Source organism: Rhineura floridana, chromosome 2 (genome assembly GCF_030035675.1).
Source record: "Rhineura floridana isolate rRhiFlo1 chromosome 2, rRhiFlo1.hap2, whole genome shotgun sequence".
Classification (NCBI taxonomy): domain Eukaryota; kingdom Metazoa; phylum Chordata; class Lepidosauria; order Squamata; family Rhineuridae; genus Rhineura; species Rhineura floridana.
Window position 1 is genome coordinate 105414382 of NC_084481.1, and position 72089 is coordinate 105486470.

At 41.0% G+C, this 72089-nt stretch overlaps 2 protein-coding genes across 5 annotated transcripts in view; one reads left to right on the forward strand and one right to left on the reverse strand.

Moving 5' to 3' along the window:
- Positions 1 to 9553: 9553 nt before the first annotated feature.
- On the forward strand, positions 9554 to 41220 carry CHKA (choline kinase alpha). 4 transcript variants are annotated; one of them, XM_061609977.1, is made up of 13 exons: positions 17412 to 17500; positions 22328 to 22387; positions 25413 to 25450; positions 25940 to 25993; positions 31803 to 31916; positions 32345 to 32478; positions 32757 to 32861; positions 33937 to 33995; positions 34534 to 34621; positions 36522 to 36630; positions 37706 to 37812; positions 38926 to 39007; positions 40092 to 41220. In XM_061609977.1, exons 2-13 carry the CDS (start codon positions 22336 to 22338, stop codon positions 40149 to 40151), a joined length of 1002 nt encoding a protein of 333 aa, XP_061465961.1. In that variant the 5' UTR covers positions 17412 to 17500; positions 22328 to 22335; the 3' UTR covers positions 40152 to 41220. The 4 variants fall into 4 exon arrangements, with proteins under 4 accessions (XP_061465959.1, XP_061465960.1, XP_061465961.1 ...); XM_061609978.1 differs by lacking the exon at positions 17412 to 17500 and adding an exon at positions 20554 to 20599; XM_061609975.1 differs by lacking the exons at positions 22328 to 22387; positions 25413 to 25450 and adding an exon at positions 9554 to 10039 and having other exon boundaries at positions 17389 to 17500.
- Positions 41221 to 66999: 25779 nt separating this feature from the next.
- Positions 67000 to 72089, reverse strand: part of LOC133377973 (synaptotagmin-1-like) — a 17732-nt gene continuing 12642 nt past the window's right edge. The window contains 2 exon segments of the mRNA XM_061612760.1: positions 67000 to 67321; positions 68920 to 69031. Of these exon segments, the coding sequence (XP_061468744.1) occupies positions 67020 to 67321; positions 68920 to 69031 (414 nt within the window). The 3' untranslated portion in view covers positions 67000 to 67019.

The following is a 72089-nucleotide window of genomic DNA, read 5'->3' on the forward strand; positions in this document are numbered from 1 at the left end:
CATGATTGCTTCCAAATGACCTGTTTATTGAACATTCATCCTGATTTGCTTGCACAAAGTTTGCAGGGGGAGGGTGTTATTTGACATCCACTATTTATTGAGCATTCATTCTGATTTGTTTGTGGGGAGGTTATATAACACATCAAACAAGTGTTATTCCACACTTTTCAGTGCATTTTCCTGACACTTTCCTTACCGCAAAACTTCCAAACATTTTTTGGAAGTGAGTTTGTTGTGCAAGAATGTCAAAAACACTTTGAATGTGCAATTGTACTAGAGACCATTGGGTATGAGGTGACTAACAAATGAAAGTCATCATCATCATCATCTGAATTTGCTGGTACATGTACATGACTTGGAATCTTTGGTAGGCTAAACTACAGACTAAATACTTCCACGCATTTTATGCAGTGATGTGCTACTTAACATAAGAACTTAAGAGTCCTGCTAGATCAGGCCAAAGGCCTATCTCAGGAGTAGCCAATGTGGTGCCCTCCACATGTTGGTGATTGCAACTCCCATTATCCCTGAAAGTTGACCATGCTGGCTGGGGTCAATGTAATCCACAAGATCTGGAGGACAGCACATTGGCTACCTCTGGCTTATCTAGCCTAGCATCCTGTAGTTAACCTCTGGGAAGCCCACAAGCAGGACATGAGGGAAATAGCTCTCTCCCACTGTTGTTCCTGAGCAATTGATATTCAAAGGTATAGTGCCTCCAGTTCTGGAGGTAGTATATATACATCCATCATGACTAGTAGCCATTTATAACATTATCCTTCATTAATTTGTCTAATCTCCTTTTAAAGTAATTTAAGCTGTTGGCCACCATCACATTTTGTCATAGCAAAGTCCATAGTTTAACCATGTGCTGTGTGAAAACGTACTTCTTCTTCTCTATCCTGAACCTCCCATTGGATGATCTCAAGTTCTGACAAAGGGAGAAAAACTTCGGTTTGCTTTCTCCATAATGTTACATAATGCATAATGTTACAAATATCTTTCACATCCTGCCCTACTTGCCTACTAGACAGGCCTCTCCTGCCTTCACTTCTTGGCTCTATTGGCTCTTGCTGCACCTGAGTTTTCAAATCCCTTGTTCATTCTGCCTGCTCAAGATCTGCTGTTAAGTTCTGAGGAGATAGTTTGGAGATGTGCTGTGCTGTTTTGTCACAGTTGATAACACAACTTATACAAGGAACCTGCAATCCAAGTATTACTTAACACACAATAAAATCCCTGAAGATGTAGGAAAAGTTGAGAAACTGGCATACTAATATCTGATTATTACACACATATGTATTGCTCTACACAAACATGTGCTGGAAAGCCAGGATAGTCCATAGTTTTTCTGTGCACAAACATTTGTGCAGTCCACATAAGTGTAATTGAATTTGATCATCTGCACAGGCACCTGTCTTTTAAGAATTGTGTCACGTATGAAGCAGCCATAACAAAACACCAGTCTTAAGCAGTGAATTAAAAAAAAGCCACAGAGAGGACTTGGATCACCCCCCCAAGCTCTCATAGGGTTAAATATGGAACTCTAAGCTGAGTGATGAAAAGCAGACAGAACCATTTTTACTCAAAGTCTGCTCCTGCTTACTTTCTCCATTTGGGGAGGGCTGCATCAGGCATATCTACAATATAGGCTTAAACAGACTTAACAGGCATGTCTTCTCCCCAAGGAGCCATGGGAACTATAGTTGTGTGAGCCTGCGAAGTACTAGAAGATTCTCAGCATCCTCACCACACTACAGTTCCAAGGATTCTTTGGAGAAAGATGCTACGACAGTTAAACTGAATACCAATATAAGTTTGCATTACAAATATGCTTTATTTAATGTAAAAGGTATTTTGAATTATTTTTAAAATCCATTTTCATTATCTCCAGGCAACAGGCTCCCTAATAAGGCCACATGGAGCAGAACAGTTCTGTGTTTTAAAAGAATTTATTACTGACCTTTGCTCTGGAGAAAACTATTCTGACCCATCTTATGACCTAACTGTATGCATTTCCACTATGGAAGCACTCAAACCACAACTTCCTCCTTCTGTTAAGTGAAATGTCCTGGCTGAGTTAAAGCGTCACAAATATGCTTAGATCACACATAGGGGTAAATCTGGTTGGCCACTGTGAGAACAGGATGCTTGACTAGATGGGCCACTGGCCTGATCCAGCAGGCTCTTCTTATGTTCTTATGTTCTTATGAGTTTATTAGTTCTAGTGAGAGTTCAAGATAGTTCAGAATAGGGTTGCCAGGTTCAGGGCCTGAGAATGATTCTGTATCTTTAAAAGAGAAAATTCAGCCAAGTGCAGGTTTTCTTGCAACACTGTAATGGGAAAAACCACAAGGTGAAATTCTCCCTTCCTCTGTCTTCTCTCTCACACTTGCCCTAATCCCCACCTCTTTTTCTTCATTATGTATGTAGTATATATACTGTGATTCATCTAATGCAAAAACTGCAAGGGAATGTGTTGGTTACCCATAAAATATTTCTTGTCTTATCCCACCCTTATTTATTTATTTATTATTTATTTATTTATATGATGAAGAACCAGAAATTTTAGAATGTGAGGTGAAAGCTGCTCTTAAAATACTTGGAAGAAACAAATCATCAGGAATAGATGGCATACCAGTAGAGTTGCTACAAGCTACTGAGACTGAATCAGTCCAAACTTTGACTAAAATCTGTCAAGAAATATGGAAAACTAAACAATGGCCCACAGACTGGAAGCGTTCAATATATATCCCAATTCCAAAGAAAGGGATTCCCAGGGAATGCGGTAATTATCGAACTATTGCCTTAATATCCCATGCAAGTAAAGTAATGCTCAGGATTCTACAACAAAGGCTCTTACCATATATGGAGCAAGACATGCCAGACGTCCAAGCTGGATTTAGAAAGGGAAGAGACACCAGAGATCATATCGCAAACATACATTGGATAATGGAACGGACAAAGGAATTTCAGAAGAAAATCACCCTGTGCTTTATAGATTACAGCAAAGCCTTTGACTGTGTAGATCATGAAAAACTATGGAATGCTTTAAAAGAAATGGGGGTGCCACAGCATCTGATTGTCCTGATGTGCAACCTATACTCTGCACAAGAGGCTACTGTTAGGACAGAATATGGAGAAACCGATTGGTTCCCCATCGGAAAGGGTGTGAGACAGGATTGTATTTTATCACCCTATTTATTTAATCTGTACGCAGAACATATAATACGGAAAGCAGGATTGGACCAAGAGGAAGGAGGTGTGAAAATTGGAGGGAGAAATATCAATAATTTAAGATATGCAGACAATACCATACTACTAGCAGAAACCAGTAATGATTTGAAATGGATGATGATGAAAGTTAAAGAGGAAAGCACAAAAACAGGACTACAGCTGAACGTCAAAAAGACTAAAGTAATGACAACAGAAGATTTATGTAACTTTACAGTTGACAATGAGGACATTGAACTTGTCAAGGATTATCAATACCTTGGCACAATCATTAACCAAAATGGAGGCAATAGTCAAGAAATCAGAAGGTGGCTAGGACTGGGGAGGGCAGCTGTGAGAGAACTAGAAAAGGTCCTCAAATGTAAAGATGTATCACTGAACACTAAAGTCAGGATCAATCAGACCATGGTATTTCCGATCTCTATGTATGGATGTGAAAGTTGGACAGTGAAAAAAGCTGATAAGAGAAAAATCAACTCATTTGAAATCTGGTGTTGGAGAAGAGCTTTGCGGATACCATGGACTGCAAAAAAGACAAATAATTGAGTGTTAGAACAAATTAAACCAGAACTATCACTAGAAGTTAAAATGATGAAACTGAGGTTATCATACTTTGGACACATCATGAGAAGACATGATTCATTAGAAAAGATAATAATGCTGGGAAAAACAGAAGGAAGTAGAAAAAGAGGAAGGCCAAACAAGAGATGGATTGATTCCATAAAGGAAGCCACAGACCTGAACGTACAAGATCTGAACAGGGTGGTTCATGACAGATGCTCTTGGAGGTCACTGATTCATAGGGTCGCCATAAGTCGTAGTCGACTTGGAGGCACATAACAACAACAACAACAACATTAAGATAAGGAAGGTAAGAGCTTAATTGCAAAATGATCTCAAGATAGCACACGACTCCACTTAGACGAAAAAATAACAAACAATTGTTTCTTTGTTTATTGTAAAATCTATTACAGTATTTAAAACTCAGTAATACAAAATTATATATACAAAAGCTTATGCCATAATAAACAGTCATGAAAGTCTCATAGACTATTTGTTGTTGTTTTTCATGGTAACTAAGAGACATCCCCCAACTGTGAAAAAATAGTTATTGTCTCTGTAAAATATGTTGAAGATTGTATTTATATTTAATATTATGGAGGCTCTTGACTTACCTACCTTAGTCTTCTTTACAGTTTGCAGTCTGCTGGACCTTACTGGGGTCTTATAGTCTGTTGCTCCAAAGAAAGTGGGTGGACCCAGCATTAAGGACTAAGTCACCTTGTGAGGGCCATAAGGCAGGGTATAAATTCTTAATAAACAAACACACAAACAAATACTGGCAAACAAGAATAAAGCCCAAATAATAATGGAAGTTGTAGTATAAAACAACAGAGAGATAAGGCAGTCCTTTGCTGAAGCTGCTGTTGTAACTGAGAGCATCATACGAGTCTGTCAATACTGCCTGACACTGGCAGGCAGGAGCTTAAGTCCCCTCCCTGGAGAATCCAGTGAGGGGCCCAAGCCTCACCCCAAGTTTGCACATTTGATTGTGTGTGAGGGCTGCTGAGGCTCAGCAGTACCTACCCTGTAAGTAGGTCCTGAGCTGCAAGTATCGATCAGGCAAAGGCTCTTGGAGACTGAATTGGGATCCTTCCTGGATGCTCCTTCTGTTGGAGATGAAATAGCATCATTCTTAGTTATCTGCATAACGGAAGGGAAGGAACCCAGTTGCAAGGCCTCAGGCAAAACCAAGGATGAGGAAAGGGCCAAACCTAGGAAAAGATGGATGTAGGATAGTGATTATAGTGGTATCTCAGCAATCTCCTGCTGTGTGGCATCTTTGAAATTTGCTTTTAGGATGGTCATTTTAAGATCTGCAAATGTACATGCATGTACTTAGGACAAACTGACTCCAAATGACACCCACACTACAGGCAAGCTAACTGCATGGAGTCATGCTTTAGGTATGTGAAGTTCAGGGCTCTGAACAGTACTGAAACTTGTGGGAACATATATAGGGATGCTGTCCTTTCCCTTCTGCTGTTTCGGTTAGTTTTATCTATCTCTACTTTGTGTCTGTTAATGCTCTTACTCTAGTGAGATGGCAAACAACATCTGAGGCCTACAGAAAAATGCTTCAGCTTAAGCCACAAAGTCAGTAAGACTGGTGAAAACCAATAGACTTTCATGTAAACTGAGTCACTTCTTACATAAGCACATCCAGGGAATATAGTTTACTTTTCTGGGATTGCTGCCATCTAAGCCTTTTATCTCATGACTTGCTGTACCTGGGACAGGTGTAGCCCTCTGCTCCCCGTACTGTTATCTGAAATCAACACTAAAGAGAGCAGCCTTGCTGTACTTCTGGCAAAGAAGGGCGTTCATTAAAAATAAGAGCTAGTTTTTCAGCCCTTCTGTTTCCAAACTGGGGAAGACTCAGAATGGGTGGGATCTGGGGGAGAGCTACAAGTGTTAAGAATCTGGGAGCAATCTGAAGTAGTGTGTTCTACAAAACCCCTAAGAATATTCCCTACAAACATATGCCAAAGTTTTGTGCTAGTTTTGCTTAGGGCCATTTTTGTGATGTTTGATTTGATTATAAGAAAGATACCGCCCTATTATAAATTTCGAGCCATCACCCAGAGGTCTCTATCTTTCTTCCTCCTTCCTGGACGCTGGATATGAGGATGAAAATGGAAGAAAGTAGAAATGAGGCAGGAGGTCATAAGTAGTTCAGCAGCTGCTACAGGGATGCAAAGCCAGGGGTCAAAGACACAGGCTCCATCTGAACTATGGATTTAAAGCAGTATCATATGTCTTTAAATAGTCACAGCTTCCCTCAAAGACTCCTGAGAACCGTAGTTTATTAAAGGTGCTGAGAGTTGTTGGGAGATTCTTAGTGGTTTAAACAATCAAGCCTTCTTTCCAGAGAAGTCAGGGAACTGTTGTTCTGTTGGGAATAGGGGTCTAGTCCTGACAACTCTCAGCACACAACTCCCAGGATTTTTTTTTGGGGGGGGGAAGCCATGGCTGTTTAAAATGGTAGGATACAGCTATAAATGTAGTGCAGATGGGGCCACATTCTACATATTCTGTTTTACATAATGACAGAGAGAAAAAACTACTGAATTACTGGCATTACTAATTTATAGAACTATAAAAAGATGAGGCTGGAGTTGGTTTCTGGTTACCAGCTGCTTATTCAACACAGAGCTGTACTGAAGCCTGAATAACAAGCTAAAATGTATATACTTCTGCATCCAAAAGTATTGGGCTACCCATAACATATACCTTCATGACCAGGGCGAAGCCCTTTCAAGAAGACCAGCTTCTTTCTAGTAAAAAATGTTGTGTTTGTACTTTAATGCATGATGCCCCCGGGCCACAATTATGAATTAGGAACTGGAGATTTAACACACACCCCTGCCTAAGGTTTGGGCCACTCCAAATGATATCCACTCTAAAAGGAAGACTGTTTTCTTTGAGATGTCCAATCATTGTTTCTGGCTCCATTTTGGTGCAAGTTACACTCAGGCATACTGCCATTGTACCAATAACTGAACATATACATATGAATTTAAAAATGTAGGTGTGAATCCAAAAATACAAAGTTTTGCCAACTTATATAAACCACAGTGGAAAGATAGTTAACAGGAATCAAGTATTATCGTGGTGGGAGCTGGAAACTATACAAGATATCCTCATTCCTCTACTTTAACCACTCTTACCTTTCTCTGTAAATATAATTTATGAAAACAGCATTTGTAAATATTTTTGTTGGCTTAGCTTGAATTTATTATTCTATCTCAAATTTCTAGTGAAACTAAAAATCTTTTTAGTAGCATCCAGCTGCCAGTCATGCCCTTTCCAGTGCTACCAACAATTCTGTTTCCTTGCTCCTTTATTGACTGCACAAAATCCATGCATAGATAGGCCATTTATTGCTTAGAGACTACTTCATGCAGCCCACATGCCTTCCCTGAAACCTAAAGAATTTCACATTTACTCACAGAGTCAACAGAGAATTTGCACTGCATGTAAAGAGATCTCCAGGCCCTTCCAGATAATCTGTTTATTGAGCATTCATTTTGATTTGTTTCTGGGAAGATTACACAACGCTGGCAATTTTAAGAGCATTCATTCTGATTTTTTTGTGGGGACATTAGATGACATTGTAACAAAACAAGAGTTATCCCACACTTTCCAATGCATTTCCCCATCATTGTCCTTATTGCAAAAAGTGTGGGGGGGGGAAGTGGATTTGTTGCACAAGACCTCCCAGTCAGCAACCTGAATTTGTCAGTATGAGATTGAATTATTGAATTATCCTTCCGGAAAACAGCAACAATCTGGAAGTGCCCTCTTGATTAATTACTGATCATTTTCAAAATATTATCAGAAGTGCTGGTTTTGATTTCTTACTTGAAATTGCTCAGAAGTTATTTCACAAATTCCACCTCTTTTCTCTGTAAAACAAATACTATCTATACAACATTTTATTTACATGAAAGCAAATCCTGACTTTTTCTTGTACTTCCTACACCTCTGCAGGAAATATGTAATGTGTGAAGCAGTCTCTGAACCTAAAGAAAGGAACAGGAGGAGGACATAGACTGGAGAGATGAAAAGCCTTCTCACCGCAGTAGACCATTACTGAGAGACATTAAACTAAAATATCTTAAGAAAGAACATCCACCCCAAAACTAGTCTGACCTCTTTCGCAAGCATATGTCATTGCTATTGTTTCAGAAAGCCCATCCTTCTATTGCCAGTTGAGTAATAACAAACAGTTTTTGACATGGGCAAAGAGAGGACTGCATCCAAGATGACACAGATGCAGTAGGGTGAGTTGTAGCCACTTCTGGCTATTTCTATGATCATTTAAACCACATGTGGATTTTTATTAAGAGCACCCTGCTTTAGAATGCAAAAGCTGCATATAGATTCAAGATCTAGAGAGCTCTTTTGGATTGATGGGTTTGAAAAAAGTACCTTCATTTATTTATGACAAAAGAAGCTATCGGTTTCCCAACCTGGAAAACTGACAAACTGGTATCACATGAGGATGATGTCACCCACCATGCCAACAATTCGCCATTTTTAGGAGAATCAAAGTGAATCCCTTCCCAGCCTGAGGGAATGTTACTTTTTTCTCTGAAGTGAGTGGAAATAATAAACAAAGCCAAAATGAGGAGGTACGTTTTAAACTATCAGTTTATTTCGTCCTCCTTCCTAAGCACTGATGTGACAATAGGTTCAATTCATTACACTCCCATGAGTCAGCAGCACTTGGGCCCTGTAACTGGTCATATGTTTGAACTAAATGTGAGTGGCAACCGTTTTTCTCCCTTTCTTTTAATATTTGGCACATACCATTCATTGGCCAGAAGTAAGTATTTTAATACCACGGCTTTCCACTGCTGACTGCTTGGCGTTCAAAGCAAGTGCCATTGCTGTCGCCTTGAACGGAGACTTTGCCACCGCTAGCCTCACGATAACCAATGCCGCATCAATTAAATACTGAATACGACATAATTAGGTATTCTTTGCAGCCTCTGAGCAGACGCTGACATTCTGATATATTCTTGTGACCTTCCGGCGTAAAGGGATTTAGTTTTCACACAGCAGTTCTCCCAGCTCTGGTTTATTTTCATACCCTTCCATCTCCGATTAGCATTTTCTGATTTCTTTTTCCCTCCTTCCCCCCCCCCCGTTTTGTTCGTGATTTGGATACGAAACAAAATAACCTCTGGTCCACGTGCCAGGAGAAATGTAGGAGGCTAACTGAATAGACCAAGAAAAGAAAATGGAGTCTACAATACAAACAAGGGAGGGGAGACACAACTGGCGGCATGGGAGGGTATGTGGAAGGTACCACTGGAAGAGGGAACGCGGTGGCAGAGAAGGAGACTGGGCTCACAAGATGGGGGTGGGGTACGAAGGTTGGGCAAAGCTGCCTCCTTTTGTACGCGCTGGAGAGGAGAGGGGAGAGAAACCATCACCTTGCTCTTTTTCTCCTGTTTCCACTCCCTCCCCTCCTTTCTCCGATTCCATTCTCTCAATTTTAGTCTATGTGTATCATAGGGATACGCGCGAGCCTAGCCGCACCAGATAACCAGAGCAACGGGGAAGGCAGCCAATGGACTACCCGCGCCCTCTGGACCAATCAGGAAGCGGCGCGGCCGCAACCTTGCAGTTAGCTCGGGCCTGTAGCCAATCAATAGAGAAGAAGGGGGACGGGTGGTGGGGCGGGTGGAAGGGGAGGCTGATGAGCGAGAGGGGAACGCGTGCACGAGGTCCGCGTGCCGAGAGGCTATAAGAACCTTGCGGCCGACGCGCGCCACAGACAGACTGCGGGGCTTGTCGTTAGAGGCGCGTAGCAATTTTATGCGTGTGCCTCTGCCGTTGTTTCTTTTGCCTCCCGCGCTTTCGCTCGTCTCTCTCGCTCGTTGACCATGAAGACCAAGTTTTGTAATGGTGGCGAAGCCGACTCTTCCCCACTCGGGCTTCTGCTGGGGTGTGCCCCGGGCCCGGTCTTGCCCGCCCTCACTCAGTCGCCCTCGTCCCCATCATCGCCACCTTCCTCTCACGCTGAGGCCGAAGTGAAGGAACTGGGGCTCCGGGAACAGCAGCAGCACCAGTCTTTTGATCTGCCGCCTGCCCCGCCAACCCCTCCCTCCCCGCCGGTTGAGGAGCAGCCCGACCCCCGCACCCGCCGCAAGGCATATCTTTGGTGCAGGGAGTTTCTGCGGGGGGCGTGGCGGGGGCTGCGGGAGGATCAGCTGCGCATCACACCCATCAGGTCAGCAACTTCCTGGGGGAGGGGAGCGCAGGCAGCTTAGAAAGGCAAGGCACGGGGAGGAACTGTGGCGTTTCTGACCATGTGCACAGTGTGTGCCTTTAACCGCCTGCTGGCTCATCTATTGTGGGGAGACGGGGCCTCTAGGGAGGCTTGATCCGTGGCGGCGTGACTTTCAAAAACCTGAACGGAAGGGGAAGGGGGTGGGGCAGGTCTTGTAGTACCTGGCATCTTTTGTCTCTCAGAATCTTGCCGATACGAGTTTATGAAGGGATCTCCATAACGCTTCGTATTTGGTCCCACTGAATGGTACGTAGTGAAATACCGGTCATATGGTGGTAGTTTTCGCCAGAGGACTTTGTACTGACTCCCAAGAGTGCTGGAAGGACGGAAAGAGACCTGTGGTTTTGGAAGGAGACAGATTTAGTGCTCCTGAGTTACCTGTTGGTGTCTGGATATATCTGGAGATGTCTCTGTGTATTGCAAGAACAGTGTTATGCATTCTGTCTGAGAACATTTGAAGATACTCAATAGAGAAATTAGTGAAATCAATCATTGACTTATTTCTGACATAATACCAAGCCATTGTGTGCACTAACCATGCTTTAGAACCCTAACAATGGTTTGAGCTTTCAATTGTAGAGGCATATTGTAGTGTAGAATTGCTTGCCTACTTTTATGCTTGTCTTTTCCATGCTACTATTGCTAGTGGAGATGCCTTTGAAGGTAAACGATTGACCCTAACTACGAATTCAGACATCACACCAAGGTATAATTAGCACAAATCATTGTTAGCAACCTGTGTGAAACCATAGTTTCTGATTCCATTTTGTTATGATTTCAGTTTAGATACCATAAGGAACCATAGTTAAGCTTCTTTAACTACAGTTAGTGAATTGAGCTATCCCTGATGCTAATGCAGGAGATGGATCATCATAAGAACATAAGAAGAGCCTGCTGGATCAGGCCAGTGGCCCATCTAGTCCAGCATCCTGTTCTCACAGTGGCCAACCAGGTGCCTGACAAAAGTAGAAAGTGATATATTTGGAGGACCATTGACTTTGGTGAACATGTACATTTTTTTATCCCACTGTAGTCTGTGTTAAACAGGTTTTCGGAATGCACCAAACCTCTTGATTGTGAGAGCCAAGCCATCCACACTGATAAAACTTGTCTGTTGTTAACCTAAAAGCTGTTTGGCCCAACGTAGAAGTCACTTCCATCTTAGGAAGTTATATGAATTCCATATGTCGCTTATTACGTATGTGGCAAAATTGACATGTAGGTTTGCTGTGTTTACACTCAACAAACGAGATTTATTCATCTTACTATTTTGAAATGATTTCTACATAGGTAAAGTTGTGTGATATGATAAGAGTTGACCATGATCCTGGAGGCTTTTATTAACTTATATTAGCCCAAAGTAAAAAAAGCCTCTTTGTTATTAAAACTCATGAAATGCCCCACTAAGTTGACTTTGTTACTTGTCTAGTCATTAAACAGATTAAGGGATGTTCTATTAAAGTTTTAGAGGTGATGCAAAGTTTTAGGCAATACTTTTAAAAACTTGGGTTCAGCTTAACTCATAATGTGATTTCTGAACTTTGAAATGTGTCTTTTGAGATTTTTTTGAATGAGACTGTATGAGTCATTTGTTGGCAACAAGTTTCTGTAGTATCAGGCGCCTTGCTCTGACTCACAGTGCTAGCATTGAGTAGATAACTTGCTTGCATATAGTATGGGACAGTAATTAGGAATGGAAAGTTTTGTTCTGGTCAACTGCTACTAGATTTTGTATAATTGCCTCTTGAATTAAAAAAACACTACTTTTGAAATTACAGCCATTTCACATTTCAAAACTCACAGCTGAATAAACTTGGGTCAGTGCCAAACGCTTGTCTGAACAGCCGTGTTTAGAATTTAAGAAGTAGTTAGATTGAACTCTTAACTATCATGCATCAACATTCACAAGTTACTGGACTATTTGTATATTTGGCAGAATCATATTGATGCGTAAAAAAGGTCATAATATCATACAAAAGGTCACAGTATGTTGGGATGTTCTTGCAGTCCAATAAATTAATGGAAAATGTCCTTTTAAGTATCCTTGGGAATGTAACCGTATCTTTATATCTATATCACTTAAAAGGGGGATTTTCTTAAACACATAACTGTTTGCAGCTTTTAGCATAGTTCCTGCTGTTGAAAGCTAAATCATCTTAGCAGCATTGTGTCTGTATTCCTGGAGCTGCTTTTTTATTTAACTACTCTGAATCCATGTTTTGTATAAACTGGACATTCTGAAAGGAATTATTTTAGAATACAATCCCATGCTTGCCTGCTCAAAAGTAAATCCAATCAGTTCAGTGGGATTTACTCACAGGGAAATATACACAGGATTGCAGCCTTAATGTGCTTTAGGAATAATCAGGAAGTTCTTGTGATTAAATTCGTGCCTAATATAGTAAAACTGTCTAAATAACATATTTGTACTTAACATGCAGTTACTCTGAGTTTTATAATATGATAGATGAAAGAGGCAGGGAAGTTGATGGGTGCATATTGCCTACTCAGGGCATCAAACTAGAAACTGGCTTCTAGGGTTTTTTTTACATAAAAATGAATGGATTGTGATCTTTGATAAGATTTGGCAGTGACCTAGTTGTCAAAAGAACTGGGGACTGCATATTCATGTATCTGCATATTTTAGTACGACTAAAAAGTAAAGATGCTGGTGTACTGTTGTTACCCTGACATTGTTTTGATGCAAATAACAAAATAACCTATTTGGAGTGGTGAAATGAAAGTGTTAATAATAGATGCCTATTGAGTCATGATCCTCAACATGCATATGTATTGAACCAACTGAACTTGTTTCCAAACAAGCATGCTTAGGCTTCAGCTGGGAACATTTCTTTACTTGTTGCTACTTGCCTATTCATGGAGGTCTATCGCCTCATTCTGGAGTGGAAAAAAATGCTTCCTTTCTTTTAGAGCCACCTTCACCAGTGTTGACTAGGGGCTCATGGGAGTTGTTGTCAAAAACATTTGGAGGGCAACTGGTTGCTGAAGGCTTTTCTAGAGTGACCCAATTTCCAAGGGTTGCCAGCTTTTTGGGTATTTTAGGCCTGTTTATTTATCTGATTTATATCCTGCCCTTCCTCCCAGTAGGAGCCCAAGGTTTGGAAACCAAAGAAACAGTTGTGGTCACCCATCACACATTGCAACCTATTATGATTACCTACAATAGAATGCTTCTTTCAACCCTAACTTCAGCCGGGATGGGAGGATGCTGTGGGCACCCAGGATGGCTTCTGTGGGTGCATGTGCACCTGTGGGTGCCATGTTGGAGACCCTTGTATCTTCCAAATGTTTAAGACTCAGACATTATTAAATAAAAATTAGTTTTCTTCCATGAGGCTTGATTTCAAAAGCATTAAAGAATTGTTTTCTGCTAATGTGAGATTTTGTTTGTACTTGAGGGAGAAGATGTATATGGTGGGAGGTGCTTAATTCTTTGCCCACCTCTTGCTATTCTGGTACAGCTCTTTTCTCCCCCTTCCTATTGTGGAGTTTGACCAAGTTTTGTTAGAGTCAATACATTTCTGGAACCCTGTGTAGAAAGGAGTTGATTAGAAGACTGCTGGTGAAAAACTTAGGTGTACACATCGGCTGTTCTGGCCCACATCTTGCTCTGTTGAAGCTGCTTTTCCTTCATAAAACAGTTTTTTAAAATATAACATGTAGTTCTATTCTTGGAGCATTGATTAAGAGTTATTAATGATACTAGCTGTTTTGTCTTTGTTTTCTGGTGTGCAATATACTCTTCATACATCCTTAGGGCTCTTGGTGATCAGTCATTGCAAATTGAGAGCTTTTCTTCACAATGAAAAAAACATTGTGACTGCTGCAGTTTAGTATTAGGATTCTAGTAAATGATTAGGAGTGAGTGAATAATTCCAAAGATAGTCTTGGGGTTGTAGAAAGGTTGTCTAACTGGCAGAGAGTAGTTTCTGGTACTTGTTTCTGTGGTATCTTTGTGTAGTTTGATGCTCTGGACACAGATCAGGTATAAGCTCCCTGTTTATTAAGTTGGGCTTTTCTGCCTCCAGTTAGAAGAAACCCAACAAGCAAAAGCTGTCTGTTTTATGTGTTCACTAGCTTCATAATTATACTTAAACTAGTTGTGGAGGTGTCGTCTTGCTTCTCCTGTATAAACTCTATGAATGGGAGAGCACAACAGGGCCTGCTTGCAAGTGTGCTCCTCCATTACTACTTCAGCAGTGCAAGCACCTGTAAGGCCCCTTGGCATTGTACTTCAAGTGAATAAGGCAACAGATGCTTTCATAGGCATGTTCCTGTAGATGGAAGGCTCCCTTCCCCCAACAAATTTGATACATTAATAGTATGAGCTGCTCCGAAGGTAAAACAGATAGTGATTGCATGCGAATGAATTGGTTTAAGTTTCTTTTAGTACATGAGAACTGCAGGCAGGGATTTCCCCTTTCTAGCCTTTAGAAACAAGCCTGCATCAGAAGCAGTTGGTCTGTTGAGAATTTTAAGCTAGTGTGCGTTCTTCCTCAGGAAAGAGAAAGCCCTGCCCACCCCAGTCTCTACAACACAGCCCTGTTTAACACATAGGCAGCATTACTGAAGCTGTGTGAAAAAGGAGACGTTTTAGCTCTACACTGCAAAGGAGCACAGCACTGTTTGCCCCTCAAATGAGGGATGATTCCATCTGCCTTTTAAGAAATGGGGAGGGGTAGTGTTAAAGCTGCTATGTGCAAAACTGTCTGCATTCTTCTGTCAGTGAGCTCTTTAAGTCTATAAAGGAGAATGAATGCTAAGTAAGGAACAATTCTTACTTGCCATGGATAATGTGGCTTTGGCTGTCTGCAACTTTTATAATCATAGGGACATCAAAAGTGCCATATACTGACTCAGAGCCATCTAACTTAGTCTACCCTGACTGGCAATGAAGCTGTAGGCTTTCAAGCAGAATTATTTTCTAGTCCTACCTGGAGATGCCAGGAATTGAACCTGAGACTTCATGCAAAGTATGTCTTCTACCACTGAGCTACAGCTCTTCTTCTGTGTAAAAGGAGGAAGGAAATTATAAAAGAATATTTCATTAGCTTACAAAAAGATGTGCTTGAATGACCTCAGCCTTTATCATTAGGCATGAAATAGATCACTGTGACCATTGTAATTAAACCAATAATTGTATGATTCAAGACTCATTACTTAAGAATAATATATTATTTATATGGTGCCATCAAGAATACATGGCACTTCACAAGTCTTCATAATAAACAAAAGTGTTTTGTGACAGTGACAACAAGATAATTTAAATTTAATTGGGAAGACAACATAGGGAAGGGTAGGGGTTCACAAACATAACTGAAAGGGGAAGAGTGTTTCACTTGGGTAGACTTGCAGTTAGGAATGAAGACTTTAAGGGGTTAACTGAAGGCAGTGATGGAATATCTTAAAGCATCATATTTACTCCATTATAGTGCTCATTGAGACCGGCATCCTAGCCATCCACAGCTCTTCCATATTAGCTCTTTCTGTTGTGTTCTGGCCTGTCTTGTTCCTATTTCTTCCACCTGCTGTTCTCTTTTTCAGTCTAGTGCCTAGCCTAGTTGCTTTTTTTCCCCCCAGCCATGGTGTGCCTTGGTTCCCTATTCCTTGGCTTCCTTGTTTCCTAGCTGGTACCTCTTTTCCATTCTGCTTTTCAGAGCTAAGCTTCTGTTACTAGGCCTGTGAGGGGTTATCTTCATCCAACCAGACCCCTCATAGAAGTTGTAAGCTTCATTTGCTTTCATTCCCTGAGTATTTAGAAATATCTTTGAAGTTCCAGCTTACCACAGCAGTTATCGCTGTTCGTACTCCTGCTGTAAATAAATATTTGTGGCTTTAAAATAGCTGGATGGATTGGACTAGTTTTCTGAAAGTGTAGAATTAGTTCAGAATATAGATACTATGTTCATTGCTCTGCTAGGTAATTCTGTGAAATTTAAAGAGCATAATAGAAGCTTTTTAGGCAATGGGGAAACTTTCCCTTGCGTTATCTGCTCTATAGTCCGACTGCTTGTGTCCACAACCTCTCCTTCAGCAGCAGCACCTCATTGCCAGCACCTTAAACACTGCTTCCAAGCACGGATGCAGTGTGAGGAAGAATGTGCCATGCCAGTTTGGGTGGGCTGCCTCTCAGGGAACAACCTTCCTCCATCTACAGCTATGCTCAGGCTAGAACAGCACTCAGGGCTGAACAGTGCCCAACCTCCAGATGTCTTCTCCACCAGCTTAAAAACTTGTTTCAGAATGGGGGCCACAGGGGGAATAAATGCAATGTACCTCTCATGCACTGTATCTCTCCTTACCTTTCCAAAACCAGTTGGAGTCATGCCCAACCCAAGAGCTATCTATAGAAAGCAGGAGGAAGATAGAGGCAGTGGATTAAATACATATTTCCTCATAGCTGATGTGAATATCAGGTGCTACTACAGGGGAAAAATGGAAAATGTTTAAATTAACTCAAAAGGACTAATGGTGGTCAGCCAATTCATAGTGCATCAGTGTAGTGTACCTCAAGGTGTTGCTGTGATAAAATGGGATAACTATCTTAACAAATATGCTTGGAATCTAGTCGTGTACTGTATCTATTTTGGTCCTGCACATTGTCCAAAATTATTTGCTGTTCTATCTTAAACAATGGCTTTAGAGACAATTAATGCACTGTAGCATTAGACATAAATTTCTTCCTAATTCTTCAAATTTAAATACAGATTTTAGAACGAGATAATTTCTTAAATTCAAGCTGTGCATTCATTAAAAAGTTGGAGTAGAGTATTGGAGAGCAGAGTCCCTACTCAACCATGGAGCTCACTTGAATGACCTTTAGGCACTAATCAACCTGCCTCACATGATTGTTGTATGGATAGAATGGGGAGCAGGAAAAGCATGTATGCCACTTTGAATTCCTTGAAGGAAAGGTAACATATAATGTATTATTGACTGATTGAAGGCATTTATATACCGCTTTTCAGGTGGACCTCACAAAGTGGTTTACATTACAACATACCTAAACACAATAAAATCATACAAAAATTTCAAATCAGAAATCAATTTAAAATTGTGGAAATATTTTGTCAATTGCCTGCATAAGGCTGATGATGTAGAAATGTAGCAATAAGATCATGAATGCTGGGGGGGAAAGGAAGTCTGTAAAAAAAAATCTCTTACATGTTTAGTTGGCTAATTCTGGACTTTAGAATGTGAACTGCAGCATCCCTGTGAGGACAGCCAGTGTTCATATGATGTGCAACTCTTAACACTTGTCTTATTAGGGGAGGCCTCAGCAACATGTTGTTCCAGTGCTCGTTACCAGATACCATAGAGACTGTTGCAGATGAACCACGCACTATTCTTCTTCGTTTATATGGTGCCATTCTACAGATGGTGAGTATTGAGGGGTGGGGTGGGGTTTAAACATCTTGCATTAGAATAGGCTTGAAAATACTAAAATGATACCATATTGCACATGCATACACAGATAAATTTGAGAGCTGTCAAGTCTAGATTTATTCATTACTTTTTGCCTAGAAACTGCACTGGTTCCTATGCAGATCTCAGATTGAGTTGTTTAGTTAGTGTGATGTATTGTCTTGTCAATAATACATGCAGAAGTTTCCTGGAGTTTTAATATTCAAAACAGTTGTCACTTACTGCCCTGTCTGCGTTTTGCAGACTCAAACAGCATTGGTGGTAAATCTGTTAATTGTCTAGAATTGAGTTGGAACATTAACTCTGGGCATTCAGCAGCTTACAAATCTTTTCCCAAAACTCTTCTTCCAAGAAACATGTACCGGGCTTTTAATGCTGGTAATCTAACACCGCATTTGGTAGAAGCACCTCAGTTTCCCCTTCCCCATTTTGTCACTTGAAAGTGTATTAATATGGGTGCAAGCGAATGAAAATACAAAATGGAGGACATGATAAATTCACTGGTGCAGTAGCCATGGGCAGAGAATTCCTGTAGGTTCAGTAATGTCCCCATTTATTACTTTGGGATTTTACATGCTGCCTTTCAGCTACACTTCACAATTTACACAAAAAATAATGGATAAAAATACAAAACCCAGAATCGCAATAACCATAGATGCAACACATAAAAGCAATTAAAACTTAAAATCAGGGAGAATAAGAATGTTTTTGCTTGGTGCTCAAAAGAAACAATGTGGGTGCCCTGGGGAGGGAATTCCACATGCAGGACACCAGCTTGGAGAATGCCATTTCTCTAGTTGCCATCCACTTGTGTCAGATGATGAGGGTTCCTGGAGAAGGGCCTCTGAGTTGACATCAATAAATAGGGAGGCTGACATGGGTGCGAGCATTACTTCAGGCACCTGAGTTTCAAGCTGTGTAAGCCTTAAAGGTAAGCATCAGCACTTTGAATTGTGCTTGGAAATGTGCCAGAAACCAGTATTTCCCTACTGAAAGTGGGACTCCCAAGCCCTGCTTCTGTCCAGGGATCAGCTGCACTCAGGAACAAATCCCAGTATGGCTTGTATTGGTACCACATTTAAAAGGTGTCAGGTGCAAACCCTTCTTGCAGAGGAACTATCATGAGCGCCCTGTAACACTCCCAGTTGTACCTTTGGGGCTGGGGCTGTATCTGCTGTGTAACTGATACGACATCTGCAGGCTGGAGTTTCCCCACCTGTGCAATAGTTGATCATGGGGGTTACCAGGATAACTGTGGCCAGGCTATCCCTATCTAGAAGAGACTGCAGCCTAAGTTGATGAAAAGCACTCTGTGCCACAGAGGCCACTTAGGACATGTGACAGTAGTGGATCTAGGAGCACCTCCAAAATGTGAAACTGATCTGTCTGTGCTTTTGGACTTCTCTATTGAGCCTATGGGAATCCTTCACACACAGGCACTACAGTACATCTGCAATGGACTGAATCATGCCATGTGTTTTTATGCGATGTCTATGCCTAGCCACAGAAGTTACACTAAGAGTGCAATCCTGTGCTCATTTACTTAACATTAAACCCCACTGAACCCAGTGGGGCTTGTATAACAAGCCTTGCAGTGTGTCTCGTGAGTAAATTCTCCAGTGAGCAGGAAATGGTCTTAGACCCTATCTTTGCTAGTAGGATTGTGTTAAAATTCTTTGTCCATGTAGACACTTACACAATCCTGAATTTCCAGTTGTTGTAACTAATAGACAAACTCAGAAGATGGTTGTCATTTTTGTGTTCTGTACACAAGAATTTATAATTTAGAAAATTGCTAAGCAATTAAGATTTAACATGTCTTGAATTGCCTGTTTCCACCTCTTTTGAATTTAGAATTGTTAACAGAATGACAACCAACATCTTTGTATTAAAGGAGTTAATGATGCTGTGACCGTAATGTTCATGATCTTGCTGGAGAGTATTCAGCTTTGTTCTGTAAGATGTAGGTAATCCATCACAGGTAGAAGGAGAATCTTCTCCTTGCACTTGCTATCATCCCAAGGGAGAGAAAATGAGTTCTGCCTTAATGCTGAATGGCAGGTATATTGTGGATAAAGGGATAAAGAAAATGTGTTCAAACTTCCAAATGCTTATAGGAGTGGGGTAGAGATTCCGCTCCCATAGAGCTCCCTCATTGTAAACATTTGGTTAGTCCCCAAGAGATCTTTGCCTGCTTGTACTCCAGCTTATATAATTGGTATACACTCCATTTCCACATATTGAAATAAAGTGTACTGCATTCATAAAACTGAGGATACAGTGAGTATTACTGGGGTACCAGTTTGTGGTTGTAAGTATGAATGAATATTGGATTCTGTATTGCAATATACAAAATACTTGGATTTGGAAATCTATAAGCAAGTTACTGCTTAAATATATCTTTCTCTTCTTAACAGCTTAGAAGTGTATTACAGTGAAACAGTAGCCTGAACCACTGGCACTAAGACTACAACTAGTCTAAACTAACAGTCCAGTGACAATGACACTTAAGTGTTTTGCATTAAAAAATTATTTAAGCCGCACCAGTGGTTTTAAATCTTCAACATGAGTTAATTACATATAAATAACCTTTAAGCTGCCTACAAAGTAGAGGGTAGAAATTAGTGCATCAGTGATTTTCTAACTTCATTTGAAAAAATGAGGCAGCGTTTTCAGAATCTTACTTAGTAATGTGTATGGAATTTCCAGAATATCTGTTGTAATTATAGTACTGTGAAAAGATTTCCCGTTGAACATCCAAGTTTGGAGAATCCTAAACTAGAACATGGGCACATACTGCTTCCCCTCAGTATCCACCTTTTTTTAATATAATCTTCTGTGACCTTTCATGAAGAAAATAATCACAGAAGCTCTGAATTTTTTTCAAGATCCAGTTTGGCCAATCATTTGAGTGTTAATATCCTAACCTTTTTTCTCTTGGTATTTAAGATCTTTTTGAGATATCTAACTTCCTTTATTTCCATAGTGGCAGTGAAATGACTGCTCTTGTTGGTGCAGTTCACTAAGTGTTAAGTAAGCAGAGACAGTCCCAAGGTAAAACTTTCAGATTATATTGAGGGTCTCAGTATAAACATTTGTCTCTTCCAGATCAGTCTTTAATGCATAAGCAAACTGACTGTGCTGTAGTTCTAGATCTTTTATCTGACATCTTAAGGGACTTCCTTGAGCATTTGTCATCTTGGCTATAAATAGAAATAAATTTGAAAAAAAAAGTTATTCTGGTGATGGTATTTTTTAAAGTCCCAAGGATGCTGGTTTTAATAAATGGCAAAGATACCCATAACTTTTCTAATTCATTATTACCAATCCTTAATTGCCATTTGTATGGTTTAGGACAGAAACACAAGGCAGCACCTTGTGGGTTGATTTTAAACCAGTAATAGAGAACCTGTGGCCCTCCAGATATTGTTGGGCTCCAACTCCCAACAACCCCAGCCAGCATTAGCAATTGTCAGGGATGAGATGGGATGGGAGTTGTAGTCCAACAGCATCTGGAGGGCTGCAGGTTCCTCATCACTGATTTAAACCAATGACTTTTCGAATAGAATTAAAGTTTAGCATCCTTTGTTCAAAATTTTAAAATGCTTACTGGAGAATATCTGCAGATTTCAATGAAAGCCACTTTCAAAAACAAACTGTTATTTACAGGCTAATCATGACTCCAGTTTGCTTGTCATAAATTCTGGAAGACACAAATGTCAGTACATACTGTTCAATTTAAATTGTTTAAGTTGGCTAAAGTTACCATTCAGAAAGGGCACGGGGCCTTTCTCAGTTATAATAGCTTTTATTTTAAGCCACTTTTTGTGCATGTATGATATGAAGGCAGGAAGTGACCTTAGGTGGGTTGATCTGTGTAAAAATTGTAAGCCTGGTTGAGATTACTATAGTCTCTGATCACATAGGTGAGCTACTTAAGAAGCCGTGTATCTGTGCTTGTGTGGAATTGTGGTTCTAATTAAACATTAGTGTGCTTGAAAGGCAAACACACGTTACATTTAAGATTTCCCATTTTCACTCCAAAAAATTGAAAGGATTTCTTCCTAGCAGCAGTACAATTCTGTTGTGTATAAAAGATCACTAGAGTTGCTGTTGGCCCCAGTGCTTAGCTTTAAAAGGACTTGTTTTTAGAAATGATTTCCTTGTAATGAAGAAACTAATGTTGGTCCATCAAGCAATTTGAATTTGGAGTTGAAGTAATTATAACTTCTTGCTACTGTACACCTTTACAAACTAAAATTAATAAGACTGCAGTGTTAATTATATTAAAGTAGTGCTTAATTGTAGCAGAAGTCCCATGTTTCCCAATTAAAGGGAGAACTGGATATATTGGCTCATGCCCTATTTTTGATGTCCAAGTACCAAACTTCGTTTTGCTATTACTAACAGTCAAATCAGAATACTGCATACAATAGGAAGCATTTAAGACTACTTAATCTGTGTATAAGTCTTATCATTTTCAATCATGTAGAGGATAAGGTTGGGTATATTGAGTGTAATTCTGAGGTATTGCATACCTGCTTTACTTTTTTCAGCTTGTAACTAAAAAAAATAGACTCCTGTCATTGTAATACTCCATTACTGATGTGATTCTTGCTCTTAATGTCTTGTAGCAAGGAATAACCACAAATGCCTCTTAGTGGCAGATAGTTTGATAGTTGTACTCCTTTTAAGGGGACACTTGTTTTGTTGGGTGGCGTTAAGGGTCTTCTCGGGGTAATGTACCATTTTAGTTGTATGTGCATGTGTTCTCTGCTGCAGGCTTGTCCATGCGATCGTGCCTAGAGCACTCTGGTTTCCAGGTGACAGACACGATTCACGGTATAGTATGAGATCTCTGAAGTTGGAGCATTCTCTACGGGTTTCATTTCTTTATGGCTCAGAGTGTGAAGTTGTCATGAAAGTGCTTGCCTTATTAACATTTTTATAATATCCAAACAGTTAAATGAGAACTATGAATGCCAAAACAATGCATTGAACACCCCATCTTCCTTCTGCTCCTTTTAAAGGATGGTAACTTGATCAGAAGTAAAAAGGATTAGGGATGATCTTGGGTTTTTTAGGACCTGTAGTAATAGCATCTCTTGTTCCCTTTCTGATGTGGTATTCAGAGTTTTCAGCCTTGAGCAGCCTCTCTATATAGTCCCAACATAACAGGTTTTGTACTTGTGTTTTAAGCCTAGAATGCAGAATTGTGTACAAAACTGCCAGAGATAAGACTTCACCTTGTAATAATTAGATGCAGGTCTGCCTATGTCCATGTCTTGTAGAGCAGCTTTATAAAATAGGTAATGCCAAGCTCTTAACTTTTCTGATGGTGTTGTCTTTCTGCCATTCATTCCTAAACTCTGTACTTGGGTTTTAACATACTATACAGATTCCAAGTCTGCATTTCAGTTTAGACTTGTTGCTCATCTGCTGATAGAAGACTTCTGAATTAATTGTTGCTATATGAAAACCCAGTACACATGTAACCAGCTTCATGTTTTGGATGTCCTATCCTCCTAGTTAGATTCATATGATCACTAAATTACATTCTTGCCTCATCTATTCTACGTAAATAGAAATGGAAAAAAGCAAAACATAACTGATCAGCCCAAAGTGCAGTAATATATGATGATCAATATTACTAGTTCATTTTGGCTGTTGAATTACCCTTGTGCTTTCTTTTTTTAAAGATCATATTGTGCTGCTAAAGAACTATAGTCACATAACAGCAAAAATGGTATCTCCTGCACCTTAATTTTATATGGAAGATTTCATGCATAATAGCATTTTGTGTACTTTATAATTTTTGTTATGCGCCTTCAAGTTGATTATGACTTATGGCGACCCTATGAATCAGCGACCTCCAATAGCATCTGTTGTAAACCACCCTGCTCAGATCTTTAGAACAGGACAACAAAAAAGGTAGAACAAGAGCCCTGTTCCAAAAGATTAGAGAAATGAAAGGGAAATTTAAAGCAAGAGTAGGGATGTTGAATAATCAACAAGGGAACATTCACTGACTGACCGAGATGAAACAAAAGGAGGATGGAAGCAATACAGTGAAGGACTATATAAAAGAGATGCAAGGACGACAGATTCATTCACAGAAGAACCATATGATAAAGAACCAGAAATTTTAGAATGTGAGGTGAAAGCTGCTCTTAAAATACTGGGAAGAAACAAATAATCAGGAACAGATGGCATACTAATAGAGTTGGTACAAGTACCTGAGACTGAATCTGTCCAAATTTTGACAAACATTTGTCAACAAATACTGAAAACTAAACAATGGCCCACAGAGTGGAAGCATTCAATATACATCCCAGTTCCAAAGAAAGGTGATCCCAGGGAATGCACTTTATAATAGTAACTGATAAAATGATTACATGATTCCCTTGTCTCTTATGTCACTAGACAGCCATGGACTCTTGTGAAAAATGAGAGTTAATGTGGTAGCAACTCCGCATGCTTAAGAGACCTGTTGTCTACATGGCTCACTCTTATTCAGCTGCTCTTGCTAACTATCGGGGAGGAGTCTTGACAGCAGATTTCACAAAGATATCGGTGTATTAGATGCATTCTCATCTTAGACCTCTGCTTCAGGCTGCAGGATATCAAACCATTACAACAGCTTTTTCCTGCAACATATTAACCTTGTTTTTGGTAGAAGCTGTACAGTAACTTTCCTGTAATCTCCTTGGAAATTGGCCATTGCTTACACAATAAGAGTCCTGTTTTAAGAAGATGCTACCTGAGAAGATACCTGGAATGTGGTCATACTAGTCCAATGGCTTTTGCTTCAGCATTTCCTTCAAGGTTTTTTAGCTTTAATGTGTTCAGGCCCACTCTTTTGTTGCCTGTAGTGTAGAATTATTTTGCAGTAACCATATCCATCCCCTTTTCTTTCTCTTCAAGCAAGAAATCAATTTGGACAGCTGAGTTTTTAGGCATCTGTTTGAAGAGTCCTAATATAAAAATACCGAACAGTCTTTCAGTACTTGTGAGATCCAAGTAAGTTAGATACTATGATCCTGGGAAGAACCTCTCTAATCCAATTTGCTTCTGATAGATTGTACCATCATAGGGGAGCATCAAGCAGGAAATACTTCTGGGTGATATGCAACTTTGACTGCTATTCAAGAAGCAGTCAATGAGAGAAAATAGGGGCACTGGCATAACATTGTATAACATTGCTATTTTAATACGCAGTTGTAAACTTGCCCTTGTGAATATTCAAGATAATTTATTGAAAGGAATGTAGTTTTATAGTACTGTAAACTTATTTTTCTTAATTATAGCATTTAAATGGAAAGAAATACTATTTATAGGAAACCGTTTAATTCAAGCTGGAACAAGTCAGCTGTGAGAAATCCAGAAGCTTTTAAACAATTGGTGTTATTTGTTCATTTGGTACTTGGTAAAGGAATATTAGAGCAGAAATGTATCCTCAGTTCCATTATTTTCGTTTAATATTAATAATGTTAGTCAAAGGCTTCCTTTAAGGGCCTCTAAATGTAGTTTGGTTTTAAGCAATGTTGCAGAATTGCAGCGTTAGTAGCCATAGTAATCTTCTGAATGGAACTGCAAAGTGAAGTATGCTTATTTGTTTCATGGCTTTGAAATCCACAATGGGGACTGCAAAGCTTGCATTCCTGCAGTTATAGTAAAAGCATGTGCCATTGAGTCCAGAAGCTAAAACACAACTTGGACCTTAGAAAATACTTTGTAATAGGTATTAAAAAGCACACCACAGTCCACATGGTCTGGAACTAATAAATGCTTTGCTTGCTTACATTGCTTTGAGAAGTGACATAAGATTATCTCTAAAATGTCTTAAAATATTGTTGTTACTTTACAGTAAAAAAGAGAACTGTCAGCAAGTTGTTACTGGGATATGTGAGTGCCTCCTTTACATGAAAAACTAGATAAAGTATTATGTTTAAAATTGTGTTTGTTTATTGTTATAGCTCCCTTTACTTATTTTCATTGTACAACTGGCTTGCATCTCTGTTGCAAAATTAGGTTTATATAAAATCTTACTTGGTCCTTCCATATCTGAATACTTCTGTGTACTAGGAATGTTTGGTTCCCAGCTGTTGTAATCATACAGAAGACCACATCTTGTGCAGGTGGTCTTGCCTGGTGGTCTTGGATATATCCAAGCTGATATATTGGATTTCAATGGCACATCCTTTTTTAAGTATCTGGAGTGAAGTCTCAAGTGAAGTGAGAAAGGAGTTGTGCTTAGATGTCTGATTCTGATAGATCAATATCAAGTAAATAGTAGTAAAGCTTTCCAAACCCTCCTACATGTGGTGGCTGCAAGTTATTGCTTATGTTGATTTTCAACATCTCATTGTAAATGTTGACTTTTCTCATTCATAGAGGTCCTGTAATAAAGGAGGATCTGGACAAGCTCAGAAGGAAAATGATTTGCAGGTAAGTGCTGCCTTGCTTCAGTTTCCATATCAGGCTGATATAAAGTGCACCATGTATTTGCTGTTACAGGTTTTATAACTGGTTTCAGAAATAATCTTAGCAGTTTCCTCCTCTCCAGGTGCCTTTTGTTCTTGGTTTATTTTGCTAGTATGTTACTGAGATGGATGAGCTTCCCAAACCTGTCTTGGATTAACTTGGAAATTACTCAAGATCTCTCCATTCCCCCCCCCCAAACCAGAAGAGCTGAGCTAATTTGAGGGGTTGGAAAAATTGCACACCTTCCTCTGCTCTTCTCCCTCTTCCTGTTTCATACTTCAAACAGTGCTGGTCAGAGGAACAGCGAGTGTGTACAAAGAGGAAGTTGTTGTAGTAAGATTGTAGTATGTGACGGAAAAACACCTATAAGGACAATGTCCTAGAATTATATTTAATACATGAGCTTTTAAAATGGTAATATGTCTGATGGCCTCTTCCTCTAAGGTAGGCTGAAACCATCATAATCATTAAGTGCTTTAATTTTGATGGATTCCTGAAACTCCAGAGAAGTGAATGTAAATTCGTATAATTAAAAATATTTAAGGTAACTACAGTTGATGCATAAAACCCAAGAAGAGGAGTATAGAAATTACTTAGTTTTTAACTTTGCAAATAAGATTAATTTAAAGATTATCCCAAGTCCAAGAACTACAAGATAAGTGGTTGGTTATTATATTTGTTTTTGTTTGTCTCACATAGCTTGTGTTTTGTAGTTGTTAAGCACATTAATAAAACTTAAACAACAACCTGGCTCTCTCAGTTTTTGTGGAAATAAAAGAAAATGCAAGTGTTAAGTTCAGCCAATGAGTTGGGTTAAAAACGCAGCCAGGCCCCCTCAAAGTTTTTTTATCCACTAATACCAGAGGGACCTTGACTTCAGTACTAGCTTCCTTCATTCCTTCTAATAATGAATGCACCTATCAGGCTGGAAGTGAAACAGAGCGCTCAGAAATGAGGTGGTGGCTTCTGCATGTTTGAAGGAAGCGCTCGGTACATAGAAATTCATATGTTTGGCATGGCGTGGGAGAACAGAACTCCCTTATATGCTGCCATTGACATTGTATAAGTTGAACAGTGAGGAAGGGGAAGCATTGGTCTTCCAACTCATGGGTCAAGTCTGTTGTGAACTGCCCAGGGAGCTTCGGCTGTGGGGTGGTATATAAATTTAATAAATAAATAAATTTAATAAATAAAATAAATAAGACCCATTACAAGATCATATCCTAATCTAAGGTGGGTTGCAACAGCAGCACTACCACCATACAAATATATGGTAAAAGATGAAGAAATGGCCCCCTAAATGGTTAAAAGTTGGGTCCAGCTTGTAAAAGATTGAAGAATCCTGTCGAAAAGAATCCTGAAGCTGACAGTTGTGTCCCCACCTCCAAAAAAGGGCAAGGGAGATTAACATAAAGATGTTTTTCAAGAAGCAGGAAGAAAAAATAAGTTTTTCTCTTCCCGCTCTTCAGAACTGTTTCTCCCCTATCCTCGGCTTATATAGTTATAAAATGCTTGGGTTTGGGGCTGGTGGCCCTCTGGCATTACACAGCATGGGAAAGGAAGGCTGAGAGGAGGGGAGAAAGTGTCCTTTCCCTTTTCCCACTCCAGATTTCCCCCCTCTATTGCGCACATGCACACACACTCTCTTTAAGTCTCCTATTCCATGCTGTTTGGCACCCCAAACAGGAATGCTCGTCTCAGGAGATGGAGAAGCACTGCAATATTGTGTTGCAGGCCCCACTTGTGCTTCCTGATGGTCACATTATCTGAATGATATTTCAAAGGAGTACAGTATAGCAATATCATACAGCACAATACTCTTCTCTCGCTATAGGTAACAACCCAGTTACAACAAGCAGGTTTGTGGTGCCTAAGATATGACACAAACATCTATGGCTAGAGTCTACTTTATCAGATGCACGAGAGTTTTTTCTCTGCCTCACTCACTCACATATAGAAAGAGACACACCCCTCTGTCCATACCTGCCTGTGTATAGAAGGAGAAATCATAAATTGTGAGGTCAGATAGTAATGAAATGTGAAAAAGTTCAGCCTATGACCATCCTATGCACCCTTTAAGATAAGAATAACCATTCACAAGTTGTAATAACCAGTAATAATAGAATTGCCTTAACAGGAATTCCCATGTATTCTATGACTTGACTATAGACAGTGAATTTTGAATAAGTTGGCATTGTTCTAAGTAAGTCATGAATAAGTTGGCAAACTGGAAACATGCAAGTACCCAGAGCAGTGCCATTGACCTGAAAAGAATTCTAGTTTACTTGGGCTCTGAGTGTGCATAATACTCAGAGTACCCAGCTAGAATGCCTTCTGTTGTGGCGGTTTACTTTCCAAGTTCATTACGTTGCTTCTGTGACCTTATTTTTCTGTAGCAACAAAATTCTGTGAAATACTGTCTCTATTTGTATTTGCTCCAGTGTTTTAAAAACATCGCTTTCTCCATGATCTTGGGGTTCATACGTTTTGTATTTCTAGTGTTTCTATTTGTTTTCCCCAAATAGGTTTCAGTGGCAAACAATGATATACATGGCTAGCATTACAATTTGTAAACTGATTTTCATCATGTGCATTTATACAAATCTTTAATTTTAAGGATTGTTGTCGATAGGATATGCAAACATTTCAAGTGACCTGATCAAGTTTAGGTAATAGTAGATGTATTTCTAGAATATTATTCTTCTGTCACATACCTAGCAACTGTTTTTGTATACCATTATGTATCACCATAATTCATACTGCAAACTACAGCTGTTTTTCATAAGTAAAAATTAAAGGCTGCAATTTTCCACCTCATCCAACACAGACCTGGTTGTAGGGAAGGATCACAACCTACTGAAATGACCCCCTGCCAGCAAATCTACTCATAAGGAGGAGGTCTCTGAGTAATGAGTTCTCATCTAAAAAACAAGTGCTTAAACATGGATCCTGAGTCTGCTGAAGGACTAACGGTGAAAATCTCAATTTGAATTAGGCCAGTAACTTTGAAGTTAAAAATTAACACAGTTCATCTTGGATTGCCTAAAGCTTGTTCTCAAATTACTTTCAAGAGAGACCTTTGAGTAAATCATTAGTAGATATAAAAGCCTTTATTTCCAAAAGCAAAATTAATCATTCATAAGATAAAGACAAATCTGAATTGAATCTAGTATATTACGTCTACTGAAGTACTTTTGAACTAATCACAATTGGATCTTGGATCCAAAGTGCATGCCAGGACTTTCTAGTATGCTTTTTGAACTAGGAAGACATACTATACCCATCATTTCTAGCATTGCTGTATAATTAAGAGTATATCACACCAGTATTCTGCTTAAAAGACAATTAATAGAACAGTATATGTTGGTATTTACTATAGTTCAATGTGTTTCCATGGTCTTGGATTGAAATTAATATAGAACTCCAAATCTGATATTATCTCTCGAGGTTCAGGGCAATAACAAAAGGATAAATTTTAACCAACTTCATATCTGAAATTGTTGTATTTTAGTTTTAGATTCAGTACACAAAATAAACCAGTCAAGTGTTCAGAATTCTGTCTGGATTGACAGGTTTTGAAGGAATAGGAGTACGAATACAATGGACCTCTATTGTTAAATTAAAGAAGGTTAGTGAATGAATCCTCTAGGATTCATACCTTAACATGGTGAGGGGGTTTGAGAGTGTTGAAGAAGCTGAGACCAGTGCTGTCAAGAGTCTAGACCAAGAGACTAGACTCCTAGTAGGGGCACCCAAGGCGGAATGGTCAGAGCTGAGACACCAGACTAAGATGCATCCAAACTCAGAGGAAGGCAATGGTAAACCACTTCTGAATACCTCTTACCATGAAAACCCTATCAACAGAGTATCTAAAATGCAACATGAGATGAGACCCCCAGGTCAGAAGGTACTCGCCAAGCTACTGGGGAAGAACAAGGACAAGTACGAGTAGCGCTGTGACTAATGATGCAGCTGGGTCAAAACCAAAAGGAAGCTCAGAGGCTGATGCGCACAGATGCGAAATGAGAGTCCGGAGTTGTACAATGCACACAATCAAGATCTGAACAGGGTGGTTCACGACAGATGCTGTTGGAGGACCCTGATTCATAGGGTCACCTTAAGTTGTGATCGACTTGAAGGCACATAACAACAACAAAGTTAATGAATGCAGATACATATTAAGATAGTTTGGTTAATGGAAAAAACCTCAGCATAGGTAGCCTGACTGTACAGGGTAAGATTCTTACCCAGTTTATTTATTTATTACATTTAACCCCGCCTTTCTTTTTATGATTGAAACCTAAGGCGGCTTACATATGGTTCCCAGGAGGTCTCCCATCCAGGCACTGACCAAACCTGACCCTACTTAGCTTCAGCAGGGAGCTGGCCTTATGTGCCTTCAGACCATAGCCTGGGTGTTACTCAGATCATTTCGTAGACAGAAAAAACCCTTTCTCTTGAACAGTGATGGGAACCTCCGGGCCATTGGTCAAATTAGCCTAGCGGAGGTCCTAATTTGGCCTGTGAGGCCCTTTCCTCTGCAGTCACATCCAGCTGCTCTACACCTGACATCATATGTGATGTCAGGTGTGGGACAGTTAAAGACACTCCTAGTTCCTCGATAAGTGAGGCTTGCATTATAGTTTTAACACAGGTGTGGGGAACCTCTGGCCTATGGGGTGATCTTGCCCCACCAGTGGGTCCAGTTTGGCCTGCGAGGCCATTTCCCCCAAACCATATTCACTTTTCAATAATTTGAGGTCACTCGAACAGGTTAAATTCTGCTCAGGGAACAGGCGCACACAGCCAAGAAAGCCTGTAAAATGCAGGTTTCTGTCTTGTGCTTCCCATAGCAGGGACAACAGGGGCAACAAAACAGAAGGAAGCTTCTTTCTCCCCTTTGTTCCTGGCCTGCCACCACTGCCTGTAAAAAACAGGTTTTCCCCCACCAACCCCTAGGGAAGGCAAAAAAGGTGCTTTGCAAACCCTGTGATTGCTGTTTTCCAATGTACTGTGTAAGCATAGGGCTAGCAACATCCTTTTGGCTGGGTTCCCATGTGCCCACCATCCAGCTGGCTGTCAAGTGCTTGGGAACCCTGCATTGGGGTATTTTGAGAGGCAGGTGGGACAACCCTCCTGTCAAATTTTGCCCATAATACTGATTCTGACAAAGATCTGGCTTGTGAGACTAAAAAGGCAATCCTGGTTGACATAACCAGTCATGTTAGATGGGGCTGATGGGAATAGTAGTCTAGAACATCTGGAGGATGCCAGGTTGACAGAAGCTTGTATAGGCAAACAAGAGGGGTCGTTAACTATCATATAATAAAATTCTGGTTTTTAGACTTGGCTGGTACTTTTTTTAAAAAAAAGCCACTTCTCATTTTCTGAATGGCATCTGGCATTACAACCTAATTGGTCATCAGGTAGTTAGTAAGAAATTCTATTATGATTGGTTAACCTAAAAGTAAAGCTAAATCATCCTTTCCTAAAGCTAGGATGGTAAGCTGTGATGAACTTCAAAGATGCACTCCAGAGAAAATTAGTACACTTCCACTAGCAAGTGGATAGCAAGGTGATGCAAAGTCTTATGTGCCGTATTGCAAGTTTCATAAGATTGGGCAAGCCTTTTGAGGGGAGAGTGTACTGCAGTATTCTGTACCTGAATCTAGTTGATAGTTGTAAATTAACTCTTATTCCAAAATGTAAATTTTGTTTGTGACTCACCTGAAGACCTATATATTACCAGTTTCGGTTTCCTTGTTTTCTTTAGGGTGCAGAAGCTGTGGTTCTGGAGAGCGTTATGTTTGCCATTCTTGCAGAGAGAGCTCTTGGGCCAAAGCTCTATGGAATCTTTCCACAAGGCCGTCTGGAGGAATTCATACCTGTGAGTGCCAATTATTAGCATGGTGGTAGTTGTAATTTAACATTATTGTCATCACTAGATTGCTAACAAAGACAAATGTGGGAGTAAAGTATCTACTAGCGTGTAGCAATAGCTTTCTGTAATTTGGTGCTATAATTAGATTTGGCACATAGAGAATGGAAGCTGTTGTCTCAGGTTTTCTGGTTTTAACTCTTTACAGCACCTAACTAAATGGAACAGAATGTGCTGTGCCTTACCCAGTGGAAGAGAAACCTGTGGTAAACTATAGTAGTGATGAACAAAAATCAGAAACGTGCGCCACTCATTTTCTAGATTCCTAATTTGTTCTTTGCCATTACAGATGGGTTGTTTTAACAACAAAATTGATTTGAAATTTCCAAGACATGTATTCCTCATAATTAATATCTACCATGCTATATGTGTTTCAGAGCAGGAAGCTGGACACGGAGGAACTAGGCTTGCCTGATATATCAGCAGAAATAGCTGAGAAAATGGCTAGGTTTAATGGTATGAAAATGCCGTTTAATAAAGAACCTAAGTGGCTCTTTGGAACCATGGAAAAGTAAGCAATTGTATTTGTTTTTAATATGACACTTAAGAATCTTTAAGTATAATGCCTCTTATTTAAATTCAAAGGAGGGAGTTTATTGGAAGCATGTGTCCTTTTATGATAGTGTGGAAGGTATCTTTCCTTGTGCTAATTTGGGATTGCCAGAAAGTCCTATACAAATAAAATTTCTCCATCTGTATTATCCTATAATTTATTTGGGATGGTTATGGGGAGAGGGGAGGAAACTCTTGTCTCACAAATACTAACTGGTCAACAAAATCTTGGTGCAGGTACTTAAACCAGGTGATGAGAATCAAGTTTACCAGGGACTCACGTGTTAGAAAACTGAACAAGATCCTCAGTTACAACCTGCCTCAAGAAATGAAAAGCCTACGGTAGTGTTCTAGCTCTTGATAATTTATGTTTGTGCTACAACTTCCATGTGATCAACTGAAAAAGTCTTCAAACATAACTAAAATAATAAGCACTTCTTTGACCTGCATTTTAACATTGTCAGTAAATATTACTTAAACGTCTAAGGATATAATTACATTGCAGCTGATTCAAACAACTGTTTTCTGATAGTTTGGTTTGGAAGTTAGAAGTTATTTTTTTAGTAGGCCACATGATGAGATTCAAACATAGTCAATGTCAGTTGATGGTCTAGCATTCATTGGGCTTCGTCAGAACATTTCAGCAAGCTTGGTCACTTTTGCAGAGTTTTGTATCTATAGTCCATTGCACACTCGATCAATAGAGGTAACTAAGGTAATTGGAGTTCCATACTGTGATGATAATAAAAAGTCTTAACCCACTTCTCTACTGAGTGAGATAAATGGTTGGATACCTTAGACATGAACATTCTTCAACATGAGACTCCTGGCAAAACATCTGTATTCTAATTCAATTTGGCTGTCTACACTCAAACAGCAAAAAAACTTTGGTAGTCTCCATGGCAGAATGTAGGCTTGCTAAAAAACATTTGGAGGCAGTACATGTTTTCTCTTCACCACCAAAACCCACAAAGCATCTGCAATATGCTTACACAAGGGAGAGAGGAAGGAATTAGGTATATTATAATCTTCCAAGTCCTCCAGGCCAGACCAACGCTGTTGTACAAGCACTGTTCCTAGGGTGTGGGAAGGAAAGCCAGCAAGTACCTACATGAAGTACTCTTGTTGCCAGTGCTTTGCCTTCTCCTAGGAGTGGGGGTAGCCACAGGAAAGGCCAGCTGCAGCAGACACACAACTGGGGGATTTTTGACTAAGAGGGTTGTAATGACTGGTCCCTCTGAGTTACTTCAGTAGAGACAGGTGGCAGAGTGACCTGCCTGCAAGAGGTGGAGAAATTTTTTATAATCCTGTTTGCGTCATCATTTCAACATAGTATTTTATTGCTGTTCTCTTACTACTTAAGCGAGCAAAGAGTTGATGTTAAAACTGCTATTTAGTTCAACTTTTTCTTTTCCAGGTCCATGCTTGAAGCTACTCCATCTCCAGTTGTGTTTTGCCATAATGACTGCCAAGAAGGTAGCATAACACGTGCATTATTTTGTAAATGTAACACTTTGTTTGAATACCTTGCAGGAAAAGGATGACATGTGGTCTTGTTACAAAGTAAAATCAGTTTGAGGTAAATGATGTCATAGTTGAGGTAGTATTCAGTTTACACTGTAGAACTTTGTTTCTGGGGAAGTCAAGGCTGGAGTGAGGAGGGCTGGGTGGTTATGTAAACTGTGTCATCTTTATGTTGCAGGAAAAGGTGGAGAATAATTTGGGCAATATCGGAGTCATTTTGTGTAGCCCAATTGCCTTCATACCACAGGACCTGCTTATATTGCCCCCTGGGCTCCTACTGGGAGGGAGGGTGGGATATAAATCTAATAAATAGTATTGTGATAAAGTAATATGGCATTGACAGTGTTGTGCTAAAGCAAGTTCCCAACATTCCATCACATTTTAGCATGCCCAGGAAATGGACCTTAAGATGTATAGTGGCAGGGATAAGTCATTTCAGTCTCTACCAGTGCTTATTACTTTATATCTCTCTTCCCCTCCCTCCTTCCAGGAAATATTTTGCTGCTTGAAGGCAGAGAGGATTCTGAGAAGCAAAAACTGATGCTTATTGACTTTGAGTACAGCAGCTACAATTACAGGTAAATGCTGGACCTTTGTGGTTTTAATAAATGAAAATGCAAGCTCAAAAATCCTTAAATAGTTCTGCTCAACTGTATCTGCCTTTGAGTCTGCTCTTGATTCATCAAGATTGCCAGTGTTTGCCCACATCTAATAAAATAACTCTTCGCATCTGCATCTAGCAGTTGAAGATGAGACTACTTTGATAAATGTTGGAATGATATTGAAAAAGTGTTTGCTTGTAAAGTTGTATATCGAATGTGTTTGTGGTACAAAGTAGCATCAAAAATTGCCCGCATGAACTGGCCTTCTGTTAGTAAAATATAGCTATAGCATCTTTGGTTTCCTCTAACATACACTATCAGCAGTACCTGGATGGTATGTTAGAGGAATAACTTCCACTGAAACTTGTCAGTTGGTGGATGTGTTAGCACAGTCTGCAGGAGTTTTATGTGGTTCTTTCTGAACAGAGTATTAAGCCAAGTGATGGTTGTGGGATTTTTGTGTTACCTTTTTTTTTAACTTGGTAGTCTAATCCTGTGAACTGCTTTGCTAACCTCAGAATTGGAGTCTATGATCTTGATGCTGGCACAAGTTCACAACTGGCAGCCTTATGTAGCAGATCACTGTAACAGCAGTCAGTTCTGTTGCTTCAGCAGTTGTTTTCTGTTGTACAACTAAAGTGCTGCCCAAGGAAGCAAGTGGTGATGGATGATTCTTTCATGCCTGGAAAAGTTGGCAGAACTCAGCATATAGCTTTCCTGATAGTAAGGGATTTGGCTTCTCTGGTTACAAATAAGAGTCAAAGGCGCCTCTTAAAATGTAGCGGAACAAACCGAAACCACTACCACAATGCCATAGCTAAAGCAGATATATAGGATGAGGAGATCCTCATAGCAGCAGGATGCTGCTATGTTACAGCAAGTATCAATGGGCTTGTATACAAATCGAGATAATGGGGATAAGGTTCAAAACTAGCTTGGTCCAGAATGACAACTAAGCCAAGGCTACATTTTGATTGTACAGAGGTTTGTTTTTCTATTTAGCTAGTAGCATTGAAAACAGTTGACAGCTCACTTGTGACAAATGCTTGAAACAGAATAAAAATTTAGGGTCCAGTCTGTTTTTTTCCACACCTTGTAAATATAGTGCAACCTGTTACATGAGTTTTTTTCCTGCAAGCAAACAAAATGCCAGGCGATCTTCCATCTGAAGTTTCGATAAAACTTATGTTGAAGCTCCTTCTTGGCATTTGTAATGTCCCAAATTCAGTTGGACATTCAACAAACTTAAAAGTGACACAGGGCTTCTTTTTAGTAAATAAAATAGCACAATTTTTAATCTGCTGGGTTCTTAGGGGCCAGTGTAGCATTTTAAGTCAGGCTGTCTGTTCCTAACACCTGCAGCAATATATGCCATGCTAGCTTATGTGCTAACCAAGCAATGGATTCCTGGTGTGCTAATAACTGCACAAATAGTTGTTTCTGACCAGGTGTAAATGACAGTGGCTGTATGGGAACATGTATAGGGAAATTATTTTACACACTTTAAAATCAGCTCTCTTACATAAGGGCTGAAAGATTTTCTGGCCAAGAGACTGCAAGAACACCCTGCCAGTCAAGGTAAACTGTATGAATTAGACGGTTGGTTTTACTTCATAGATAGCTGAACTTATTATAAGAAGTTGCTGTCACTCCATAGTAGAGCATATGCTTTGTATGTGGAAGATCCCAGATTCAGCCACTGACATCTGTGTTGAAAAGCTGCTGCTGCACATGCTAAATGATACCTTTTTACTTCAACCTCTATTGCTATGGTTGTGGACAAATAATAAGCAGTCACTAAATGTTGATTTGGAAACAAGGGATGTTTTAAAAAACATAAAACATGTCCTTACATACTGAATACTCTTCACTCTAGAGGGTTTGACATTGGAAATCATTTCTGCGAATGGATGTATGACTATGTTTATGAAAAATACCCATTCTTCAAAGCAAACTTCCTGAAGTATCCCTCAAAGAAGCAACAGGTAAGCAATAATTTTTTTTATTAGGTTTTAAAACATAACAATTTTTACATAACTATTACATAGCATAATTAAAATACAGAATTATCATCAGATCAGATTTTAAGATTTCACATGTCATGGGTGAATTAGTTTTCTGAGTTTCTGTAAATGGTGAAGTCACAAAAGGGAAAGATTACATGCCATACCTGTTACCTGACAGAGGAAGAAAAAAAACAGAATAACTGCATACGTTTGCTATCAAGAAAGTATTTTAATTTTCTGTAAGTGCTAGATATTCATTACAGCCACAGTTACCTTGAACCTTGAGGCCCTCTAACTTCAAATTCAATTTCATTTCTAAATCTAATGATGTGAACGGCATTCCTTTTCAGAGTGTAGACTGCAGATTATTGTAGCCAGTGTTGCACAAGCAGACGTCATCTGGGCTTCCCTTTCTTCTCTTCTCCTTTGCAGGTCCCCAGTCTGCTCTAGAGGTTTCATCCAACCCTCCAGAGCAGATTTTGGGGGGCCTGCAAAGGTGAGGCAAGGAGGGGGGAGCTCTTACTGTGTGAGCAGAAGTCCATTTCACTTGCAGACAAGGCAGTTAGATGTCACCATGTATCTTCACCTTTAACTTTACAACTTAACAAATTTGGTTTCTTAACATTGGCTACCTTGTAACATTTTATAACATGACCTCAGGTGCAGCAGCTTACTTTGCTCCAGAGTAGCCCCAAAATCTTACGTGCTCTTGAATATTTTTTTTGAATTTTCAAGAGCATCCAGAGCCGGGGGGGGGGCAGCTATCTTTATTACATTGTTCATGATATATTTTGTTAACCTTAATACTTGTGTCCCATTTCATACATAGCTAATTAATCATTGCTTTCTCATTGAAACATCAAATCAATTTATTTTGTTTAGGCATTGGGAAACTTTTCTGGCCTCATACAAATATTAAGCCAAAAATGAATAATGTCACTGCAGGTATTGAAGCTGTTTTGGAACTGTACTAATGCTTTAAAAACTGAAGCTACCTATTTGCATTAGCACAAATTACTGAGCTGCTGTTCTGACTACTTCCTGTGCTTTTTAGCTTCACTTCATCTCCAGTTATCTAGCTGCATCTCAAAGTGGGTTTGAAAACCTGAGCAATGAAGATAAATCCAAAATAGAAGAAGAAATGTTGATTGAAGTAAATAGGTAACCTCTGTCTTCATTCTGAATTTACTATATGTGATACTGTTGCTGAATCCTAGCTTTCAATTGAAATGTAGATTGTACACGCTGCCTTAAGAGATCTTACCAGCATTTAATCTAGCCTGTGCTCTGAAATCTGGGTGCACCCACAGTGAAAGCCTTCTAAGGCCAACCAATCATGCCTCAGCCTCTCCAATAGATCTTAAGGCACAGGTAGGCTGGTATGGGAGAAAATGGTCTCCAAGATATCCTGGATCCAAGCCGTTTAGGGTTTAAAGAAAATCAACACCTTGAATGTCTGTTTAGAGCTAGAAATGCCCCAAAATGAATAATGGATGTGATCTTAAACACTGGTTAGCCTGGTTCTGTTTTGGTTCTGAAGATCAGAGTAGATGTTCTGAAAACAGGTAGAGCATGAGCTTTAACTAGCCAGGACAAATGATTTTGGATAATAGTTCATGTGGTTTCCACTTGTCTCCCTTAAAGATGTAGGGTAGCTTCTAGACATTCAATCATGAAATGAACTATTTTGGAATACCTTACCCCATGAGATCTATTTGGACCTCCCATTTTTTCACTGACTAATTAAAACTTACCTTATTAGGCAAGCATGCAGGGCAGATGATTTTTATGTGATAGACTTTCACTTTTAGATAGTTTATCTGCTGAGCTTGTTTCTGTTTTTATACTTTTCCTTCATTTTTATTACTGTGCTTTAACTGTTGTAAGCCTCCCTGAGCAGTGTGAATGCACTGGAAGGATGGGGCATACATTTTCTACAATCAATAAGCCATTCCAGGAATAGGGTCAGAACACATCCTGAGTTGCCCTTCTTGAGGAAGTTGCATTTCTTATGTTTCTGTATGGGTGAAAAGTTGAAATATGCCATTCAGAATATTAACAGTCTGTTTACATAACAAATAAAACTACTACATTTTGTTCAAAAGAAGCAAGATTGAATAAGAACGTAAGCGCCTTGCGTCAGGCCAATGGTGCATTTGGTCCAGCATCCTGTTCTCATAGTGGCCGACCAGATGTCTATGAGAAGCCTGAAAGCAGGATCTTCTTTATATACTGGAACATGTAAAAACATTACATTGTGTATGTTCTTCACAGGTTTGCCCTTGCATCACATTTCTTCTGGGGTCTGTGGTCCATTATACAGGCAAAGATATCATCTATTGAGTTTGGATACATGGTATGTCTTTTGAAGAGACTGTCTTCAAACTTCCTTTAAATGCTTGGCATACTCAACAGGGTAATAACTATGTCCATGTCAGATATATTCCTGTGCCTAATATTTAAACTCTCCCAAGCCTACCTTGTATGTACAGCATTCAGTTTAACCGCCAGCCAGCCAGTATTAATTTTTGTTAAACATTACTGGCTCCTGTATTTCACCAAGACCTTAATGCAAGAGTGCAGAACTTCCGCCTTCCAAGAGCCGCATTTCCTCAGGATAATGTATTAAGGATCAGAGCCAAAAGGGGTGACGGCAAGGCGTACACATATGTACATGAATGGGTGAGCGGGTGTGGATAGATAGATATACATGTACCCCTGCAACTTGCATTGGGTGAAAATCTCCCATTTTCTCTAACGGTAGGTTTTTTCCCAATGTAAACTGCAGATACAGGATCCCTGTTCTATATTAGAACCACACTAGAGGATAAAGAGTTAAAGCCTCCTGAATTTGCTGCATTTCTGTGCTGGCTGGGGAGATAGAAGCGAGCACAGAAAGTGAGGAGGAGAGTTAGGGCCAAGGAGGAAAGGCCTAAATGGACCAGATGGGCATCTTCCAAGGGCAAGAGATCCCTCTCCCTGCCTTTATATATGCTGAACTTGACACCTGAAAGAGTGGTCCATCAACACTACAGCTGCCTTGCTTCAATTATCTCAAGTTAACAGTAGTAAACTCACTGGTATCATTTTGATTTCTCCCATATTATTGCTCTTTGACTACAAAAGTGTGCTTGTAATGTATGGCAAAGCTTTGAGTTGAAATGTAAATATAGTTATCCTTTGTTTTCATGTTACAGCAGTCAGGTTTTAATGGCATGACACAGCTGTATTCAAGGCAAGCTCCTGTTTTTTTAGCATTACTTTGGTTTTATTAGTAAATTAGATCAGTTCGATCACAAAAAGTAAAGTTGGGGCTTTTGGTAGTTTTTTCTAACACCTTGTATGAAATGCATTAGTGTGGCTTTCTTTAATTGCTCCGGAATTGGGTCAGCATACAGAATGGCTGTACCTTCAACTGTAATATGTTTTATCTCACTTAGGACTATGCACTCTCAAGATTTGATGCCTACTTTGACCAGAAGAGAAAGCTCAAAGTGTGAAGGTTGAAGACTTGGACAATCAGTTTCTGTACTGTATAAGGAAGGCAGCTGGGCAGAAATTCCACTGTGCTTAGGCTACTGTAGTTGTAATGAAGGTTTTGCAAATTCCAACTACTCGGATGCAATGCTGAAGACTGCACAAAATGGCTAAGTTTACTTTTTTACAGTTTCATAAGTCCTTGGAATGAGAGTTGACAGCTGAAGTATAACAGTGCAATATCAAGCTTTTTAATCTAGATGGTATTATGAGGGAAGTTTTGAGTTTTAATGTGAACCATCCCATACTTCAAGAGTTGACAGTGTTAACTGTGGTCCCTGTTTTAAGTAAGGTATTTTAGCAAATTCTCTTAATGCATCATATATGCTACCAGTTAATGGGGAAACCACAATTCTTTTTAGGGAAAGTTGTTCTACTGTGAATTCTGGCTGAAAATCTGTTTGAGCAGTGGCTGATCTCATGGGATATGTCAAACCATTCACTTCCAGAAAACTACCGGTAAATTAACACTAAAACACAATGGCTAAACAGCAACAAAAGAGTGCAGTCTTTCTAAGGTACCTTTCACATTCTGATATCTTGGTAGAACTAAGGTATTTACAGATGCATCTCAAATGAACACACAAGAGTTGCCATCTCATTCCACATCTTTGACCAAGGATGTGCATTCACTGCCCAGCAACAGTCCTGCAGTATTGTATTGTTGTACAGGATGTTCCCTGCGCTGGCAGCACTGGGATGAGTGCCTTGAATTCCTCTAGCTGCCCCTTTTTGGCTTGAAGGAGGAAGAGAGGGGCAAATGAGATGGTGAGCAAATGAGGAATGTTTGACCAATTGTGGCATGCTGGTGCCTTGTGGGGGCACAGTGCTCCTTGTTTAAAACCCTGCTGCTTTCCCCATCAGATAAGTGGATGTTTCTTGTTCAGAAGAGACAATGAAATATGTATATGTGAACTTCACAATAAGTGTTTGTTATCTTGAGAGCTTTTAGAAACATACCTATCTTACCATCCTTATTTGACGTGCTTTCTGCTAACATATTGTATAAATAAACTTTTTTTAAGCCTTTAACCTTTTACTCTGTTTGATTCTCATTATGTGGCTTGTGTGGCCATTAAAATTTTATTGAATTCTCTGAATGAAAGGTATTGTAAATATGAGTATTAAAGCATGTCACAAACCAGTGAGATGACCCTTAAGAGTTATATTTATCCTAGGGAGCTTCCTTAATCAGATTTATGACAGGTTTATCAGTTCCTTTAGAAAATAATCCTAGTTCTCAGTGTGATTTTCAAAGTAGATTTTGAGTGGGAAACAAATATGAATAAGTAAAAAATCTCTTCTTAAATACTGGAGTCATTAGACCTCAGATATAGCCTCTCCATAGTTGTACCCCTCTTCTATAAACAAAAACTAAAATGATGCATTTAAATTACCATAACTGCCAAAAGATTGTTTAAAATCATCTGTATTGACTGCAATACTAAAGTGCTTTTTCAAAGAACTGCATAGCAGTACTCTTGTTAATCTGCTACCGGAAGAACCTTATTGGAAGATGGGTTTGCAGTATTTATTTAGTCAAATTGAATCATAATCTTCATACTAGATAATGGGATCTGTTGAAATCTTGTCGGTTTGGCTTGCGAGTAAACATGCAAAGGATTGCACAGTAAGTGTGTTATGTGTCATCTGTATTTTTTTGACACAAATTGGCTCTTTGCTTCTTTTGCCCTCCCCTTAGGAGAAGAGCCAATAGTTCACAAGGAAAGAGCCAGTTATGTGTTCAGTGAAAGTCGGGAAACATCTGAAAAACATTTGCTTTTCAGATGAATAATTAGAGCAGTGCAAATGATAAAATCCAGATCATAGCTCTTTTGCTCTGCCACTCCTGCTACTGTGCACTAAGCCCTGGTTTGGCTTAGTGTTATGTCTGAACCAGGCTTATAGCATATCTAGCTCCAAATCATGAGGTGTAGCCAAGGTTCTATGGCTTACCACTCATGGTTTGATTGAGGGAGATAAACCATGAGCCTGGGCTAGGATGGTAAACCACAGTTTACCCTGTAAGACCAGAAGAGGACCAAAGCAGCCACGATCTTCTTTACAGGAACCTGCATGGTTGCTCATAACTAAGACAGTTATAGGCAAACTGTCCTATGAGTACAATGCAATGTAACTAAGAACCTAAGAGGAGGTTGGCCCATCTAGTTCAGCATACTGTTCTCAAAGTGGCCAACCAGATGCCGGTTGGAAGCACACAAGCAGGACCTAAACACAAGAGCAGTCCCCTCCTGCTGTTTCCACCAACTGGTATTCCAAAACATACTGCCTCCTTTTGAAACCAAGTTGGTGGCCATTACTGCCTCTTGTGAGAGTGAATTCTGTAGTTTAGCTATACGCTGTGTAAAGTAGTACTATCTTTTGTCTGTCCTGCACCTTCAAACAAGGAACTACAAATATTTATGCTCTCTAATCCATAATCCCGTTTTTTGATAGGGAAAATAAAATTGTGCTAGATTAGATTAATGTTCTAATAGAATCATAATTCCTGTTTGGATAGGAAGTAGTAGTCTTTCAGGCAAGGCACCTCTTCCCTATCAGCACATCACTGTACTAGCATTTTCCTGAAGGGTGGGTCAAAACTCATGTGAATTGCTCTGTATATAATGAAGAATGTTCCTGTCCTAAATTATATTATGCTATTATATAAATCTATGGTGCACCCACATTTGGAATACTGTGTACACATCTGGTTTCCTCACCTCAAAAAGGATATTGTAGAGCTGCAAAAGGTTCAGAAAAGGGCAACCAGAATGATCAGGGGGATGGAACTACTGCCCTATGAGGAAATGTTGCAGTATTGGAGGCTATTTTATTAGAGAAAAGGTAAGACGTGACATGATAGAAGTGTATAAAATTAGACATGGCATGGAAAAAGTGAATAGAATTTTTTTCTCTCTCAACACTAAAACTCATGGACACTCAAAGAAGCTGAATGTTGGACGATTCAGGACAAACAAAAGAGTACTTCTTCACACAGCACATAGTTAAACTATGGAATTTGCTCCCACAAGAGGCAGTGATGGCCACCAACTTGGATGGCTTTAAAAGAGGGTTAGACAAATTCATAGGAGATAAGGCTACCAATGGCTACTAGTCATGGCTATGTTGTGCCTCCATAGTCGGAGACAGTATGCTTCTGAATACCAGTTGCCGGAAACCTTAGAAAGAAGAGAGTGCTCTTGCACTCAGGTCCTGCTTGCGGGTTTTCCATCAGCATCTGATTGGCCACTATGAGAACAGGATGCTGGACTAAATGGGACACAGGCCCAATTAGCAGTTTCTTTTATTCTTGTTAGATTATGAATAATACTTTCTAGGTGATTATTCCAGCTAACACAGTTGTGGTCTGTCAGGACCCCTCCCATGGTCACCATGCTGTCCTGGTCCCACCTCGGGTTCCTGGTCTCAATGGTTCTCTCACCGGTCCTAGCACAAATCTCTCAAGATCCCACTGCTAGGCACCACCACCTGGCACTCTGTGTAAACAGTATTGCCTTGAGACTGTGCCTTAGTCTCCTCCTGGCCTGTTGCTATGTTGTGTCTGGGTGCACTTACAGGCCTCAACCTCCCTGTATCTTTGTTCCTATAAAGATTACAGCCCTGGGTTGTTTTGGATACCTGCTGATGTTACACTACCTCTTCACCGCTGCCACCATTGATACTGTTTCCCCACCTTGGTATATGTCCTACCCACCCTTCTGGTCTGTGAAACCCAGCTAAGGATCAGGAGTTTTGGTAAACCAAGAACTATTTATTTACACAGGGAATAACAAGATTACTTAAAGGTTCTGTCAACAAGCGTGTGGTTTCATAAGAAGCGTTACTCTTTATATTTCTTAGTCATAACGTGCCTCACTACCCGCCTAAATCCAATCCAATCCACCTAACAACTCTCTCCAAAAAACCCTCTCAGAACTCCAACCCAGAACAACTGTCATCCTCTCATTTATACTTTCAGATGCTCAGCCAATCATCACACATGAAGATCTTCAACATTCCAACCCATGTACTCCTCAAACCCGCACTTACCATATTTACAGGGGCATCACATGTTCATCTTGTGTCATGTGACGTACATGTCATTTTACAGTGGGGTAATTGTGGAATAGTACAGGGGTACCACAAATCTCATTAAATTTTGAGCTCTTTCCTGGATACCTTTAGATTTAAAAATGTACAACAGAGAATATGCCATTAGTTGTACACTTGTAACAAACTTGAAAGCAGAAGGACGTCACAACTAACTAGCTGAACTTGGAGATACTATCCAATGGTTACTAATTTGTGGTCCTCCAGATGTTGGGACTCCTACCTTGCACAAACCCAGCATGACCAATAGTTGGGGACAATGGGAGTTATAATCCAACATCTGGAAGACCACAGGTTAGCCATGCCTTCTCTACCCAAAGCATGTGCCCTTCCACTCAGATGGTATAGATATTAGTACTTCTTAAGTACTTACAACTAGTGATGTGAGCAAAGTTTGGGTGAGTATTTCCATTTACAGAATCTTTAAATATCAGGAATAAGTTCTTTACAGATGAAAAAAAGTACACGATGAATCATTGGTCATCATCTTCAAAGCCTGTGTTTTCTCTACCACAAGAGAGCTGTTTGTAAGAGGTGGTGATAAAGCTGGTACTGGACACAACATGGTTATGTGATTGTTTTCTCTCTGCTCCATTCCTTCATCCCACCTGGGAGCAAGGAAAGGGTATTATTTGATTTCTTCTTGCGGACGAAATGAGGCTCTTAATTGTGAAAATACTTCTAAAAGTGAAGCAGTAGCTTTGCGTGCAAGATGTAGTAGGGATTTTCAGTTATCTTGGTCCCAAACCACATAGAGCCACCAAAAATGAAGAATTACATGAGGGGGTGGATGAAAACAGCTAAAGGCATTCTTGGATAAAATAATATCTAGAAATGTGCACTTGATGTTCCTAACTTAGAGAACATGGGATTCCCTTGTACCAAAGCTGTTGCAACCAGCTAGCTGAACTTTCTTAGTGTTTATATGAGCAATGTATTATGTGACAGCTCTATATAAGCTTATTAATTAGATGTATACAATATGCTGCATCATGCTGCTTAAAGCAGGGTTTGGTAGCTTTTCCAAACACAGTCTAGGTAATTTAAGTAAGGAGCACAGGGAACAAAAAATGCTTAAATGTATTTCAGAAGAAACATTACATGTGATTTAAACTTAATTATGGACAATTTCTTAATCCAACAATTAATTTGGATTCCTGAATTGAGCAGGGGGTTGGATAGTATTTCTCACAATAAAAACACCATGTCCCTATGGTGCCAGGGTTTTTCAGGTGGTATTTCCTGCCCTCTTTCTTGTCTTCCCTGCTGTTGCCCATTAGCCTCTGTCTACTAGGCAGCAGAGTCCACAGGTGATCTCTGAGGCAATGAAGAGTGCTGCACAGGTGGAACTCTCTCAACCCATGATGGAGGTCAGTCTTGCCTTGCTGGTAGTTTTCAGGTAACAATTCCCACTGTGAGGAATCTGATCTGAGGCTAGAGAGTGGGGCTGAACAGCTGGCACTCACCCAGCGCATGGTGGAAGCAAGCCTTCCCTTAACTGAGAGTTGATTCTTTCACCAGTTTAGCTTACTTATGACAGGGAGTAGTCATGCTCGGGAGTCTGAATCAGTTCAGCTGCAGAGAGCTGCTCAGCAGTGAGTACTCATTTTGGTTATGCAGGGCACATCAAACAACCTAGACTGGACTGGAGCTGTTTTGGAGCTTCAGATCAATTAGGCTTTTATCTGGACCAGCAAGCATGGCCCTATTTACTACAGCCAAACTAGCAGGTTAGGCCTCTGAGACCCAGCTTTCCCAACTCCCCTTTGCTCCCAGCCCACCATTCAAACCTGCCTATCTCCATTTTATCAGTTTGCTCCATAGGTCATCACAGTTCATAATCCAAGCACATAATATTGCCTGTGGACAACCACTCATTGTTTTCTCCACCTCAGAGCAGAGTGCCACCTTGTGAGTTTTGCATTCACTGATAGCAGGAATTCACACCTTTCCTTCTTCTGTAAACCACAAGGCACCTGCTATCTGAACTCTGAGCTCCCTGAGTCAAGGAACAGCGAGCAGCAGGGAACTTCTGGGCATAAAGTGGATTAAAAGTTCTCCCAGAACATGTTCCAGAACACACTGGCCTTAAAAAGAGGAAGATTCACTGCTGCTTGGAACGAAACTTTGAGTTTAACAGTCCCCCCAAATGGTGCATGGCTGTAACCTGCTAAGTGTTAAACACAAGTGTAGGGTTCTCATCACTGCACATGCACAATGGGACTTTCCTGTCACACTAGAAAGACAGCCCACTGTGTGATTGAGCAGGTGTGTGTGTGTGAGGAATCCTGAAGTATATCACTACAGATGTTACTTCCCATAAGTGCTGAGTCCACCTTCGAGTCCATTGTCACATAAAAGATACCCCCCTCCCTAATTCTTTTCCTCCAAAAGGAAACACAGTTATCAAAAGAAACCACCATCAAACATTCTGGATCTATTTGAATAAAATTTGTACTTGTTGACATCTATTATGTCAACAAGTACAAATTGTTGGTGGCCCAATGTGATGTTCCTATATTAATGTATATATGGTAAGTGTTGTTGTTTTAGAAGATACATGGTAAGTGGAGTGAAAGAGGAGGGGGAGTGACTGGGCAGTAGAATGCGAGATGATTGGCTGAGTGTTTAAAATGGCTGAATGTATAAAAGGAAGAGTGAGAGTCGAATCTGTGGGGGAGAAGAAAAAGAGTGGATTGCTTGGTGGGGTTTGAGAGAGTTGTTTGCCAGGAGAGAGTGAAGAAGGAGGGGGGTGGAGTTCAGATTAGTATTGAGTAAAACCATATGCTTATGTGCCTTAAGAAGAAATCTTGTTAATCTTGTTAGCTTTGTTATCTGTAATAAATACTTAATTTGGTTTACCAAAGGCCTGATCCTTGGCTGGGGTTTCACAGACCAGAAGGGAGGGTAAGGTAATGACCAAGGCTGAAGGGGAACTGTAACAAATGGTGGCAGCGATGAAGAGAATAACAATACCAGTATTCAGAGTCTCTGGGAATACTAGTATTGGGACGTTACTGGTGGTTGCCTAGCAGGGGGATCTGTTGAGATCTGTGCTAGAGCGGGGAGAGAAACCATAAGAGAGAGCGGTCTGGACTGGTGGAGTCCCTGGTGGTGCCTAGTGACAGGCAGCCACGTGCAGGTAGGAACCTGACAGGGAGAGCCAGGGAAGGACGCCTCACACCCAACTATGCCCCTATGTGGACAAGGATAACCTGGCTTCAGTTGTCCATGCTCTGGTAACCTCCAAGTTAGAATACTGCAATGCACTCTACGTGGGGCTGCCTTTGAAGACAGTTCAGAAACTGCAGCTTGTGCAAACTGCGCAGCCAGATCGGTAACAGGGACCAGACGATTCGAACATATAAAACCGATTCTGGTCTGCTTGCATTGTCTGCCTGTACATTTCCAAGCTCAATTCAAAGTGCTGGTTTTAACCTATAAAGCCTTACACAGCTTGGGACCACAATACCTGATGGAACGCCTCTCCCGACATGAACCCACACATACACTACGCTCGACATCAAAGGCCCTCCTCCGGGTGCCTACTCCAAGGGAAGCTCGGAAGATGGCAACAGGGGAGAGGGCTTTCTCAGTGGTGGCTCCCAAATTATGGAATGATCTCCCTGACGAGATGCGCCTGGTGCCAACACTGTTATCTTTTTGGAGCCAGGTCAAGACTTTCCTCTTCAGGCATTTTAGCAGGTGTTTTTAAATTGCTTTTTAAAAAATGCATTTTTAAAATTTGTATATTTGTTTTAAATGTTTTTAATTGTTGTAAACCGCCCAGAGAGCTTCGGCTATGGAGCAGTATATAAATGCAATAAATAAATAAATCCATATGCCTGTATTCATGCTGCTAGTTGTTTTTATATCTATTGGAATCATAACTGGGTAAGTATTTGGGTGGCTACATGTCATGCAGATGATGGTCCTCTAAGGGCTATCAGAGAACAGTCCTCTTTTGAAAGCATCCTCTATTTGAAGAGCTGTCCAGTCCCAAGTCCATTTTAAAGGTAAAGAGAACCTTAGGAAGGAAGGGCCTTGAAGAAGGAAGAGCAGGAGCCTTGCAGCTCATCAATAGCACAGGACAGCAGACTAAGATGTCCTGTATTTCTATAGACAGTGCTTCTGAATTAGCATCTATACACAAAATAGCATATGCAAATAACTGTCCTCTTTTTTTAGTGATGGGAAAGTGACCATCCTAGTAGCTTCCCTCAAGGACTCCACTAGCCAGTCAGCCATTTGAAAATGGCCAACAGCCACTGCCAGCACCTTCCCCACCCAGGTCCCCATCTGTAATGAGTCTAATGTGACCAGGCTTTCATAAATATCACTTCAGCTCTAAAACTGAGGGAGGAGTCATCCCCCTGACCCCTTGCTTTCCTTTTGTCTGAGTAAGTTATGTTAAGGTCTGTGAGGAAATGGCTCCAAGCCCATGGGTAAGGAGACAGAGACAGAGGGATGAAGAGAAACTACTCTCAGACAGCCCTTGGCAAGCTCTTCCTTTCTACACACAATAGCAAATGCTTTGTCACAAGGACCAGTGACGGCGCTGCCTAGCTCTGAGTCTGCAGCAGCACACCAGCCTTGCTATTCAAAATGCCATCCATTCACACTGGCACTGCTGCCAAAGTGAAATTAGTGCTGGGAATCAACAGCACAAGCAGTGTGGGAAGGGGGATTGAATTGGGATGCATGACACATGCTTGCTGTTGCTATCTTTTGTCTTCTTCTGCTGCTTTTGTCTCCTTGGAGATGGAGCTTGCACAGGATGGCAGATTGCTGTGTGCAAGTAGTGAAGGCTTAGAAGGAAATCTGTCCCGTCTCCTCCCATCCTAGGACATGGTAAGCTGGGAAACAATGCAGGCAAATCCTCATGACTCTTGAAAACCAGAGTCTCTACAAAAGGCTGAAAGGTGGACAAAGTGGACTAACACATCTCCCGATTCAAGCCTCCCTGCATTCACATTATCCAGCTTCTACCTAATGCTTAGGCAGCTCTGCCAAATTTTAACGATAGAACCTTACACATCCTGCCCTCTTCTGTTAGTGTAACTTTTGCAGCAATAGTTTAGGAGTGAACTTCTTTCATAAAGATTTCCCCCCAAAACACTAAACTGGGAACTGGAGAACCTTGAAATGAAAGTTGATCAAACAGGAAAGATCCAGCCACAGTGCTTTGTGTTTAGAGTTAATGCTTTCCCATTCTGATTGTGTTAGATCAGGCTCCTGAAATTTGAGGCTCTCAGGACCTAGCATACAAAACACAGTCAGTAAGACTGCTGATTGAACAGCAGATTGATAGAATAATATAGAGTTGGAAGGGGCTTATAAGGCCATTGAGTCCAACTCCCTGCTTGATGCAGAAATCTGCTTAAAGCATACCTAATAGGTGGCTGTCCAGCTGCCTCTTGAATGCCTCCAGTGTTGGAGAGCCCACCACTTCCTTAGGTAATGGGTTCCATTGTCGTATCATGGTTAGGAATTTTTTCCTGATATTCAGCCAAAATCTAACTTCCTGTAACTTGAGCCCATTATTCCATGTCCTGCACTCGAGACGAGAAGAGATCCTGGCTGCCTGTGTGGCAACCTTTCAAATACTTGAAGAGTGTGATCATATCTCCCCTCAGTCTTCTCTTCTCCAGGCTAAACATGCCCAGTTCTTTCAGTCTCTCCTCACAAGGCTTTGTTTCAAGTCCCCTGATCATGTTTGTTGCCCCCTCTGACCCTGTTCCAGTTTGTCTGCATCCTTCTTAAAGTTGGTGTCCAGAACTGGACATAGTACTCAAAATGAGGCATAAATAGTGCTGAATAGAGGGGAATTAGTACTTCATGCAATTTGGAAACTATGCTTCTGTTAATGCAGCCTAAAATAGCATTTGCCCTTTTTGCAGCCACATCACACTGTTGGCTCATATTCAGCTTGTAATCATCAACAATTCCAAGATCATTCTCCAATATAGTCTTGCTAAGCCAAGTATCCCCCACCTTATAACTGTGCATTTGGTTTCTTTTTCCTAAGTGTAGAACTTTGCATTTATCCCTGTTAAATTTCATTTTGTTATTTTCAGCCCAGTGCTCCAGCCTATCAAGATTCCTTTCAATTTTGTTTCTGTTCTCCAGGGTACTCGCTATCCCTCCCAATTTTGTATCATCTGCAAATTTGATAAGCATTCCCTGCACCTCCTCATCAAAGTCATTAATAAAAATGTTGTAGAGCACTGGGCCCAGGACTGAGCCCTGCAGCACCCTGCTCAATACCTCCCCCCGGTTTGAGAAGGAACCATTGATAAACATTTTTTGAGTACGATTCTGTAGCCAACTGTGGATCCACCTGATAGTTGTTCCATCCAGCCCACATTGAGCTAGCTTCCTAATCAGAATATCACAGACACTTGTCAAAAGCTTTGCTGAAGATATATTATGTCCACAGCATCCCCACAGTCTGCCAGGGAGGTTACCCAGTGAAAAAATGAGATAAGATTAGTGTGGCAGGATTTGTTCTTGAAAAATCCATGTTGGCTTCCAGTAATCATTGCATTGTTCTCATGGTGCTTACAGACTCACTGCTTTCTAATCTGCTCCAGAATATTTCCGGGGATTGATGTCAGGCTAACTGGTCTTCAGTTTCCTTTTTGAAAATAAGGACAACATTAGCCCTCCTCCAGTTATCCGGCACTTTACCTGTTTGCCACTATTTTACAAAGATGATAGACAGTGATTCTGAGAGTTCTTCAGCCAGTTCCTTACTCTAGAGTGTAGTTCATCAGGCACTGGAGATTTGAACTTGTTCAAAATAATTAGATATTCCTTGACTATTTGCCTGCCAATCTCAAACTGCAATCCTGCCTCTTCAACTTTTGCTTCACATTTGCCAGGAGGGTGATATACTCTTTTGGGAAAAGACTGAACCAAAACAGGAATTGAGCACTTCTCCCTTTTTCTTTTTCTTTTTGTCATCTGTTATTTTGCCATTCTCATTGAGCATTTTGAACCATGATTTCTCTGTCTTTTACTATGGATGTACCTGAAGAAAGCTTTTTTGTTGCTTTTAGCATCCCTCACTAACTTCAACTCATTCTCAGCTTTAGCCTTCCTGACACCATTCCTGCAGTTCTGTGCTACCTGTCTGTACTCTTCCTTTGTGGCCTGGCCTTCCATTTCCTGTATGTGTCCCTTTTTGTTTTCAAGTAATCTTTAAGCTGTTTGTGAAGCCACATTGGCTTCTTCTGCTGTCTTACACCCTTGGAATTTTTTGCAATTCTGCCCTTAGAATTTCCTTTTTTTAGAAACTCCCATTCACCTTGGACTCCTTGTCTCATTAGGGTCACCTGCCATGGAACCTTACTTATCATTGTTTTGAGTTTATAAAAATCAGCTTTCCTGAAGTCCAGGGTACACACAGGGCCAGCGCCAGGCATGCCGGGGCCCTTGGGCATCAGCTTCCCCCAGCCCCTGGTGTGTGTGTGCGTGCATGCGCACGCATGCACGCGCATATGCGTGTGACCCTCCATAACCCACCAGCTACCTGTCGCCTGTTTTTTAACATTGCCATTAACCAAGATGGCAGCCACGGTTTCCCTAAGGGGATGAAGCCTCCACCACCATCTTGGTTGATGGCACACATGTGTGCTACACATGCGCATCTCTGCCATCAACCAAGATGGCGGCAGGGGCTTCAGCACCTTAGGGAAACCTTGGCCGCCATTTTCATTAAGGGCAATGCTAAAATACAGGAGACAGGTAGGGGGGCAAGGGAATGGCAGGCAGGCAGAAGCTCCTGCCCTGTGATCCGTGGCTGCTGCCACGGATCGTGAAAGGTGAGCGGAGGGGCCCCTCAGGGGCCCCTGTAGCTCCAGGGGCCTTCAGGCCAGTGCCCCACCTGGCCGCCCTTTAGAACCGGCCCTGGGTACGCATATGGCTACTTTCCACTTTTGCTTCCTTTAAAATCAAGAACTCAAGTATAACATGGTCACTTTCCCCAAGAGTTCCCATAACTGCCACTTCATCTATAGTCATCTCTATTGGTTAGAATCAAGTCAAAATAGCTGATCCTCTATTTCCTTCCTCCACTTTCTGTAGGAGAAAGTTATCAGCAACAAAATACAGGAATTTCTTGGACCATATTAGGCAGAATTTGTCTCCCAATAGATATTGGGGTAATTAAAGCCCCCCCATTAATACATCATGCCTCCTTGAAACAGTGACTATTTGATTTGCAAGTTTCATACTCATCTTCTCCTTGATTGGGTGGTCAGTAATAGACTCCAACCACCATGTTCTTTTTATTCCTTGCCCCATTATATAACCACATGTAGCGTAACTCTCCCTCCCTTTCTATTCCTTCTGTCTTTTTGAACAAGTTATATCCTTCAATTGCTGTATTCCAGTCATGGGTGTCATCCCACCAAGTTTCAGTTATACCTATCAAGTTGTATTTACCATCCTGTATTAAGAGTTCAAGTTTGTCCTGTTTGTTTCCCATACTCTGGGCATTCGTATACGGACATTAAAGACCAACTGATTTATAGCCTGTCTTCATTCCTACATTTTTATGAAGACTATTATTGGGCCCTATTAGAGCTGTTCTCTCAGTTCCTGTTACTGTGCATAAGCCTTCATCAATCATCACCTCTGAGTTTACGTCTTCCTTCCCCTTTTGATTTGTATTAAAACAAAAATCCAAAACACCAGCCTGGCCATTATATTTGTGTCAAAAAAGCAAGAGAAAGGGGCATTTTTGGCTTGTCTTAGCTATGTCTTAAGTGAAAATTTATTGATTTATATATATTTTAGTATTTATTATATTTATATCCTGTCTTCCCTCCAAGGAGCGCAAGGTGACATTTATGTTTCACCTATCCCAATCTTATCCTCACAACCACCCTGTGAAGGAGGTGAGCCTAAGTAATAGTGACAGGTGCAAGGGCACCCAGTGAGCTTCATGGCCAAGGGGGATTTGAACCTGTGTTTCCCCAGTCCTAGTCTGACATTATAACCACTATATTGCACTGGCTTTTGCAAGACTGCTTTTTCACTGGACTCCACCTCTGACCTTACCCCAAAATGCTCCCCACACACACTCTCCCTGCAAAAAATAAATGTTCTAAATAAATGCTGAACTCTAGACCCTGCCATTTGGCTCTTCCATCAGATCCACTTTGGCCTCTACCCCCAATGACATGCCCAATCACCAGAAGATTTTATTTCAAGAGTTCACACAACACTAAGCATCAGCCATGCACTGTGGTTGCTGGGTGCATGATAGATGCTCTGTTCTGGGGCTCACCTGGGATTGTAAAAATAAGTGTGTATGTCAAACATCTGGTGTTCAAGTGTACAGCTGGTCTACTACAACATGGGGGCAGGGGGAGTTTTACAGGACTGCAACTAGAGGAGCATTTCAGAACTGGATGGGTTCTACAAGGCTTATGTGTGTGTTGTTCTGTAAAGCTCTGTGGAGCTGGGGATCTCATCCACAGGTTCTCATTTCCCATCCAGGTAGAATCAAGGCCACACTCAACATTTCTGAATCACAGAACTAGCAGCTAAATTTGGGATCCTGGGAGGATGCAGACTTCTTCAGCTAATTCAGTGGTGACTTGAAGTGAACTCAAGTCCATGTAAATGGAACTGTGCTCTGGCCTGATGTTCCTGTGCCTAACCTTGTAAATGAACAAAAGGGCTTCCCCTTGGCACAACATAAAGGCATTAAAAGCCTGTAACTCATAAGGCTAACAATGTGGTGTCCCCCTCCCTGGCTTAATAGTTAACAAGCTGTGCAAATGACTGAGAGGCACATGCCAAGTCTGTCCCCACTCTGAGATGTCTGATGAGCTTCAGCTCTCACAAATGCAAAGCTCTTTGGGATGTGGATCTGCTCTTTTTACTCATTGATCCTCCTCTCTCCAAATACAATGGCCCTGATTCTCCTCCTCTCCGACTGCTATTTAATAATAATGAAAAATACAATGGGTGGTATTCAGTGCTAGTCCAACTCAGAGTAGACCTACTGAAGTTAATAGACATGACTTACTTAGGCCCATTAATTTCAATGGGTTTACTGTGAGTAGGACTTAGTTGACTACAACCCATTAACAGCAATCACTCAACTAACATCATACCTAGTTTGGCCCTAAACTCTAATCTTTGGTGTTGTACCAAGGCTCCAGAACTACTTTGGTTTCGCTCCACAACCTCTCTGAAAGCCTCTGGGGAAGGAAGTGAGTGTGGCACACCAGGGGCACAAACCGTTGTAGCTGCCATATTGACAGCATGCCTATAAAACAGGGATGGTTAACTTTTTTGGCCCAAGAGCCACATGCACCCTTGGCAAGCCTTGTGCCAGTACGTGCCAGCAGTGGGTGTGGCAACCCCACATTTTCACTCTCTCTCTCTCTCTCTCTCTCACACACACACACACACACAGAGAGAGAGGAACACCCCCCTTCCATTGATCCATGCAGATCAGATTAGGGTGATCCAGCTGGTGATCAGGGAGAGGATACTCTGCATCCCCATCAGGACCCTGGGCTCCACCCCCCTCAACACTATTTTATTTTATGTTTTCATTTTGCATCTGATGTCAAACTCAGTGGGATGGAGGGAGACAGAAAAGTTTGCCTAAGGAGATCAGATCCCCAGATTGGGGTTTAGCAACCCCTGCTACAAACAATTAAGGCAAGCAGTTACCTACAGTGTAGGTTGCCATCCTACTGGGGTGGCTGCAAGGCAGAAAAGCAGCTGTGAGCCGCTGAGCGTTGCGCCCATAATAGTTTAGCTCTCTTTGCCAGCCATGTAAGGAGAGGCGCAGGGTTCATGTTGTCTGGCAGCACAGTGAAAAGTAGTATGGGACATACAGTGGAGCATCTATCCTGTATGGTGTCCCAGCTCCAGAACAGCATGTGTCATGAATAAGACCAGAGTAAGAAATAAACATCGGCTTCAGGCTATACTATTAGCGCAAGAATGAAAGAAGAGAGAAGTCACACTAATGTCAGCAAGAAGTTAAATGGCTTAAAGTTCATCAGCGGAAGAGTCTGAAAATTCCTTGAAATCAGCCCCCAAAGGAAACAAGACTTGACAGAAACCTTAATGGATAGGATACACAAGCGCATAGGAATTTTATGTTCTTCAGGCAGCTGGTTTGTTTAGCTGTAATGCACGTCGCACACCATGCTCTCACCATCATTCCCTGCATAAACAAGCAATGCAAAAATGAAGCCCACTGAGGGTGTAGAACTGCTCACCCAGGTTTACAAAATAATTCTCAGAAACAACACGAGGCTGGCAGCAACCAGGGGATGGGCAGCCTGCCCCCTATCACTAGGTTATTCATCACTTCTAATTTGTAATATTTTCTTACTGGTTTATGATAAAATGGTTACATTCACTCAAACAGTGTGGGGAACCATTCACAGAAGCAACTTGCCACATGGTGCACCTTCACCACAGTCGCAATTCTAGTGGCTTACCACAGCCCTATATATGCATGTATGAATCAACCATGAGACTTGTTTCACTGTGAGGTAAGAACACAAACAGCTTGAGAAGTGTAAGAGTGCATGGGAGACCCATAGTAGAGCCCACAATTTACATTTCTCCAAGAACATCGCCTGTTTAACCCCAATGCTACAGAGATTAATGTGGCATGATCCCAACCAGCCCAACCTAAATGCAATTTGTATTGTCCCAGTGGATAGCCTTTTACAAAAGGACAATCACAACAAACACTTTGAAAATAGGCTGCTTTTTCACAACTTAGTCTTGGATGCATTCAAGAACCAGTCCTTTGACCTTGCTGGATGTTGGCTTTTCTCTCGCCATGACATTAAACTCTCAAATGGTTCCCTGAATGGACTTGTAATTCTTTCCCCAGCCAAGCAGTTTCAAACTACTGGGGGTAGATAGAAGATATGGCGCAGAGACACACTCACTGTTCTGCCAGTTCCAGTGCATCTCCATCTCTCTCTTCTGAAAATGGGGGTACACGAAGCTAGTCAAACCTCACCCCTTTTTACTGTAAAACCTGGTGGGAGCAGATTGAGCTCTTTTTAATTCACTCCAGAGAGATTTTGCAATTGATCAGCAGATCAACATGTTCCTCTTTCAGGTGTGGCCAATGGAAACACTTTGCTGTAGGTGACTAGTGTGTTCATAGCCATATAGCAGACACAGAAGAGCTGCTCCTGTTTTGAATCTCCAATTGCAGTGGTTTGGCACGAGAGGGGGAGAAGTCCCTCTTCTAAGGGAGACTTGAGAAAGTTGATCTTTGTGAATTCTATTACAAAGTGGCCTGATCCATAGAAATGTGCAGATCAAAATTTAGGGCAGTTACACAGATGACCTGTTTATTGACCATTCATCCTGATTTATTTGCACAATGTTTGCAGGGAGATTGATGATATCAACTATTTATTGAGCATTCATTCTGATTTATTTGCAGGCAGGCTATACAACATTGTGTCAAGGAAGTGTTGTCCTACATTTTCCAATGCATTATTGCAAGAGGCTGATATTTGGGGAACCATGTTTGTTGCACAAGAACTCCACTTTCACTTTATTTGTGCAATCTAAATTTGCTGGTATGTGATTTAATTCCACCACAAAATAGCATCAATCTGGAACCACTTTCCATATTTCCCAAATATTTCTAGGCATTCCTCAGCTCAAGCAATGTGTCAAAATGCATTTCAAAATGCATGTTTTTTGGAGCAAATAGATGTTAAAATAATAATAATTTAAATACTAATTTAAGTGCTATTTTTTCTTTGTAATTTTAAAAATATCATAAATTTTAATGCAGAAATGGGATGGATATAACACATGCAAAAACAGCAGAGACTGAAAATAGACTTATTTGCCCAACCCTAGTTGTTCTTGCCTGTTAAAGTGGACTCCAGTGGACTGGGTCTGCATATTTTCCAACACTGCACAGATGGAAACATGGCCATTCTTGTGTACTTTCTACACCCCTGTTCTTACACCAAGGATAACTTTTCCCCTTCCACATTATTACACACTGCTAAGGGCTCTTGTCCCTTGCTGCAAATTATATATACTCCTGCAACAGTGTGTCCTGTAATACGTTATCCATACTCAATTTAACATAAACCTCATCCACTGCAGTGTGTGGAGTTGCGGGCTGTTCCTTTGGGCCAAATTACAGGTGATGCTAAACATGTCTCTCTGGTTGTATGAATCTTTCTAAAAATGTAAGTGCCAGCTGCAAAGGGACAATCAGGCTCAGGACTGTGTACGGGTGTGTGTGCATTAACCTTTTCCCCTTTCTATGGTTCCAACAACAAAAGAAAGCTCTGACCAATGCCATTTATGTGCATGCAATAGATTCAAAATGCTTTCACTCCATACTAATTCAACTTCTAGAGTTTGGGGCTGGGGAAGCACCACATGTTGCATGATTTCCCTATATACTTTAAATCCCTTGGAGGCTGGAGGATGGTTTCATGGAAGATATGGCTATCTCATAGAAGATAAGGCTGCCAATGGTAGGGTTGCCATATTGCCCGGTTAGCTGGGTTTTACCCGGATTCTTTGCATGCCACCCGGTGCCCAGCTAGCCCCTTAGGTGACCCAGATTCTCACCTTTAATTTAAAAAAAAATGAAGTTTCTAGGTGGTCCGGTTCTCGAGATATACATAAAAACGTCAGCCGCCCCCCTGACTGTTAAATCTTTCTTTAAACAGTACTATAGCACTTCTTAGCTTTAACCCCGCCCGTTCAGCATTGCAGCCATTCAGAGAAGCCAGGATTGTTTCAGTTTCATTGACCTGAGGCAGTGTCTAGAAAACAAAATGGTGGTTCCTCCCCTCCCCCCCCCTCGTTTATCTGAAAATCTCATAAATTGGGTAAGTATATACATTTCAGTTTCTTTTCCTCTTGTGTGCAGGAGTCAGATCTTGGGCAGTGTTTTGAAAACCTTCCCAATACTTGCTTTTTGTAAAAGCAATGCTAATCCCATATGTTGCTTATCACTTGAGGTTGCATTTCTGTCCCTGTTTGAGTAAGCCCCACTGAATACACTGGGACTTACTTCTGAATAAATAAACCTAGGATTGCACTATAAATATCTTTACAGTTTGTGTAAATAATAAATATATTTGATAGTCATGCTTATATAAATATTTCTTCATTTATCATATTTTTGGTTTTTGGTTAGGAATCCTGACTGGTTGTGAGATGCTTAGTTTTCTGCCTTACTCATAGGAATCTTGTGGTTGGTATGGTGTTGCATTTAAGAAATCATGGTACGAAATGGCCTGAATCAGTATAAGGCAGATTTCTTGGTTCCTAAAAGTGGGAAGAGACTCAAGGGCCACAGTGACTCCAACATTTATTTATTTTTATTTACAACATTTATATACCGCTTTATTGTAAAAAATGTCAAAGCAGTTTACAGAAAGAATTAAAACAGTAAAATTATTGGCAAAAGCTTTAAGGACAGATACTTAAAAACATTCAAAATAACAAAACGAACAATGAGTTAAAAACAGATTTAAAAACACAATAGCTTCCACATGCCTGGAGAGGCTTGCCTCAGGAAAACTGATTTTAGCAGGTGCTGAAAAGAGGCGTCTGCCTAATGTCAATAGGCAAGGAGTTCCAAAGTGTAGGTGCTGCCACTTAACAGGACTGATTTCTTACAAGAGCAGAACAAGTACTATGTGGCACCCATAACATGGAAAGCACAGCTTGAACTTGGCCTGGTAGCAAATCAGCAACCAATGCAGATTTCAGAGCAGAGGTATTATGTGCTGATAGGATCTCACTCATGTCAGCAATTGTGCTGCAGCATTCTGCATTAACTGCAGTCCCCAGGTCAGGTTGTGCTGCATGGGGATTTCTGTGACCTTGGCTGACTGTCTGCTAGGATTTTTTTAGTTTGGGTTTTTGGTTATGAGTCCTGACTGGTTGTGGGATGCTGAGTTTTCTGCCTTACTCCTAGGAATCTTGTTGTGGTTGGTATGGTATTACATTTAGGAAAGTGATACTGCCTTTTGTGTTTTTTTCCCTATTTGCATTTCACTTATCTTTAACCTCACTCCGTTACAGCCATAGAAGCAACAGCAGCATATGCAAGATAATTAACTCCCAGTAGTGATAAGAGCAAGAATTTATAATTATTATTTCAATTAAAACAAGAGGCTTATCAATACTTTGAAGAGGACCAGATATTTATTTTCTTTGTGAGCCCGGGACTGGGTCTTTCATGATGCCGGGGGGGGGAAGGGGGAGCAGGAGAGTAGTCGAGTAGTCGATAAGACAGACATCCTGGCATTGGTAATCTAATTAGCAAGGTATGTGTGGGGTTGTTGCACACTTCCAGCCCCAGTTTCATTTTGAGTATGGAGGTGGAACCTGTGTAGATGTGGTTGATCAAAGGGAGAAGAAATTTTGAGTTAAGCAAAGCTCTGCTTTTATAAAACCTAAGGCAGATACTTTGAATGTCTGAGTGCCTGCACCAGTGGAATACTGGAGGAACTTGTAAAACTTGCTGCAACAGTATTTAGAACTGAGCATGTGGTGTGAAAGACTCCTTTTCCTAACATTTTGGCTTCTTGTTTTTCTCCACCCACCACATCTTTGAAATATATCGTATATGGTTAACCGTACTGCTGCCCTGACTTACTTTACGTTTGTTGCTATTTTGTTTTTATTATGTTTTTATATTGATTGTGTATTTTTATTGTTTTTATTATATTTGTAAGCTGTGCTGAGCTCTGTTTTTAACAGCAGAAGGGCAGGATGTAAATCCTCTTAATCAATCAATAAATACTCCATAGTGTTGGAAACTAGAGTCTAGGCATTTAAGGCTGAAAATGTTGCTTTTAAAAAAAAGATTTCTCACATTTTCCCCCAGTTTTTGGTGGTAATTCCTAGGCACAAAAGCAAAACAACTGGACAATCCAAATATTAATATGCAAATAATTTACATAATATGCAAATAATTTACATAATATGCAAATTAGCCTGCCCGGATTTGTGGAACTGGAATATGGCAACCCTAGTCAATGGCTACTGGCCACAATAGTTATGCCCTGCCTCCATAGTCAGAGGCAGTGTTCCAGATACCAGGTCCTGGAAACCTAAGGAACAGAGAGTGCTCTTTGCACTCAGGTCCTGCTTGCAGGTTTCCTCTGGATAATTGGTTGGTTGGCCATTGTGAGGATGCTGGACTAGATAGGCCTGATCCAGCAGGCTTTTCTTGTGATCTCATATCACAAGGGCTCATGCTAACAGGACTCCCAAATTAAAGCAGGTTGATATAGATTGTCAGACTGCGTACATGTATCTCATTGGATGAGACTGAAAGTTATGGGGGTCAATTATGTATTGCGCCCCCCCAAAAGAGAGGAAATGCATCACAAAAAATAATTTGCATAAAATTTGCACATGCTAATTTAGATGTATAGATGCCAATTTAGAAAAAAATACTATAATTTAAATGGAGATACAACACATCTCAGCATGTCAGGGAAGATTGTGACCAGTTGTCCTGCATGTCTGCTCAGTCTGCTTTCTAGATGCTAACTGTTGCCAGGCAGCTTTGAGGCCTCTGGCTCTGTTTTCTTATGGTTCTTTTATCTTGAAACCAGACGTGGACCAGCCAGCCCTTCAAACAGAGGACTCCTTCAAAGAGAGGGCTGCCCTCTGACAGTCCTTGAAACAGAGTACTTCCCTCTGTAAATTAGGGCACAATGGCCACCCTCTCGATAGTACAAGCTCGCTTCTGTACCTTACCTCTATCCTTGGGATAACATCATAGGTGGCTGCTCTTGCTCCTGCTGCTGACGGCACCAGTGACTCTCTTAGCCACATACTCTCTTGGGGGAGAGAAAATGCTGGCAGCAACAAAGAGAAGTTGCCTCTCACCTGCTTCTCTTCTATCTCTGGGCAACAACAGGATTGCGCCGTGGCCGGCCCCAGACCCCACTACTGTGTGGACTGAGCAAGGGCTACATTTACCCTTGGCTGACCCTCCAGGGACCGCATGCCAGAAGTGGGTGTAGCCCAAAGTGGGTGCTTCCTGCCCCATTCTCTCATGCACACTCTTGCTTACAGGCACACAGCCTCCTCCCCCACCCCGCCTCAGCTGATCGAGACAGATCAACTAAGGAGAAGGGCATATCCCCATCTCTCCAATCCAATGACTGAACCAAGAACTTTTTTGTTAACCTTTTAGAGGATTTTTTTTAAATCAAGTGGTATATACATTTTGTTAAAGAAATAAAAAGAAATAAATAACTGGGAAGAACGCAATTTGAATCTTCATCAGAGCTCTGGGCTGCACTCACCTTAGTGCTGTGTCTACGTTTTCTTTTCTTTTTCCCCCTTTTTGGTGCTGCCATCAAAAATTGCTGGAGTCTTTTTAAGGGGGAAGAAAATTGTTTGGAGGGGGGGGAGATTAGACTTCCAAACTGGCAGTCAGCTACCCCTTACTGTCCTAAAGGGAGCAGGTAGGGCCGACAAGAGGGCGGGGGGAAGCTGGTACAAATTACCAGGGCCCAGCTGTCCAGAAGGGGGCCCGAGGCCTGACTATGTTGCATATGTTTTTGTCTTTCTCAGTAGTATCATTATTTGTCAATTGGTTTTGACAACCATTGTAAAATTGGTTAATTTCAAAGAAAATAATGATATAAAAGATTAAAGTGTAAAGATTTTTAGCCGTCTGCCCTTGCTGGGGGGGATGAAAAAAATTTCCACCGGGGCCGGAACCCGCTCTCAGCAGCCCTGGGAGCAGGTAGGCAGATGCAGATCGTGGCCAGTTCTGCTGCTGCTCCTCTTCCTCCTCCTTCTGTTGCAGCTTGCTTGGAAGGGGCATTCAAGTGAGTGGCAACAGCAGTGAGAAGTACTGTCCTGCTGATGTTATTCCAGCTGATTCAAGGCAGATTCACAGGTGAAACCAAACATGCCTTTTAAACTGTAACACACCACTTATGAGGATTAGATCAATGACAATTCTACATTCTTTCTCACGTTGATAATGTGAGATTGAATGTGGAAAAGTGAATGTATGTGTTGTCTAATGTGCTGACCAATCACATGATCTATAGACATGGAAAATTAAAATACAGCTCTTGGCATTCCTTGGGCATCTGCTGTCAAGGCATAGGCCATCTTGCAGGGCTGGAAGCTAGGAAAGGAGTTCAAGAGAAAAGTATCTTGTCAACTGTCCAGTTACAAGAACCTTGATTAAATTAATTAAATGTGACTGTCTTCTGATGTTCTGAAGAGTCCCTTATCCTTGAAGGTCCACTGACTCAGCCTCCCCTCCCCCAGTCCTGCAGTTACATCTCAGCCAAGCTCGTTATAACAAATGTTAGTGACAGATCAGAGAACCTCTTGTTCTGACCACCTCTTGCTGCCTGCATTTGCAAAGAGCAAGAGATAACTCCGTTTCCTGCTGCCCTAAATGCAAGTTCAAGATGAATCATCAAAAGGTGCTCGGAAGCAGGCTGTATAAGATTGAGAGGCTCTCCTTCAGGAAGTCTAAAACTGGCCAGAGATCACCACAGTCTACATGTTAGTTTGTTGCAGGGGAAAAAATTGTTCATTTATTTATTAAATTTACATTCCGCCTTTCCTCCTGAAAAGAGTCCAGGGCAGCATATGACAGTCATAATGGCACCGTAAAGACAAAGGGCTTCAGCCAGCATTCATCATACTCAGAGCAGGCACACTGAAATTAATGAACATTACTAACTTAGGTCAAAACATTTCAATGGATGGATTGTTGTTATGTGCCTTCAAGTCAATTACGACGTAAGGCGACCCTATGAATCAGTGACCTCCAAGAGCATCTGTCATGAACCACCCTGTTCAGAACTTGTAAGTTCACGTCTGTGGCTTCCTTTATGGAATCAATGTCTTGTTTGGCCTTCCTCTTTTTCTATTCCCTTCTGTTTTCCCCAGAATCATTGTCTTTTCTAGTGAATCATGTCTTCTCATGATGTGTCCAAAGTATGACAACCTCAGTTTCATCCTTTTAGCTTCTAGTGACAGTTCTGGTTAAATTTGTTCTGACACCCAATTATTTGTCTTTTTCACAGACCATGGTATGTGCAAGGCTCTCCTCCAACACCACATTTCAAATTAGTTGATTTTTCTCTTATCCGCTTTTTTCACTGTCCAACTTTCACATCCATACATAGAGATCAGGAATACCATGGTCTGAATGATCCTGACTTTAGTGGTCACTAACAAATTTATATACTGGCATAAGCCTGCGCTTCCAGACTATTGTTATTTGGGGGTGGGATCCAATCACATATCAGCAAATTCAAGGTAATCTGAAGCTCTTGTGCAACAAACCCGCTTCATCCCGAAATGGGACTTTTTACAGTATTTGAAAGGAAAATACACTAGAAAGTATCCGATAACAATTACTTGACACATTGTTGTGTAGTCTCCCTGCAAACCAATCAGGATGGATGCTCAAGAAACAGGTTGTCTAGAAGTGACCCATTAGTCTAAGGCAGCCTTTCCCAACCAGTGTGCCTCCAGATGCTGTTGGACTACAACTCCCATCAGTCTCAGCCAGGAAAGATGGGAACTGTGGTCCAACAACATCTGGAGGCACACTGGTTGGGAAAGGCTGGTCTAAGGTATCACAAGACTTTATGTTGACTTCACCAGTGGTCTTCAGTGTGCTCTACTAGAAGACAACAAATATAACCAAGGAGCTCAAAGCCTTTACTTGACCAAACGGCACTGAATATTGAGTTAACATTCTGCCCCTTCTGCACTCCAATGCAGTTATACTGAAACACAATGCACTACGAGGGAGTCAAGACGGATTCTTAGATTTAAACATGTTCCATGGTTGTCAGTCAACAACATACTGTTGTGCGCCTCCCCAATCTCTGAGTAGTGAGATTTCCAGGGTCCCTGCGCTCCTCCAGGGTTTGGTTTCCTTTGGGAAGAAGGTCAGCGGAGACTGCAGTGTCTTTATGAAACATGGTTTATTTATTTACACACATTCCAACCTGAGCTTCAGAATGGAGGGGTTCAAGGCATCAGCAGTCCAATATCCAGCTTTTCCATCTGGGTTGCAGGAGGTATCCTAAAGCCATCGTGCAGAGGGATAGCCTCTCTGCCCGCCTCCAGTCACCAGCCTTTCTCTAGACCATTCTAAAAAAACTCAAAGCACAAACCTCTGCTAGCCGCCAGGAGGGGGGGAAGGCTCTCCTGCAGCATTAAAATGACAAAAGGGTCTTCCTGGCCCATTCACCAGTTGCTGGGCGTCTGATAGACCCATTATCCTACCTGGCCACTCTATTAGCTTAACAAAGGAGAGACTCATCTGACCAGCAGAGTGAGTTCCTCATTCCAAGGCACAGGATTCCAGATCAGAAGCTGGAAGGGGGACCCACAGGGATAATCCTTTCCAACCCCCATGCTCATAACAATATTATTCCAGGACAATCAGACCAGGAAACCATAATAATGGGCCACTATTAAAAGACTCTCATCCTAAATGGCATCATGGAATTGCCGTATTTATCTCTAGAAATATTAAACCTGTCTCTAGAAAGATTCTCAGAGACCATTGTGCTTTTATCATTGGAGTCTCAAGTCTACCCTAACAGTTTAGTCACCAGCTGTGGCATGAATTAAAACATTTCATAATAGAAGTGTTAATGATTTTGATCTTGTATTCCTTGTTCCTTTTCCCTAGGAAGCAAAAGTGAATAGAAAACTGCTAGTTTACTCTAATTGATGCAGGAAGAGCATACTGATGGAAGAACCCTCACCTACTGATTTCACTCCAGCAGTGGTGATTAGCATCCAAAATGAAGACACGGTCCCTCATTTCCACCACAGGGATCCCACACTGATTTTATTAAATTGTAGGTTCAGGAGAGTGCAAAAGCCCTCTAAGTCCAGCTCCTCCAGGCCACAGGGAAGAAGGCTTACCATATCACACACACACCCTAATCCTATCCACAATGGGCCATAAAGTAACGAATCAGCACAAAGGAGGCTTATCACCACATCGAAGGACTTGCAAATCAGCCAGCTCCAGATAACTCGGGAAAATGAGCAATCTCACATTCTACAGAAGTAAGCAAAATGATAAGGACTGGAAAAGTCTGAGCAGAGCAGATCTCCACCCCCAACAAAATTGCATTTGGGGTCAGAAAATTCATAGCAGTGCCTATGAAAGAGGAATATTTACATGTGTCAGTTGCCTTTATGCTAAAGGGAAACAGTTCAGGAGACCAGAAGTTTGCTGACATGCTTAGACATTTGCTGTTGATGTTGTCACACTAGAGTTGCCAGGTTCATGGCCTGAGACTGGTCCTGTATCTTTAGGAGAAGAGAAAGTCAGCCAAGTGCAGGTGTTCTTGCAACGCTGTAATGGGAAAAACCACAAGGTGGAATTCTCCCTTCCCCCTGCACAACTTTTAAAGATACAGAAGACCTCTTGGAGGCCAGGCCTAGCAACCAAGAGGTCTTCTGTATCTTTAAAAGTTGTGCAGGAGGGAGAATTCCACCTTGTGGTTTTTCCTATTACAAGGGAAGGGGCAGGGGGCATACTGTGGGTTCAGACCAGGAGGATATCATCACTCAACACAGAAAGGTGCCTATGTGAGGAGCTGCCTTAATCTAGCCCAGTACTGTATTCACAAGCTGGCAGCAGCTTCAATATTTTCTTTCTAGGCCTTCTTGGAGTTGCCAGCGATTGAAACTGGCACCTTTCATGTCCAAAATATGTGCTGTTACACTGAGCCACAGGTCTCCCTTCACTATCTCTACATCTATTCCAACTGGAAGCAACTGTGCAAGGAGTCAGGCTGAGATCTTTTTTAGCCCTGCTAGCCACAATCTTTTTAACTGGAAATGTCAGGAAACTGGACCTGGGATCTCCTTTACGGAAAGTATGGGCTCCGCCAGTGAGCCATGGTCCCTTCCCAGCTGTAGACCAACTTGTAGAAAATGTAGCAAAATAACTTGACTGTGCTTTGGGTCCAAAATAAAGGCTGAACACAGATTTCCTCTGCATTCCTCTGCCTTTCAGTGTCCTATTTCTTTTGTGTGTTTATTTTAAATAGGTCTTGACTATTTGAACAGAAATATATCTTCACAGGAAGAGGGTATCTATGTTTACTTACTGTGTCTAAGCCACAGCATGCTACTACTTGGTTCCCCAATGTGGTGCTTGTGGGCACAACAGAGCCCTCAGATACCACACTGGCACGCACCAAAAACCCCTGTCCCCCTGTGTTTTTTTTATAAACATATTGAGAGGGGTTTTTTACTTTTTTGTTCTTGGTGGGGGAGTAGCCTGCTTTTTCATTGTTGATGTTTTGGGGTACACGTAGGTGTTATTTTATGGTGGCTTGGTTGTAAAATGAGTATTTTGTGGTGCCCACAACAATTTCTTTGATTTCTGATTTCCAAATGTGCCACTGGGCCCCAGAAATTTGAGGATCCCTGTTTATTATAAAGTATGATGGTACAGCGGGGGAGGGAGAGGAAAGGATCCTTTTTGTCAACAGGGACATTGGTAAGAATGAAAAAAACTTTTGCATGAAATGAGCCGTGCGTCCTCAACCACTGCTACTCTGATCAGGCACTTCTGGTCATCGTTCATCTTCACCTGAGAGAACTTGCTTTGAATGCTGCAGCAGCTCCTGGTGTTAAGAAGGAAAGTGTAGGCACATCCACATCACTGCAAAATCCTCCTTTTAAATGAGCAAAGGATGCCACTTAGCTACAGGCTGCTGGATGGACTGCATCATGTGATGCCAGTGATCGTTCATATTGTTGGGTCCTCGTTTCCCCAGCACAGCCTGTCCTACAAGCTGCTTGCTGCTGGGATGTAGCTCGTAAATGGAAATGAGGACAGCACAGTCCCAAGCTACAGGCTCAGGCAGGTAGAACAGGAAAGTTTCATTGAAAATAGTAGTTGATGCAAGGGTCTTAGCCTTGGATTTCTGGTGCTTCTGGTTATGGAGATGGGAGAAAACATCAATCCTTGCGTATATACCTAGAATGGAAAGAACATCAGAAGAGATGGCAAGATGAAACACAAGTCTCTAACACTTCTAGAATTATTGTCCGAAAATCTCAACTGTTCCTCAGAATTCTGGGCAGAGATATAATAATACATTCACTGTTTCTTGTGTATGCCTTATGCTTCTGATAATTGAGTGGTAAGAATTTGATTATTACTGGAAGCAACAGTATCTTCTGTACTTATTCCTGGAAGCAATAGTACCTTCTGCACTTGTGATAGGAAAGACTATAAATGTCCATGACACAGCCATGTAGAAGAAGCAAACGGGGAGAATAAAACACAGTGAACGAGATATAGATGTACAAAGGCTTCAGAGGCACTAAGGCAGGCGTGGGGAATCTTTGGCCTTCCAAATGTTGCTGAACTAAATTCCCATCAGTCCCAGCAAGCACAGCCGATGGCCAGGGATGATGAGAGTTGTAGTTCAGCAACATCTGGAGAGCCAAAGGTTCCCCACACCCGCACTAAAGGAAAGATGTCACATGCTCCAGAGCAAATTGGATATGAGTGTTAATCTATGGCTACATACACACCATACAAAGCTTCCTCTAAAGAAACCTGGGGGTTTACCCCTCACAGAGCTACAATTCCCAGCACTCTTAACAAACTACAGTTCCAAGGGTTCTCTGTGGGGAGTCCTGTGCTTTAAATGTATGGTGTGTATGCAGCCAACTGGGCTGCAAGAGAGCAATAGCAGAATATAAAGCTTTCAAGGGTTCCAGAGATCTTTTGGAAATCTTGACCAAAAAAAAAAAAAGATAACACAAAGATGAACCTCAGATTCCAGTAAAACAAAAAAGCAAGCCTCTAGATCTTGTGATTGTTAAGAAAAAGCCTGAAAATGTGCAGAAGCTTTATATCTGCTGGTGTCAGAGACCAAAGCTGTGCTCCCATGTATCAGAAGGCTCCAGGTCCCAAAATAGTCCACTGCCCCCCGCATAGTGATTATTTTTTGTCATTTCTCCCTCCACCCACCAGTCTCAACATTTGGGCTCTACTGCCCTTTTAGCACTTTACTACATTCATTCCACCTTCAATTACTCCTTCAGACCACTTTCTGTACTACAGCTAGAAACTTATTATTATTATTATTATTATATCTCACCCTTCCTCCCAGTAGGAGCCCAGAGAACAGGGTGCTTAACATATAGAGCTGGGATATCAGGGTTGACTGTGTGCTTTTAATCATTTCCCAATATCCCCTCCTCAACTGTTACTGCTACAGAATCTGTAGAACTTTAATCCGGCTATGATAATACTCAAACTGTACATAAGAACATAAGATAAGCCTGCTGGATCAGATGAATGCCCCATCTAGTCCAGCATCCTGCTCTCGTAATGGTCAACCAGATGCCCAAGGAAAGCCCTCAAACAGGACCTGAGAGCAGGAACACTCTCCCCTCCTGTGGTGTCCAGCAACTGGTATTCAGAAGCATGCTGCCTCCTCTGGGTCAACACATTCAATAATTCTTCTCTATTATTAGTCAATTGTGTGCAGATGGGGCAGGAGGCTGGAAGGAGGGAGCACCCGAACAGCAGGCAAAGAACAACAAAATAGATATATTTACGTTTCTCTGGGCTATTATGCAAGAAGGCAGTTTTCACTTTCAGTAGCCCAACTTCTATCCTCTGAGAGATTGGAAGACACTTCAGTGACACAAGCACTTCTCCAACTGTGTCCTGTGAAAAGATATATGTGTCAAGACGTAAATACCTGTACCAATGAAACTGGCCCTGTTATTGCCCCACCCTGAGCAGGACAAGGAGGGGTCAGCCAGATCTGCCAAGCCAGCAGCACTGGAAGCAGAGATGCTAGAAACCACCTTGGGCCCCAGTATTATGAGCCACATCCCAAACCCATCAGATCAGGGACTCATGAGCCAGGAACCCTCTGTAGCCTCCAAGGAACTAATCCTCTCTACATCAGGTACCCACATTCTTATATCAACCCATCAATATGGGCAACATATTTAGCATTTCTGTTTGCCACCCTAGACTCCTGCTGGGAGGAAGGGCAGGACATAAATCAAGTAATAAATCAAATAAAATAAATAAAACATTCACGGAGGGAATTCTGATGGGGGAGGAGGAATGCTAGGCTCCGATCCAGAGGCCATCTGTTTTGCATGCAGACGGTCCTAGGTTGAATCCCTGGCATCTCAAGGAAGGGCTGGGAGAGACCCATGTCTGAAATCCTAGAGAACTGCTGCCAGTTAGTGTAGATGAACCAAAGGTCTGACGCAAAGCTATCCCTTGCAATTTGTTTCGGGCCTACAATGTATTGAGACAGGCCCATTGTTGGCATGGCATGGTGGCCATGAAGTCCTGAACTGGACCAGACAAAGTAGTCTCAGCGTGCATATTGAACAGTATTCCAGGACTGTTTTGGAGAACCCCAGGAGAGTGCCTCCACCAGCTCTGTCAGGGAAGGTATTGGACAGCAGAGTGGGTGGTACACCAACATGTTCCTTGCTCGTTCTCTCTAGTCCAGCACCAAGAGCTGTCCCCAAACACTGATTTCCTGGTAAGACAGATGGCATTTCTGTGGATGTGGTGAGTCTGTCCGCCAATAAAACAACTGACCTGTACTGCAATGAGTACCTGTTGTCGTTATGTACCTCCTAATCGACTACGATTTATGGCAACCCTATGAATCAGCGACCTCCAAGAGCATCTGTCATGACCCATGCTGTTCAGAGCTTGTAAGTTCAGGTCTGTGGCTTCCTTTATGGAATCAATCCATCTCTTGTTTGGCCTTCCTCTTTTTCTACTCCCTTCTGTTTTTCCCAGCATTATTATCTTTTCTAATGAATTATGGCTTCTCATTATGGGTCCAAACTATGATAACCTCAGTTTCATCATTTTAGCTTCTAGTGATAGTTCTGGTTTAAATTGTTCTAACACCCTATTATTTGTCTTTTTTGCAGTCCATGGTATCAGCAAAGCGCTCCTCCAACACGACATTTCAAAGGAGTTGATTTTTTTCTTATCTGCTTTTTTCACTGTCCACCTTTCACATCCATACATAGAGATTGGAAATACCATGGTGTGAATGATCCTGACTTTAGTGTTGAGTGATACATATTTGCATTTGAGGACCTTTTCTAGTTCTCTCATAGCTGCTCTCCCCAGTCCTAGCCTTCTTCTGATTTCTTTATTGTCTCCATTTTGGTTAAGGACTGTGCCAAGGTATTGATAATCCTTGACAAGTTCAATGTCCTCATTGTCAACTGTAAAGTTACATAAATCTTCTGTTGGCATTACTTTAGTCTTGTTGACGTTCAGCTGTAGTCCTGCTTTTGTGCTTTCCTCTTTCACTTTCACCAGCATTCATTTCAGATCATTACTGGTTTCTGCTAGTAGTATGGTATCGTCTGCATATCTTAAATTATTGATATTTCTCACTCCAATTTTCACACCTCCTTCATCTTGGTCCAATCCTGCTTTCCGTATGATATGTTCTACGTACAGATTAAATAAATAGGGTGATAAAATACACCCCTGTCTCACACCCTTTCTGATGGGGAACCAATCGGTTTCTCCATATTCCGTCCTTACACTAGCCTCTTGTGCAGAGTATAGGTTGCACATCAGGACAATCAGATGCTGTGGCACCCCCATTTCTTTTAAAGCATTCCATTTCTTTTAAAGCATTCCATAGCTTTTCATGATCTGCACAATCAAAGGCTTTGCTGTAATCTCTAAAGAACAGGGTGATTTTCTTCTGAAATTCCTTGCTCCGTTCCATTTTCCAACATATGTTTGCGATATGATCTCTGGTGCCTCTTCCCTTTCTAAGCTTGGACGTCTGGCATTTCTCGCTCCATATATGGTAAGAGCCTTTGTTGTAGAATCCTGAGCATTACTTTACTTGCATGGGATATTAAGGCAATAGTTCACTCGTTACTGCATTCCCTGGGATCCCCTTTCTTTGGAATTGGGATGTATATTGAATGCTTCCAGTCTGTTGGCCATTGTTTAGTTTTCCATATTGGTTGACAGATTTTTGTCAAAATTTGGACAGATTCAGTCTCAGTAGCTTGTAGCAACTCTATTGGTATGCCATCTATTCCTCGTGATTTGTTTCTTCCAAGTATTTTAAGAGCAACTTTCACCTCACATTCTAAAATTTCTGGTTCTTCATCATACAGTTCCTCCATGAATAAATCTGTCATCCTGACATCTCTTTTATAGAGTTCTTCAGTGTATTGCTTCCATCTTCCTTTTATTTCATATTGGTCCATCAGTGTGTTTCCCTGTTGATTATTCAACATCCCTGCTCTTGGTTTAAATTTCCCTTTCATTTTTCTAATCTTTTGGAACAGGGCTCTTTTTCTACTGTTTTTGTTGTCCTCTTCTATTTCTATACAGTAACTATTGTAATAGTTCTCTTTGTCCCTACGTACAAGTTGCTGTATTGTTGCATTTAGGGTTCTGACTGTGTTTCTATCTCATTTTGCTTTTGCTTTCCTTCTCTCTTTAACCATTTTAAGAGTTTCTTCAGTCATCCATTGAGGTCTTTCTCTCTTTTTAACTAGAGGTATCGTCTTTTTGCATTCTTCCCTGATAACATCTCTGACTTCATTCCATAGTTCTTCTAGTTCTCAGTCAACTAAGTTGAAAGCCTCAAACCTGTTCCTTATTTGATCTTTATATGCTTCTGGGATGTTATTTAAATTGTATTTCGGCATTATGATTGCTTTGTTGGTCTTCTTTAGCTTTACTCTGATTTTCGATA

Excerpts from the sequence above, each read along its gene's own strand:
- CHKA (XM_061609975.1), top strand. The coding sequence starts at position 9,693 with ATGAAGACCAAGTTTTGTAATGGTGGCGAAGCCGACTCTTCCCCACTC. Across the intron at positions 25,994-31,802 it reads AGAAGGAAAATGATTTGCAG|GGTGCAGAAGCTGTGGTTCT; the intron begins GTAAGTGCTGCC and ends TGTTTTCTTTAG. Across the intron at positions 39,008-40,091 it reads CTATTGAGTTTGGATACATG|GACTATGCACTCTCAAGATT; the intron begins GTATGTCTTTTG and ends TATCTCACTTAG.